The following is a 69,128-nucleotide window of genomic DNA, read 5'->3' as shown; positions in this document are numbered from 1 at the left end:
ACTATATAAATCAAAGACGCAGACTTTACAAGAATGAGGAACGGGAAAAAACTTACTCTGCGCTCGGCGTTGGCGATCTAGGGGTCCTGAAGCGAAGAGGAGCTAGCAAGCAGTAAGGAGAAGATCGTCAAGGCTAGGAGCAAGCTGAGAGGCCGTAAGTGAGGAAGAGTCTTCTGGAAGACCGATTTCTGGGAGATCGATTGTGAGGAACTGACTATGAAGTGCAAATTCTGGGAGAGACCAAGGGCTGAGGGCTGAGGGCTGAATGGGTCTGAGGGCTGAAGAAGTGAAGATCGATTTCTGATTTTTTGGGAGAGAGACCGAGAGAGACAGAGAGTTGGAGGCTTGGAGCCTTGGAGGCGGAATCGCTCTCTAGCTGAGGAAGCTCGGGTTTAGATTTTAGGTCTACTGACTAATCACATGTGGTCGTGTCCATACTAACACAATATACTTCGGAAAACAAACTTATAATTGGACGACACGTACACAAGCTCGGGTTTTTCGGTCCAGAAAACACTTTATATTCAAGAACCGGGACCGGACCGCCAAGTGAGTATAGGGACCGAACCGGCCCGAAAACACTAATATTCAAGAACCGGGACCGGACCGCCACGCTGAGTATAGGGACCGAACCGGCCCGAAAACACTTATTTTCAGTCTAAAACCCGGACCGAACCGGCCGGTCCGGATCGGTCCCTTCCGGTCTTTCGGTTTTTCGGTCATTTATGCCCACCCCTAGTTACTGTGTTGCTGAAGTCTTTAGGTCTTTTCTAATGCAATCTTATGGTAGCTTCTCTCCCATCATCTTGAGGGAGGGTGTTAAGGGTAAAAATGTGATTTTCCAACTCAAGTTAGATATATGTGCTGTAGTATAAATACATGTACCTGATACTCTATCAATACAATTGAAGCCTTAGATCTATCAAATTCTTCAGCTTTCTCTCTATTTTTCCTGCTTTTCTCTATTTTTCATAGTACTCATATCACATGCAGACCATCTGTTATGGTTTGGCTTTTACTATCATATGGAGGGAATGGGGACCCTAATACGACCATCAAGGTTCCCTACACAATGTCACGTACATGTGTCTTGTTCATAACAGAATATGGCCCGTTTGCATAAAGTGCCCTTCTTGATCCCCATTCTTTAATATTGTTATCATAATATTCAAATCAAGAAATTCTAGCAGTTTCTCATCCCATTTCCAACTTGATCCCTTTTGATCGAGGATGTCCCATTCTAGCTTGTAGGTTTCAAACAAATGAAACTTCAGACTTATCATTTAGGGCTAAAGTCTGTTTAGTCCCTGTACTATGCCTCTCTCATCGTTTCAGTCCCTGACATTCCAATTTAATCTGAAAAGTCCCTGAGGTCTCAATTTCCGTCTAATAGGTCCTTTCCGCGGGAAATTAGGAATTGGTCTTGGGTGAAATGTCCAATATACCCCTCAGTTATTTCTTTTTTCTTTTTTTCCTTTTTAATTTATTTTTTTCCTTTTTTTCTTTTTCCTTTTTAATTCCATTTTTCCTTTTGTTATTTTTATTTTTTTCCTTTTTTCATTTTAATTTCTTTTTTTTTTCTTTTTTCTTTTTCCTTTTTAATTTCTTTTTTTTTCATTTTTTTCTTTTTCCTTTTTAATTTCTTTTTCCTTTTTTTTCATTTTTCCTTTTTAATTTCTTTTTTTTCCTTTTTAATTTCTTTTTTGCTATTTCTTCTTTTTTTCTTGTTCCTTTTTAATTTTTTTTCCTTTTTAAGTTCTTTTTTTTTTTTCGTTTTGCCTACTTTCTACTTCCTCAACCCACCAATCTCATTCCGATCAAACTCCACAACCCATCTGTTTCCCAGTCAGCTCGGAAATTCGCCGCTAAACCACTCCCCTCTTGTTTTCACAGCCTACTTCTCTTTCTCCCACTCAAATCCCACTTTCTCTCTCCACATCAAGCCTCAATGTGGAAACTTTTCACTGAAAATTACCATTTTTTAACTTTTCACTGAAAACTACCATTTTTTCAAACTCTGAGGTTTTTGGGTCTTGCTCAAAATGGTGATTTGGACTTTGGGTTTGGTTGAAATGGTGGTTTTTGATGGCCAAGTTGACAAAAACCAGAAGTGAAGAAGAAGAATAGTGATGGAAAAGAAAAATGGCCGTTGGCGTGGAGAACAAGAATTGGGGTTTCGGGTCGATCTGGATTGGTTCGCCGACGTGGCGCTACTGATGCAGCAGAATACGATGGTCATTAAAAAGGAAAAAAGAAATTAAAAAGGAAAAAAGAAAAATAAAAAAAGGAAAAAAAAAATTAAAAAGAAAAAAGAAATTAAAATGGAAAAAGGAAAAAAAGAAAAATAAAAGGAAAAAGAAAAAAAAGAAATTAAAAAGGAAAAAGAAAAAAGAAACAAGAAAAAAAAGAAATTAAAAAGGAAAAAGGAAAAAAATAAAAATAAAAAAAGGAAAAATGAAATTAAAAAGGAAAAAGAAAAAAGTAAAAAAAGAAATTAAAAAGGAAAAAGGAAAAAAATAAAAATAAAAAAAGGAAAAATGAAATTAAAAAGGAAAAAGAAAAAAGAAATTAAAAAGGAAAAAAATAAATTAAAAAGGAAAAAAAAGAAAAAAGAAATAACTGAGGGGTATATTGGACATTTCACTCAAGGCCAATTCCTAATTTCCCGCGGAAAGGACCTATTAGACGGAAATTGAGACCTCAGGGACTTTTCAGATTAAATTGGAATATCAGGGACTGAAACGATGAGAGAGGCATAGTATAGGGACTAAACAGACTTTAGCCCTATCATTTATTAGGGTTTTGGAGCTAAGGTAATGCTTTTTGTTGATTTTAAAGCTGGGAAATGTGTCTTATTTGTGTTTCACGTTTTGATATTAAAACTCCAGTTTAGCTTTGAAAATGAAGATTTTGAGAGGATTGCCTCATTCAACATTATATATTTTCCATATATGTATATATTAACTTCACTTTATTTCGAATTCAAGAAGTTTTTGCATAAGACTTCGAAAAAGTACTTTTTATTTTTATTTTATTTTTTATTTTTTTTAATTTCAAAAAAGTACTTATCACGCGCAATCTTTTATACTCATCATATATCATTAAAGATCTCATCTTCACTTTAGTTGGAATTCAATAACTTTTTCATAAGAAATACATGTTTCCTTTCTTTAGCCAAGAACTCATGCTAATTTATATTGGTATCAATGAATCAATAAAAAATCTTTGCCGCACGAGCTTGAGAGAGGCAAAACCCTAGCTTGCAAAACTCTAACTTTCTTCGAACAAGGATGATGATGGAGGCTATAGATGAAATGACAGTGCGCTTGGCTGCATTTCTGGGACTGGCAGATGCCCGAAAGCCAGTGGACCTCCGACCACTGAAAGGAGAAGGCCTGCGCCGATCCCAAACATACTTGGTAGGGAAGCTCTTGACTGCTCGAGCTTTCAACAAACGGTATTTCACGGGAATGTTCCGGCAAGCCTGAAGACTTAATGGCTGCTATACTATTTAGGAACATGATTATTAGTTTCTATTTACGCTGTCGGATCCAACAGATCACAATTGGATCCTTCGAGGAGGACCGTGGGGTTTTGATCCTGCCCCGATGGTGTTAGCACCTTATGATGGGGTGGGTTTATCAAAGATGTTCCGCTCTCTACTCTAGCTTTCTAGATCAAAGTGAGCGGTCTCTCACCGACCTTTCATACTAATAGATGCCTCCGGCGAGTGGGGAGTGCTCTGAGACGATATGTTCAGAAAAATGCAGTTAGGTTTGATGCAGGACGGATTCGGATCGGGGTTGAGATGGACCTAATGCAACCTGTAATCTTTCGCCGGAGTTTTATGGTGGATGATGGAGTTGATGTCGACCTGGACTTCTTCTTCGAGAACCTCTATGGCCAGTGTAAGGACTGTGGCCTTCTTACTCATGTTGAGCTGCCATTCTCTGGACCACCACTGCCGGAAGTCCTAAGAACTGAGACAACTACTACGCGGCGGAACTTGGAGGGTGTATTGAGTAGGGTGGATGTAACACCAATTGCAGGTCCATCCTTGGTGTTTAGGGCACAGGCCGGAAGTCTTAAGAACTGAGACAACTACTACGCGGAGGAACTTGGAGTGTGTATTGAGTAGGGTGGATATATCACCAATCTATGGGCTGCACCATTTGCTTCACGATAAATAGGTTGTAAAGAAAAAGAAGGAATAGCATTCAGGTATGGTTTACAATCTTCAGCAATGCAACCTACCTCAGAGAAGTCCACCATGCTTCCATTAAGTGCATTAACCACCACAACACAATCGGCCTCAATGTCGACCTCTGTCATGCCTTGGTGAATAATTAGAAGGAGACCTGCTCTCATAGCCTCACACTCCATATGGAATGCAGATCTAACCCGGGAAAAAGGGCGTGCAATTGCAGCTAAACATACACCAAACTCATCTCTGATGATTGCCCCAATTCCACCTTGACCCGTAGCCGCTAAAAAAACACCATCCATGTTCAATTTGAGTCTACCGCTTGGGGGAAGTTGCCACTTAGTCCTCCTCCTAGCCTTCTTTGACACTGTCACAGGGTGCAGAGCTTGATAGTCCTCTAGAATTTTGAGGCCCAGGCTACCGTATTGAGGGGGTTAAAAGTACTCCCCTTCCAAAGAACATTATTTCTTTCATTCCATAAAGCCCACAGTAGCAGGCAAAAGAGGTCCCTCTTAGAATGAGACAAAGAACCAAAGACATGCATTAACCACCCATGCAAACCACCACCAAACTGAGAACGTACCTTTAAATTCAATGGCCCATGCAACCAAAAGTCAACCACTCTTTTACACCCCATGAAAACATGCACGTCATCTTCCAAGTGACCACCACAAAAAACACAGCTAGCATCGAGGATTGTACATTTTTTAAGTAGTGCAGCCCTTGTAGGTAAGATACCCTTGCATAGTCTCCAAACAAAAGAGCTCACTTTTGGTGGAACTCGGGCACTCCAGATTGCTTTCCAATGCATGCAAGATGCGCCTCTTGAGCTTCCAGAAGATGAGGAAGACGAACTACTCGTTAAGCCTTCAGTCATCCTGTAAACGTGATACCCACTCTTCACACTGTACAAGCCCTTATTATCATAGTGCCACACCCACTTATCAGCCGCATCACGCAAACTCAAAGGTATGCTAGCAATAAGATCCACCTATGTATTGGAAAAAAATCTCTTCAAGAAGTGGTAAAATCCACTCCTTACCCTCATTATCATCAAGTCTTCCACCATTAGATTCTCCAGGCCCTCCATGGGACAAGTGAAAGGCTTAAAATTGTAAGGTAATGGCAGCCAGGGGTCTTCCCAGACCCTAATAGATGCACCATTACCAGCTTTGTATTTCAACCCCCGTTTTAACACATCCTGCCCTTTCAAAATACTCCTCCAAGCAAATGACACATCACCACGAATGGATGCTTTCATATATAATCCGTATCAGGATAGTACCTAGCCTTCAGGAGACGAGCCAACAAAGACTGTGGGTGTTGAATAAGTTGACATCCCTGCTTAGCCAATAAAGCCAAATTAAAGTAACGCATGTTACGGAAACCTAACCCACCCTCCGGGTTAGGCAAGCACAAACGCTCCCATGAAAGCCAATGAATCTTCTTCGTCTCCTCAGTAGAACCCTACCAAAACTTCGCCATCAATCCATGCATTTCATTACAGAGATGGAGTGGGAGCTCGAAACAGCTCATAACGTATGTGGGAATGGATTGTGCTACCGCTTTGATTAGCACTTCTTTGCCAACATTGGTAAGGGTTTTTTCACGCCATCCTTTCGTTCTCTTCTTCGTCCTTTTAGTTAAGAAACTAAACGCTTCTGTTTTTGAGAAGCTAATCTCAATGGGCAACCCGAGATATTTATCATGCTTCTCCACGCGCATAACTTGAAGTACAGATGCAATATCATACTGCTCCGAAAGCCTAACGTTCTTGCTGTAACTAATACTGCTTTTTTGATAATTGATAAGCTGCCCTGACATCTTCTCATAGGTTCAAAGAATTTCTTTCAAAACAAGCGTATCATCTAGCTCCCACTACCTAATGACGAAGTCATGGATTCGAGTCACCATGGGGGTAGGAGTGAAATCCTTTGATCATCTTTTTTATATAAGAAAAAAAAAAAAAAAAAAAAGTGTATCATCTAGCTCTGCTTTGAAGAAAATAAAAGAATCATCGGCAAAAAATAAGTGTGAGATACATGGCGCACCTGTGCAAATCTTAACCCCCTTTAAAGCACCATTCTCCTCAGCTTGAAGAATAAGCAATGAGAGAACCTCTGCACAGAGCAAAAAGAGATATGGTGAGATTGAGTCACCTTGCCGCAGACCCCTGGCCGGAATAACATTCCCCCTAGGCTCCCTATTGAGAACAAAAGAATAAGACACAATTGAAACACAGCACATAATCCACTGGACCCAGGTAGGACTAAAGCCAAACTTGAGCATAACCCTCTCCAAAAAACTCCATTCGACCCTGTCGTAAAGTTTGCTCATGTCAAGCTTTAGAGCTCCGAAACCAATATTACCCTTCCTCCTCCGTTTCAAGAAATGTGAAATTTCAAAGGCCACAAGGGAGTTGTCGGAGATCAGTCTCCCCGGCCCAAAAGCACTCTGAAAAGGAGAAATAATACCCTTAAGGAGACATAAACTGATAGGCCGCAATTGAGTCATAACTTTCGGATCCTCCACCTTTGGAATAAGTGTGACATTTGTGTGACTAATAAGTTTTGTCAACTGCTCTGACCCAATGAAACCCCTAACTGCCTCTAAAATATCAGTGCCAACCACAGACCAAAAGTGTTGATAGAAGCATGGTGAGAAACCGTCAGGCCCCGAGGCCTTAGACGGATGCATCTGCTTCAGTGCCAAGTGAACTTCATCCATAGAAAAAGGACGAGTTAGAGAACTATTCATCTCATGTGTTACGAGTCTAGGAATCACCCCATCCAACCTGTCCATTTCACTAGGCCTTGAAGACGTAAACAGATTTTGGAGAGAGCACAACATTTTCCAAATCGTCGTCCTCTGTACACCATCTTCCATTGTCATCAAAATTCCCCTTAATCTTTAAGGCTATCAAGTTTGTTGGTGGTGTTCGTCAATTTGGTAGTGGTGGATTTGGGTTCGAATCGGGTGCGTTGCTGGAGCTAGTGAATAAATTGGTGGCTTGAAACAATCCATACCAGATTTTAAAAAAAAAAAACACTATTAATTCTCAATGAGAGAGAAGAGAGGTGGGGGGGGGGGGGGGGGGGGGGGGGAGTGAGTGATCAATCTGCATAATGGACAGAATAACACCATACTCCTTCAAGACTCCAAACAGAAAGTTCATCGTTGCCAACTGGGTTTGATTAAATTAAAGGAATGAAGATGGAATCAAGAGCAATGAGACAATCATATGTGTGTTTGTGTGGTGCATACTCATCCACAGCGCCGCACCAACAACCAGACCAAAATCTTCGTCGGCGCCCCCCGACAAGCTCCGCCACACTCACATAGAGAGAGAGAGAGAGAGAGAGAGATGAGGGCAGTTTTTAGAACAGAAAACACATCATCAATTAAAATTATTATAAAAATCAAAGGGAGTGTGGTTTTCAATTTGGGGAGTGTAAATTTTACTCCCCAATAATAATGGATAGTGTTAAGGGTAAAAGTGTATTTTGCCATCTACTTGACACTCTTGTATAAATAGCTGACTAGTACCCTCATTCTGTAATATGTTCTCGTTCTGAATTGAATAGTATACATACCTCTTCTTCATCATTTTCTTTCTTTTTGCTCAAGAAAATATACAAAGCTTTCATGGTATCAGGAGCTCAGGTTGATCTGTGACCTAGGGTTTTCTCATGCTCATCGTTGTTCTCAAATTCAATATCCGATTCAATTTCCTATGAAGACTTAGATAAGTTTCTTGTTTTGAGGAAGAAGTTTAATTCTACAAGATGATGAAGATTGTTGCTGAAATTTACTGTGATTGTTAGCTTCAAAGCTTTGACTTTACATACTCAGTGTTCGATTGTGATTTTCTACAAGTAATTGCGGTTGATTCTTGAAGTTTTGTTATAGTTATTTCGTCTAACACTTGGTGTGCGTTCCTGACCTTCGCTCAGCTCGACTATTTCTCTTTTGATTTTGTTCCTCGAGTGCAAGGGTTTACTTCTTCTATGCATTTCTGGAAATTCTACACATAAATCTCAAGCCGTAGCACTTGCGCCATATAGATTCTGTCTACTTCTTCAATTTTGGGTTCTTTGCGATTGGTTCTTGATAACGGCTTCTGGCTTATGATTGGAATACTGGTATTCACTCGGTTATGGTTCTGCATTGGTATTACTATGACATCGTCTAATTTGGTCTACAATTTATCAATTGGTGATATTTGATCTATTTGCACAGTGGAGAGTTAGTTGGAATTTTGGATTGTGGTTTTGATTGTTCTTAATAGCATTACTTTGCTGGCATTGTATGAGAACAGTAGATCAAGGGAAATAGAAAGGCAATTGAAAAGGAGAATTTAAGATGCTAGAGATTCGTTAAATACATGTTGTCTACGTCTACATTTGGTTTGGTTTCATGTGAAGAACTTCCAGTATTACTGTTGATTTGATTACTGTTGGTTTGGAATCACATTGCTGTTGATATTGCTCATCCTCATTCTCATCATGAACAGAGAGACACAATTTCCCATAATTTATGTTCTTTCTGGTATGCAGAATTGATTACTCTGAGGCTTGATCACAATACTTACATTCCATGGTTCTTTCAAATGGAAAATTTTCTCCAAAGTCTTGATTTAATGGGATACATTGATGGTTCGTGTCCATCTCCGCCTTAGTTCCTGCTTACTGACGATGGGATAACTACTGAAGTTACTAGGGAATTTATGGAATGGAACAAACATGATAAGGCAGTGCTAAGTTTTATATCTGCCACTATATCTAGTGAAGCATTGTCCTCTTTAGTTGGCAGTAGGAATTCAAGGGAGGCTTGGCTCAATTTGAGGAACAAATATTGTGTAGTTTCAAGATTTGATGTCATGCAACTCAAGATCAATCTACATACATTATAGAAAAATAATGATTCTATAGACAAGTATCTTCAACGTGTCAAATCTATTAGAGATGAGTTGGCTTTTGTAGGTGTGCATTTTCTTGATGAAGACATTATCATCTTAGCTCTCAATGGTTTGCCTCCCGAGTATAACACCATCAAAGTAGTTATTAAAGCCATGGACAAATTTTTCTCTATGGAAGAGTTTTGATCTCAATTGTTGGCTGTTGAGAGAGATTTTGAGAAAACAATGGTGCTTCAAACTCAAAATACCATGTCTTCCAATGCTGTCACTTACAGTAACAATTCCTCTCGAAGTGTGAAATATGGAATGTCAAGTCCTGGAATGCCATCTCATGCAATCTTGTCATCTCAGTATACTGGTAATTGTTCTATGACACCTGTTTTAGATAATGCTGCATCTAATGCTGGTTTCTTGCCTAATGTTACCAATAATAGTGTGCTATATGGTATACCTGCATATAATAATTTCAACACATCGTCTTCTGGTTCCAATGTTCACCATTATTATGCACCATCACCTGTTTCCAGTTCAGTTCTTAATGTGCCTACTGCTGCCCCAAACTGTCAAGCAATGGTTCCATTCACCCCAGATATTGGTATTCCACAGTCTGCACCTAATTCTAGATATTTGTTGAGCAACAGTGTTGGAAATGAAAATTTCACACTAATTCACAGTGGGGCTTCTCTTAGCTCTGGCAACCTTGCATCTGATCATCCCAAGTCTATCAACTCTTTTGAAGAAGCAGTCAGCAATGGTTCAATTGTGCAGGTTCCATTTGCCTCAGCCACAGTCCAAGCATATGCAAGTATTATGGAAAAAGATACTAACGAGACTGTAACTGATGGTGAGACTGGAAATGTTGAGAAGACTGAAAATGAAGAGAAGAGAGAGAAGAAAGATGAAACTGCGGACCCAAGTACTGAAGGTGTCACTTTGAACTCATTTCAGAAGCTTTCGAGTAGCCAAAATGACTTCACAAATCTTTCTGGAACTGGGTTTTCCACTTCCACCATTTCTTTTGGGTTTATTTCCAAGGATGGGTCTGCATTGAGGACTAGCTCAGGTTCACTTTTTGAGTCAAAAAAAATGCTCTGCCTTCTGGTCTTGGTCTATCTAATAATGGAAGTTCTTCACTCTTTGCCACAACAGGGCCTTCAATTGTGTCTAAGAGTGACACCCCTTCAATTGTGTCTAAAGAACAAGAATTTCGAAGATTGTCTACAAGGCATCATCCCACCAAGCAGCTCATGTCTACTCCTTTAAATAAAACTACATTGTATTGTAGGCAGGCCTCTCATCCAATGAAGCTATGTCCATCTCTGCCACTTATTCCTAAACCCTAAACCCTAAACTAGCAATTATGTGTTAAGGGTATAAGTGTATTTTTCCATCTACTTGACACTCTTGTATAAATAGCTGACTAGTACCCTCATTCTGTAATATGTTCTCGTTCTGAATTGAATATATTATACAGACCTCTTCTTCATCATTTTCTTTCTTTTTGCTCAAGAAAATATACAAAGCTTTCAAATAGCACTTGCCGTCGATGAATGCACGGCCTTTACTTATTTATGAGTTGAACTCATCATCTCTTGCTTATGCAGCGAAATTAATCGATGTCATGGGACTGAATGATACTCATTTTATTTTCAAGTTTATCAACTAGTTAGAGTTTTAATTTTTCCATAGTAGTTAAAGTCTCAAGATCGAATCATTTCTCCAAAATTCTAAACGAAAATAAAAAGTGGAGTTTTAATTTTACATTGCCATTGCCACTTTCAATTCAATTTTAGAATAACTAAAAGTAAAATATCCACACGACTATGTCAATGAGTCAATACATTGATGTTTTGTTAACTTTACGAAACTTTTTTTTTTTAATCTCAACAAAACAGTCATACATTTGTTTGGATATCGATCCCTTGGCCTCCTCCCCACCAGAAAATGGAAAAGATAGTAGTCAAGAGCCGGCATGTATAAAGTTTCATTTCTTTTGAGGTAATAAAAATATTATCTTCTTCAAATAGTGATCGATAATTGTTCGTTCATTTCTTCTCGCTTCTTATTGTCGGGTTTGGCTAGTCTGTAACTAGAGTCGTTAGTTGAAAAAATAGCTACAGCTAAACAGATCATTTTAAGGCTCGTTTGAAATTGCTTCTGAAAGTTCGAAAAATGCTTTACAAATTTGGCAAAAATATTTTTTTTAACAAGGAAGCACTTGTCAAGTACTATTGTGGACAATATAATAGATTACCCATGTCAAGGAAGCACTTGTCAAGTTGCTCTAATAAGAATCTTTCATGGTTGAATTGATAGAAATAAAAAAGTAAAAAATAAAAAATAAAAAAAGAAGAACAACAAATTGTTTAAATATAGATTTAATTATTTAAGGGTATTTTGGTAAAATTAAAGATGTATATTTGGTTTTTTAAGTATTCAAAAAAAATGAATTGTGTTGGCATGAGTCATACTTACCTTATTTATGTAGATATTCTGTAATATTCTGTGATCTGTAATATCTGTTGTATTATTAGATTTACTACTTACCTTAGAAATAATACTTGTCTTATTAGGCACAATTGTAATTTGTATATAATTCCTTCTTGTAAGGTGAATGAGATATTGAATTATTCAGCCAAAATTGTCTCTTGTTTCTTGTTATATTTTTGACTTGGTATCAGAGCAGAGATCCGATCCTGGACTCTGACTCATTGTTCTTTGATCCTTGACTCTTGTTCTTTGTGCTTGGATTTGTTCCTTGTCCTTTGATCCTTTCATCACCGTTGCCTTCGTACTTATATTTCCAAGTACTTTGTTGTTTTTCATTCCGCTGCATATTCACCATGGTGAAAGCTCCTTCTACTCTGCGTCCCTCTCCTCAAGGTTCTTTCCCCATGTTCTCCTCAAGTCTGACTTGTAACTACTGCAAGAATCCAGGCCACATCAAAGCAAATTGTTACAGGTTGGTTGGTTTTCCAGCAGGCTACTTTGATAGGCCCCGACCTCAGGACAACAAACCCAAGGGAAAGGCTGCTGGTCATCTTGTTCAAGACCAAGATAACTATGCGGTGACAGAACCAAATCACATTAACTTTGCTGGTAAGGATACTGCATCCGTAAGTTGCGGTGGTAATGGTAAGATTGGAGTTGCTTTAAAAATTTCTGGCTTTACTGGTGGCAATACTTGGATAATTGATTCTGGAGCATCTGACCATATGACCTATGATCGTAGTTTCTTTCTTTTTCTCAATCCACCCTCTATTTCCTCTGTTGTCAATGCCAATGGTGATTCTTTTCCTGTTTTAGGAATAGGGTCTGTTCGTCTCACCCCTTCTTTGACACTACATGATGTTCTTTATGTCCCTGATCTCTCTCATCATCTTATATCTGTGCCTCAGCTTAGTACTCAATCTCGGTGTTCTGTAACATTTTTTCCTTTGTATGTGATGTTTCAGGACCTCCTTACCAGGGAAATAATCGGCAGGGGTTATCTGAGGGGTCGACTATTCCATCTGGATTGCATGTTTGCTGGAATGAAGCCGGAGAAGGCAGTCCAAGCAGCTTTGATTTCGACTGGAGTTACTAATCAAGTTGAAGAATTATAGCTATGGCATCGGAGATTGGGACATCCTTCCTTTAGTGTCATGAAAAAATCTATGCCATCCTTGTTTCTGGGCATTGATGAGTCTAAGTTGCATTGTGAGTCATGTGTCTTAGCTAAAAGTCATCGTACTAGTTATCCTTTGAGTACTACTAGGAGTTCTTTTCCTTTTGAGCTTATTCATTCTGATGTCTGGGGACCTTCCCGTGAGTCAACCTTGTCTGGCAAACATTGGTTTGTTTTATTTATTGATGATTATACCCGTCTTACTTGGGTCGCTTTATTGAAACACAAATATGAAGTCTTCTCTGCTTTCCAAGAATTTTTTGCTCTTGTTCAAAATCAATTTGGAGCCAATATTAAAGTCTTTCATTCTGATAATGGGGGGGAGTTTGTCAATTCTCAGTTTCACCAATTCTTTCATTCTCATGGGATTATTCATCAAACTACTTGCCCTCAAACCCCTGAACAAAATGGGGTGTCAGAAAGAAAGAATCGTCATGTTCTTGACATAGCTCGGTCTATTCTATTTAGTGCTCATATGCCTAAGTATCTTTGGGGAGATGCAATTCTCACTGCTTATCATCTCATCAATAGGCTACCTTCCTCTGTTCTCAATGGTCAAACCACCTATGCTGCCCTTTCAAATCATGTGTCTGTCCCTTCGTTTTCTAATCTCCCTGCTCGTGTCTTTGGGTGTGTTGTGTTCGTCCATGTTCCTAAGAGTCAACGGTCCAAACTCGATGCCAGGGCATTAAAGTGTGTATTTGTGGGCTATGGTGTTCATCAGAAGGGCTACAAGTGTTTTCATCCTCCTACACAGAAAGTTTATGTTACCATGGATGTCACCTTTTATGAGGATGCATGTTATTTTTCTTCCACCAATCCTTCACTTCAGGGGGAGAAACACACTTTTTTGGAAGGGATTAATATTCAGCCAATTGAAGATGATGGTCATGTAATTTCGGGTCAAATGATCGATCACCAGAATGCCAGCGATCGATCACCAGACATGGTAATTGAAGAAGACAGTAGCCAAACGATTGAAGAAGACAGTAGCCAAACGATCGATCGTTCCATTCCTGGCGATCAATCGTTCAACGAGGCAGAAGCTCCCAGTAGCAAAACGATCGATCCTTCCATTCCTGACAATCGATCGCCAGCAGAACTAGAACACGATGACCGAAATTTAGCAGTCCAAGAAGGCCAAGCTCCGGCACCCCTCTCAGATACAGATAACCCTTGTCAACCAATCCCTGAGGAGCGTCCCAATCTTGAGGTTAGTGGTGTTTCTTCTAACTCTAATAATAGTGATAGTGTGTATGTTTTGCCTCCTAGGTCTACCCGTGGTAAACCACCTCGTCAATATGAACCAAGTTTAGATGTTAAGTCTAAGTATGCCATAGCTAACTTTGTATCCACCCATCGGTTATCCAAATCCCATGCTTCATTTGTGAATCAAATATCCTCTGTATGTGTTCCCAGTAAAGTGCAGGATGCTCTCAAGGATCCCAAATGGTGTCAAGCGATGAATGAAGAGATGGAGGCATTGGAGAAGAGTAATACTTGGGAGTTGGTGCCACCTCCACAAGGAAAGAAAGTTGTTGGATGTAGATGGGTGTTCACTATCAAACACAATGCAGATGGCTCAGTGAACAGATATAAGGCAAGACTTGTTGCAAAGGGATATACTCAAACATATGGCGTGGATTATGAGGAAACCTTTGCTCCAGTAGCAAAGATTAATACTGTTCGAGTGTTGATGTCTCTAGCAGCTAATCTAGATTGGCCTTTGCAACAGTTTGATGTGAAGAATGCCTTTTTACATGGAGAGCTATCTGAAGAAGTCTACATGGATCTACCACCAAGATATGAGGCAAGCACAAGAGGAAGATTTGTGTGTAAGTTGAATAAGTCCTTGTATGGACTCAAACAATCACCACGAGCTTGGTTTGGTAGATTCTCTCAAGCTATGCGTCGTTTTGGGTACAAACAGAGTAACTCTGATCATACATTGTTTCTGAAACGCCGTGAAGGTAAATTAACTGCCTTGATTATTTATGTTGATGATATGATCATTACTGGTGATAATTCAGAGGAGGTTGAAAGGTTAAAAGACCTGCTTGCATCAGAGTTTGAGATGAAAGATCTTGGTGCTCTTAAATATTTTTTGGGGATTGAGGTCGCCAGGGGGAGTTCAGGAATTTTCTTGTGTCAGAGAAAATATGTGCTTGACTTGTTGACAGAGACAGGAATGCTAGGTTGTAGACCTGCTGGTACTCCTATTGAGCAGAATCATAAACTGGCTGAGTACCCTAATCAAACTCTTACAGATAAGGCTCGCTATCAGAGGTTAGTTGGCAGATTAATCTATCTCTCACATACTCGGCCAGATATTGCATATGCAGTTAGTGTTGTGAGTCAATTCATGCATAATCCAAGTGAAACTCATATGGAAGCTGTGATCCATATTCTGAGGTATTTAAAGTCTGCACCTGGAAAAGGCTTGATGTTTTCAAAGCATAATCATCTGGATATTAGTGGTTATACAGATGCAGACTGGGCAGGTTGTATTACGGATAGAAAATCCACTTCTGGTTACTTCACTTTTGTAGGTGGTAATCTTGTTACTTGGAGAAGTAAGAAACAAAAGGTTGTGGCTAGGTCGAGTGCTGAAGCAGAGTATATATAGAGGTATGGCTCATGGAGTTTGTAAGTTACTTTGGTTGAGAAATTTACTTCGTGATTTGGGATTTAAACCCAAACGAGCCATGGATTTGTATTGTGATAATAAGGCAGCGGTGGATATTGCTCACAACCCAGTACAACATGATAGAACTAAGCATGTTGAGGTTGACAGACATTTCATTAAAGAGAAGCTTGATGCTAAACTTATCTCTTTTCCATTTGTCCACTCAGAAGAACAGTTGGCTGATGTTCTCACTAAGGCAGTATCGAGTAAGGCATTTCATGACTCACTTGACAAGTTGGGCATTCGTGATCTGTATGCGCCAACTTGAGGGGGAGTGTTGCATGAGTTATACTTACCTTATTTATGTAGATATTACAGAATATTCTGTGATCTGTAATATCTGTTGTATTATTAGATTTACTACTTACCTTAGAAATAATACTTGTCTTATTAGGCACAATTGTAATTTTTATATAATTCCTTCTTGTAAGGTGAATGAGATATTGAATTATTCAGCCAAAATTGTCTCTTGTTTCTTGTTATATTTTTGACTGGAGATTTAATAAGTAAAAGAGGTTTTTTAGAGGTCTAACTAGAACTACCCAATTGCGATTCTTAATCTCCAAAATGCAATTCCAAACTACCCAATTGCGACTCTTGCATTGACTAAAGAGTCTGCAAAGGTCCAAATATATGAACCAAAACTACTAATTAATTAATTGATTGATCATTAATTAATTAGGAGTTAAACATGGTGTACATGCACCTTTTAAAGTTTTAAACATTGTCAGTCGCTATCGAGGTCGTGTCTTGGTTGATTCTTCCTAGCTAGATCTTAATCTTACTGAGCTTTCTGCATGTTCTAATCACAATGAACATCGGAATGGCCTCAATCTTGGAGGAAAGTTCTATACATATGCTAGCAGCATAAACATATTTTTCCAAATCAAGGACGAAAAGCTATTTTATTCACTACTTTCAATATCTAAGGCCATCAATTGTTAATACATAAGCTCCAATAATATCGTCATCTACAAAGATGCAGTGAAGATTGATAATCAGTCTTTAAAATCAACGTTCAATGCATCTAGACGAACATTTTCCTTTTTGGTTAGAACATCGTCCTCACGTAGTAATAATAATAAAAATTTATAAAAAAGAAGAAGAAATATGCCATGCTCGATCGAGACAGATCATTGAGACTAATTAACTGCAAAGCAGAAAGTTAATATGAGCTGCAATTTGAGAGAGTTGAGTCGCCCTTCCCGTACTGCATAACTGATAGCTGCTACGCGGCTGGCGCTACAATGGTTGCATCATCATCGTCGTCGTCATCATCATTTTCTTCATGAACATGGAGGAGAGTCGTGATTCCAGTGAAGTAATACGGATCTTGAACCCTAACATCAACCAACTTGCTATAACTCATGATAGAATAACTCAACCTTGTGAGTTTCAATCTATGAAGCTAGCTAGGAGCTCTGCACCCGTTATTTATAAGGAAAGGCCGGAATTATTATGCAGATATTTACTTTGAAATGGTGAAAACGAGATCATGAAAGGGATCGATATGCTGGTCAGATTTATTCCCCTCCATACGTTTTTCGTAAAGGCGGAAGCTCATGGCAAGTAGCTGCACTGCACATGCCATTTGTGGATTGAACAGTCCATGCACACTCTCAGCCTCCAGTGTCATCTGACACGCTGGAGCTAGCACGTACTGGAAGGTTTATTTGGCCAAAAGAAAACTGTATCCATCTAGCTAATTCGTAAGAAGATTGACGTTTTGGATTCTACTTGTCTATATCTTGTGAAACTTTCATGCAAATTTACTCTAAAGATTTCAGTGTATATAAGTGTAGGTGGAAGAACAAACACAGACCAACAAACGTGATCAGATACTCTTATACAACAATCACAAGCACATGAGTACGTACGTACAACATTCTATATATACATGCAATAGTTGTATTATATTGGGGATTGTAAATATATAAGACCTGCATAGATATGCTGATGATGAATCTTACTACTTTTGTAAAATTTTCTCTTCGTGAGCTCATGTTGATGAGTATCAAACACGTATGCTCTTATTCGTAACATAAACGATAGCAAGCTATGCTGCTGGTGCTACATCATGATCGTCGTCGTCGTCGTCATCATCTCCATCATTTTCTGTATAAAGGAAGATGGGAGTTGGAACTTGGTCTTCCTTCATGACCAACTTGGATAAACAAGGTTTCATGCCACAGAATATCACCATTAAGGAATGAATGAACAAAAGATAGACCGGGGATGTAAGTATATGTTTGAGATTTAATCAAAATGGTTCTAATTCATAAAACTCAAGTCCGTTCCCTTAATTTATAGACTAGTAAATACATATGGAAACAAAAATGATACAAAAAGAAAAAGATAAGATGTCGAACTCTCTATCGAGAAACGTGGTATTAATGTTATACACGTCGAGAACATTTTATAGCCATTCATTTTTTTTTTTTTTTTACTTTGTCAAGGGGAACCCAAAGGCTTCCTAGGCCCAAGATAAATCCCTTCGGCGCATGTGAAATGCTCCAACTGTGCATTGCAGCACAGTGCCTGGCCACTTTGACAGCTTCGGGATTCGAACCTAGGTTGGGGAGCACATCCAACTAGGCAAGAACCACTAGGCCACTTGCAGTAGTTATATAGCCATTCATGATCATGTTGACTATGCGATAAAATCAATGCATTTGTTGAAATTAAATGATCTTAAAATATTATATTCATAAAATGTGTAATGGAAAGCTTACTAATGTGCGTGTGTTTGTGCGCGCGCGCTTGTGTAGTTGTGTTTGTGTGAGTGAGAGTGCGTGTGTCTTAATTTAAACTTTGCAAACAAATAAAGGAGTGGAGATTAGAGACGAGAGATTTGAACCTAAGAGCTCCTTCAACTAAAATCATGACACATGTACATTATATATAGTTAGACAAACATTGAACCCTAAAACTCTAAAAGTTAATCATCTATAGCAAACTAACATTTTTGTGTAATGCAAGATGGGTCATAAGCACTAATGATATATAGTATATACAACTAAGGTCAACAATTGCAGATCCCAATAGTTCCCACTCGATCATTCTTAATTGCTAATCTGTTATATATAATTTACATTTTGGTAATACTTAATCATTTTAGGAAAGCTTTAGAGTTTAGAGGAAGACAATGTTGGCTTTTCAAGGAGGCAGAGAATCTGCATGGTGTTATTGGATGAAAATGAAAGAAAGGGAGATCATAAACCGAGCTCCACATATTTCTCCCAAATGGAATTGAGGGCCCAGAAGTGAGCAGAACTCATGGAAGGTTGCTGCATTGCACATTCCACACATGGATACCCCAGTCCATGCACACTCTCGAGAGCTCTATTCTCATGCTCAGATACTATGTAATGTACTTGATGCTGTTTTTGTTTCCTTTTATCGAGAACCATGCAATCAATCCCTTGGAAATATACTTGCAACTAGCTGCAACCCAATTAGGTATATGGCCAATGGCAAGTGATATACAGTTGAAAGTTTAAACCTCAGCTCAGTTAGGTGATGTTTGAGATAACGGAGCCGACTGCAAAATGGACCCCTAAAATATACATGGGGAGCTCATGGCAGATGCCTCATTTAGCTTCCCTCAAATACAGCCGTGAGCTCCAATCGGTCCGAAGCATACAACACAAAATTTGACCCCAAACTTATTTTACTCCAACGATGTGAAGATTATATGGTCCTTCTTAACAAACATAAACCGATGCCCTCATTCTTTCTAGCTATGAAAATGAAATTGATGTCACAACCAACATTTTGTTTGGTTAACGAAATCCCTGAACTGAATACTAAGATTTAAGAAGGTAACAAGTGCAAGAGGAGATTTAATTACATGAAGTTTGAAGAGTATGATTCTGTAACATGAACAAGAATATCTAATATTTTACTCCCTTACATGCTAAATCCCAAACATAGAGTATATCTGGGCAAGACATATCTAATCATGTTTCTTTGCCTTCAAATTTCCTTTAGGGATCCTGCTGAGGACACTAGTATCCAGCTTGCGATAATGATTTTGAAGCTGTCCAAAGACTGAGTACACAAAGCTGTCGATCTGATCGTCATATTTCTCATACAAAACTGGCAATGTATGAGCAGCAATGAAACCTAATTGCCAAATGATCAACACTATCAGTCTCTTGCATTAAACAATAGTAGTGCAACAAATATAACTAGACCATAGAATTAAAGACTTAATAAAACATAAAAGCTTCTAGATAACTCCCACAAATATTCCTAGCTCAAGCAGAGAAAATAATCAATATCAAGAAAAGTAATAGAACTTTACAGTTGGCCTAAATAAAAGAGACTAAAATGCACAGCTTGTATTCATTGTGTTGAGAGGAAAGCAAATGCAGGAAATCATAAAGGAGATTACAGCTTTATGATCCCAAGTAGACAGCAGTTGTTCTAAATGTATTTCAAATGCAACAAAGTAATCAAAGTTTTAATTGTTATTTTTTTTTCTTTTCTAATTCAACACTTACAGAATGCAGTATAGGCATTAATCTTCGTTCAATAACAAGAAGAAGAATTGTGCTTTAATAAAGCCACATCACAATAGTGTGTGTGTGTGTGTGTGTGTGTGTGTGTGTGAGGGAGGGAGGGAGGGAGATTGACAATTATACAAAGAAAATATCAGATTAGTGATAAGCTTTTTAACCATGGTCACTAAGGATGCCACTAATAGTAATCCATAGTGAGGTAATGCGTCAATCCTTGTAATGGTGAAGACATCTAATTTTACCAGGCAAATACTAATACAAAGATGTTGCAAACTTGGTCCAGAATCAAAAATTCTTTCACCACTTTAAAGGTTATCCAAGTTGCATTCTTGGTAATGGGGCGATTGGAAACTCACCAATGTACAGAACTGTCAGAAAGTTGCACCAGCTTCCTATCACTGAAGCAGCCCACAAGCTTACTACAACCTGGGAAGATGTCTCCAGAGTTCATTACAATCTTCGAGATATTAATCATTCATATCTAATCTACCGACATGCAAATCTTCCATGATAATCCTCAACTTAGAACACATCCGTACATATAAAATATGCACATATCTATAAAAGGAAGAAAAGTAATAGTTCAATATACCACAAGAAATTGCTTCAGATTTCCTCCACAAGCAACATCCTGAATAAACTCCAGCCCTCTATTAATTTCAGCACCAATTGAGATGGCAATGTTGACGAATAAGTCCTCTGGTAGAACAAGGCGAGGTACTTTAGATGAGGACCTACCACCAGAAGAATACAAGACCGAGATCATACAATTCAGCTCCACATAACACAAGATCACCGAACAAAGCAGAAAAGAAAAAAAGAAAAAAAGAAATAAAGAAGAGAGAGAGAGAGAGAGAGAGAGAGAGAGAGAAGAAGAAGAAGAAGAAGAAGAAAGCAGAAGCTCAAACTGAGCATTTGGAATCACCTGTTAACGAATCCCGAAAAATTTGACCAGAGAAATTGAGCAAGCATACCAAGAACCAAAGCAAAACCCACAAGAGTCAAGAAATGATAATTCAGCCATTCAAAGAGCACCCAAACAAAAGTTGCACCAGTTAAAACACTAGCTGATATCTTTTTGTTCCTCCACAACAACACGTCAGCAGCTAAACAATTCAGACATTAAAAACAAAAAGATTATTATAGTACAAGTAACAACTTTTAATTGCATAAAAGGCTTCTCTGATGTTCTTTCTTTGTTCTCTTCATTTTATTAAAGACTATATACTTCGAAATTTGTTATTGTACGACCACGAAGAAAAAAGAATGTAAGAAACATAATGATCCTACATTTTCCTCCACCCAGAAGGTGGTGAACAGATTTTTGGCGTCCAAATAGCCGATTCAACTGAGAACCGACAGAGTCTGATTTGTCGTCGCCAAAAAAAGACACAGATTTCTGTTTTGAACTACTTTCAGCTATTGTGCCCACAATGTTGTTCAAAAGATCCTCAGCAGTTATTTTCTCAGGCATTGTTCCTACACTTCAAAAACAAAGATTCCTGTCAAGAAGTAACACTATCTCTGCTTTCATTTCAAAGTTTTTGGATGTAGAGAACTGTCAGAGACAGATTTTTCCTGTGTTACAGGGTGCTCCTCACTTAAGCACATATTACCAGTAACTGATGTACGGAAAAGATAAAAAAGCAATATAACTTGCACAGAAGAAAAGGTAAGCAAAGGCACTTATCATAAAACAATGTACCCTTACATAAATGAAAAATAATATCCATATGACTGTTCCACTAGATAAGTATTTAGGACAAAAAAAACACAAGAATTGAGGTCCCTCCACCTTTATGTAAATATCAAAAGAGGCAGAAAAAGATTAATCGAAAGCTAGCTTGATACTCTCAGCCATCTACACTAATACCAAAAACTGTAGATCCCAAAATGAAGACCATTTAGAAAGTATCTCGAAAAAGAAAATTTGGTAGATCACACAGCCAAAAATAGCAGTCAAGATTCTCTTTACTACAAGATCCTTATTTGCTTGCTGAGTAAAATTTCTTTGAAATTTTTCAAGAACAGTTTAAGACAATATCCACTGTAATATAGAACATGATCTGGGAAATCAAATCGACAAAAGATACATAACTGCTGCTTCGACAGAAGAGAAATTTTTTCACTCATGACCTCCATATGTGTAACTAATTTACCATGACGGACACAAAACTTTGTGCATTGGGCATCTGTCCTATTGTATGCATCAGGCGGTTATGAGGACATCAGATTGCTAAGTCAAAGAAATCAAAACCTCATTGACATGTGATCCACACTTTTATGCCACTAAAGGGCTAAGTAGGCAGAAGATTCCAGAAAGATATTTCAAGCTACATTACAATTTTGAAAGTTAGGATTCAAGGCAATCATACAAAGAAATAGTTCCAATTCGAAAACATATCCCAACCCAGAAATTCGATTTCACTTAAACCTAAAATCAACTGCTGCTCTAACAAAACCACTACAGGAAAAGAGAAAACAAAAACCAGAATCCTATAAAGATATGATCTTGCATCCGAAAAGATATGATTTTGAAAACTAAAAACCAAGGCTCCAATTCACATCACCCAAAATACTTCCCAATTCAAATGACCCAGTTAAATCAATTTGTCACTAGCAAACTAAAACCAATACAGGAAAAGGAAAAAACAAAGACCATACATAGTTCACAACATAAAATTGACAAAATCCACAAGAAACTACAACAAATTACACAATCCAAACCCAGAAGAAAAACACAAACCAGAGCCGAAATGGAAGATGGGTTCACCGAGTTGATAAGATCAGAGCAAAACGAAGGAGCAGAGGATGATGGGTTTTGTTTGAAGATTATGAACTGTGATGGGAGAGCATATATGGAAGTAAAGAACTCCAACTAGACATAAAATTGCGTGCAGAAACTGAATATTTGCCCCCCGTTTTCTACGAAGAATTATTATTTTAGTACAACATGCACAGTCAAACGTAAACGCCTCCATTTAGGATGTTGACTGGTAGTTTTTGTTGACCAATAAACAGTAAAACTGAACTGGATGGTAACTATTCTAATCATTTGATTGGTTGGTGTACTTTCACTCTTGTTATTTTTTTACTGAAAGGGCGGTGTAAATTCACTATTGTTATTGCCCCTCGGAAAAAAACGGAGCCGCCTCCTGTTTTAATATTGTTTTGGAAAAGGTGTTGCTGACCTCTAAAAAGACAAAAGTACACCATTATAATAATACATTAATACCCATACAAACTGATTTTTTTTTTTTTTTGTCTGAATTCAATTTACTTCTAGTATTACAGAAGACTAGTGTCTAGCTCCTTCCTCATCTCATTGGATTAGTATCAACAAAAATTCACTTGTTTCATGTTTTAAAATGATCTTTCCGATTTCCGCATTTAACTAATGTTGTTTTCATAAGAGATTTGATTTGGGTTCCTTCTTTATATCACTACTTATTTTGTTATCATTTTTCCCATAAATGGAACACATATTTGCTAGCTTATTCATATGGTGGTGTCTTTGTATTATCAGGCCTATCGTGTGTTTAGCCGTGCTTTTTTTCTGCTATATTGCTTGCTAGTTCTATTTTTTTGGAAAAGTTTTGGTTAATGTCTCACTCTTCCATCATTTTTCTCCTTTAATAACATAATGAAATGGAGAGACGGTGGTGGTGTGTTCCCAAGTATAGGAGTCCGCTCTCTTTCATAGGAGGGCAAGCATTTCATGCGAAAACCGAAAAACTAATATTATCTAATTCTCTATTGAAAAAATGCACTCAGAACAATCATTTTCACTCATAGTTGTACAAATACATATGTGTTTAAGGACACCTAGATTGTGTGTCTGGCCCAAATTCTAGGTTACTTGTGCAAGTTGTAATAGGGTTTGTATTAGAGATATTCTCGGAGATATTTGTAGATGTCCAATCATTGTACGATTCTGATTCTATGCTTGTAATCCTCTATATAAAGAGACCCTTATTATCAATGAAAGCACAACTCAATTCTCTTACAATTTCAGTCTTCCTTAAACACGTTATCAGCACGAAATCCTAACAGCAGCGGCAGAGTTTGATGGCTATAGGGATGTTGCAGCGGCTCTAATCAAGTCGATCCCATTCTAGGTTGAGATTCTTGATTTTCTGCCGAAGCTGATCACGGAGGGGGCTATGGCGTTGATCGTGGCTCTGCTGGGGGAGGTGATGAATCTAGACGGTCCGGCAGTGCGCCATGGTAAGGCTGCAAGGGTATGGGTCCGACATGTGGTCTCGTCCCCCGTGAAGCAGGTTTTCCTTTTCTGACTTTTGAGTTTGTGGCAGGGGCAGAGGTGGAGACCACAGTCCGGCTCAAGTATGAGAGGATGGTGGGTTACTGCAAAACCTATAGCTTTCTGAAGCACCCAAGTTTCGACTGTATTGGGCAGCCTATGGTGAAAATAGTGAGGGTTAGGGTTTCCAATCGCCCTTCTTCTTTGGCAGGTACAAGTATCAGGTACCAGATCTAATCCCCAACCCATTTTCGGCTTAACCCTGGACTTTTGCGTTGTCTCTCCTAAGCAAGTTCGACGCCAATCTGGAGACACAATTTGAGTGTTTCTAGCAGCCGGTCCCTGATGCTCCGGTGGCGACAATATCTCCAACTCCGCTTTCCCTAGTGCTTGAGGCCATTACAAGCAAGAAGCGAGCTGGTGTACCGTTGACACTGATCTAGTACAACAAACACACAAAGCCAGTGGCGGTGGCTGCTGCTCATTGAGTAGTGAATCGGCCCAACTAGGGTTTGAACTCGAGTTGGCTCTGAAAACTGTAAATGGCGTCATCCTGGTGTCTCCTACCAAGAAGGCCAAGATAGGAAGAGCTTCGGGAGGAAGAACAACCCCAAACCGGAGGCCATGCAACCTAAGAAGCTGAAGATGTGTGGGGAAGCCAAACCCAAGGAAGAAGCGAGCTTTCAAGGCCACTTGAAAGCTCCCGAGCTAGAGGAGAACATGGAGGCAACTGTGGAGGAGAATACTCCGGTTGTGATAAATGAAACCGGGGAGGTCAACATGGAGCAGGCTGAGGTCGGTAGCACTCTTGTGAGTGCCGTAGAGTAGGGTCTTTTGCTAGTTAAAGAGTAAATTAGGGTTAGACCTTTCTGAACCTGCAAACTAGGGATGGCAATGGGGAGGGTAAGGTAAGGGGATTAAATTACCATCCACATACCCGACTTCATTCTCCATCCTCGTACCCTCCCCAATCCCCGTAATAAGATACTGGGGATTCCCCGTCCCCGTCCCCGTCCCCATTGGGGATTAGGTCCCCGTACCCGCCCAAATCCCCGTTAACAATATTACTAATTTATTATATAAAAATTTATACAAATAATTATGGATTGTAAAATATGAAGTTAAAATCAAACATCAAAATAAAATAAATTTCTTATTTCAATCAAGGAAAATTAACATGTTGATAAATATCTTTTATTAAAAGAATCTTCCTTTTTTGAACATATTTATTAATAGAATTTAAATATTGACAAAAAGATGAAGTTTATATAAATATTTATTTATAAATAATATCAAAAATATATATAATAAATAAAATCTATATATATATGTATTTCAAATAATTCTTATTGGGTGGGGATGGGGATGGGGATAAAAATACCATCCCCGCCCCATACCCGCCCATACCCGATTTCAAAATTCGAATACTGGGGATCCCCATCCCCGTTACCCGATTTCCCCCGAATTTCTCCCCGTTAGGGTCGAATACCCTATGGGTACCCTACCCGATGGAGATTTTTGTCATCCCTACTGCAAACCAAGTAAAAAGAAAGAAGAGAACTTCGTATTTTGGTAATTCTCTAGGGATGTTTAGAATTGTTTTGAAACTTTCCCTAGTAGTGTCGGAAAATTTTCTCTTGGTTTTATTATAGTTTAGGATAATGTTGCATGTTAGGTTGTCTTTATTTTAATTGCTACAATTTGATTTAGCCCTAGGGCTTCTAAAAATTACTTAGTCTTGTCGTAGCCCAGATTTTGGGTGTGCTATTTACTATGTAACATTTTCTACCTCTTCCTGGATTGACACCCACATTCTCTCTCTCTCTCTCTCTCTATCTCTCTCAAAATAAATAAATAAATAAAAACCTAGCTTAAGAACATGTCTTCACTTTAACCTAGTCTAAAAATGATCTTACTAAAATCTTCTAGAATAAAACCCAATGAGACAAAATTCCGAACCGAAAATAAAAAATAGACCACCTACTAACAATGTTACTGCGAGTTAAATGTTACAAACAATTCGCTCCTACAAAAATTTTCATCAATACATACTTTTCTGCTAGAGTGCATAACCTAGCCCGCCCTAATTAGAAGTTCATATTATCTTCAACATAAGTAGTTCGACAGGTTTTCAAGTCCATATTATCTAATCTGCAATGGAATAATCAATCGCACCCATCCAATGGGCCTTCCCAGCTTCCAAGTTTCAACATGATCAAAACAAAGCCACACAGGCAATGACACTTTGAGAAGAAAAGGTACAGTGACAAATGTCCAAGTCCAGCAAACTCATGACTCTGAAATGTCGCCACGTGGCACTTATGAACCAATGAGAGCCCCTACAACCTTATCCCACATCAAAATCCAATCCTCCAAATCATCCACTCTCCTGATCCAATATCCAAAAAATTAAACCAACCATTTCCCTTCACATATCACACAGACAACATATCCAAACCCATTTTCCTTGGCTCTCACATTGTTACACACCACAGCAATCACAAAGTGAGCTTAGTAGAGTAATGGCCTCGACTGCATGCTTTTTGCACCACCATGCACTCACTACTTCAACTGCCGCTAGGTCTTCCTCGTCGCAGCGCCAAGTGGTGAGCATCAAGCCTAACCAGGTTGTGATCTGCAGGGCCCAGAAGCAGTCTGCCCAGGAGGAAGACGGCGGTGCTGTCTCTCGCCGTTTGGCTCTTACCCTCCTCATCGGTGGCGCTGCTCTTAGCACTAAGGTTGCACCTGCTGATGCAGCTTATGGAGAATCCGGTATAGTATACACTTCTATTCCTTGACTTGAAAACCAGAAGTGTTTTTAGCTTCAAAGAAATTTTGCTTGGTCTCTAATGATATGCTTGAAAGTGCTTCTATAGGAAGCACTTTTGCTTTATTGATCATCCAAAAACTTCCAAAGTGTTGTGAATGCACTTACTTTTTAAGGAAGCAACTATTAGTTGTTGATATAAAACAACTGAAAAATGTTTCTGTGACCTAGCTATTCTTGCTAAACATTGTCGAAAATGATTTTGGTTATCTGAAAGCACTTCGTCAATTCAAAAGCATATGATATACCAAATGGACTTGACTAATAGCGGGTAAATGAATGCGCGCAGCCAATGTTTTCGGAAAGCCGAAGACAAACACAGAGTTCTTGACATATGCTGGAGAAGGGTTCAAGCTGTCGATCCCTGCAAAATGGAACCCCAGCAAAGAAGTGGAATATCCGGGTCAAGTTCTGAGATACGAGGACAACTTCGACATTACCAGCAACTTGACTGTCACAATCAACCCAACTGACAAGAAGTCTATCACTGACTTTGGTAGCCCTGAACAATTTCTCAACCAGGTATATGTATGCCTATAGATGCTAGCTAGCTTCTCCTTGATGCTCATTATGACAATGAAATCCAGATTCGATATTTCAGATCCATCACTTAAAATACTGTCATTACTAATGATTCGGTTCTGATATTGCTATTGCTTTCTAGGTGGACTATTTGCTAGGCAAACAAGCCTACTTTGGGAAGACTGATTCTGAGGTAATGCGCTTTGTTCTCTAATCCTTGTCAGGGTCACCAAACTTTTTGTTGCAGAAAATCCTTATATATGACAACATATGCATAACGGGCAACTCATCAAACTCCGCGAGTTCTTATGGAATTTGACTTTAACATGTGTAGGGAGGTTTCGACTCAGGTGCTGTGGCCACAGCCAACATATTGGAATCTGCAATTCAGACTGTTGATGGGAAACCATACTACTTCATCTCTGTGTTGACAAGGACAGCTGATGGGGATGAAGGTGGTAAGCACCAACTGATCACTGCCACCGTGAAGGACGGCAAGCTTTACATCTGCAAGGCCCAAGCCGGAGACAAGAGGTGGTTCAAGGGAGCAAAGAAGTTCGTGGAGAACACTGTAACCTCTTTCAGTGTTGCCTAAATAAGAATCTAAAGAGGGTTTGTATATGTAAATCACCTTGAGACTGATGAAGATTTGTGTTGAGCTCTCTAGTCTTTTTCTTTTTACTTTTTTCTCCCAAATGTTTCAGAGTTGGTTATAATTGAGAGAACTGGTTGGAGTAGCCTTGAGCAAATTGAAATATTTCATGGTATAAAGAACCCTTTTGAAATGAGTTTTTCCATCTCAGTGATCTCACTGTCTCTAGTACTTTCTAAAGTATTAAGAGGGGTTATTATTGTCCTGTACTGTTTACCAATTCCAAGACAAATGGTTTCTCCAACAGTAATACTTGCTTAATCTATACTTATATGGGACTGAGATATACTTCAATTTTCACCTAACATCTGTTGGAGGCACAATCTGGTCATCAAGGTTCCTCAGATTGTAGTATAAACCCCAAAAATTCAAACTGTCAATTGAAGAAGACAAATGGTTCTGTTCAGTCCGATCAATGTGGAACTAATACTCAACCAAGGGTTTTACTCAAATTGATGAGTCTTCTTCTACTGCTTAAGCCAGAGAAGAAGTTAGGCAACTTGATAAAGGATCACAGATTCAGAGGCTGAGAAAACTAGGGATTGCTGTAAGGTACCATCTTATATGTAGACGGGGTACCAAATGTCTACCAGTCCTAACATATATTTGATATGGACACCAATACCGGTTGGAAAAACTTATTACACAAAACAAATCCAAGGAGCTCCAGGCCATTATTCCTAAACCAGTTTGCTCTGAATGTATGAGAATCCCTTAGCTGATAACCATCTAGGGTGTCCCTAATTATCAATCCTACATGTAAAGGCTTAATTGAACATGAAAAACAAGCAATGAGTAAACACAATCATAGCTTAGTAAGGTACTAAAGAGGAAACTCGAGTCACCAGATTATCTAACCCTCAATACGGTCAATTGAGGTTGCTTCTCCATGTATTCATGAGTTACCATAAAAAGAAAAAAAAATGCAATTTTTGAATGCACAAGTAGCTTCTCAAGATAGCATGCTAACTAAGAACTTGCAACCAATAGGCCAAGCCACCTTGCTCATGTACAAATATTCAAAAGTTGCACTTAAAGAAAAGAAATAAGAAGTACTTGAAATGAAATAGTAGATTTATTATATAGTATGTTACTTGCTGCACAATCCACATGCTTGTTTGACATGAATGTCTGATTTTGACAATGATAAAGTATTTACACAAATGCAATGGTCAGTGAAAGAAATTATAACCAGCTCTTTGCTTTCCAAGTCTTTTTCAACTTCCCCCATTGCAATAATGGATGCCATTGCTGTGTGCATCCTTGTGTTTCACTTTTATCTCATTTAGTCCCCATATCCGAATTGTACGGTCGTCACTAGCTGAGGCTAACATGTGGGGATTTTTTGGATTCCAGCTGACACAATTAACAGCTCCAGAATGTCCTGGCAATGCCTCTATGAGCTCCCCTGAGCATCTATGCCATACATAAACCTGCAGAGTGAGACACATTTGTTAGCACTCAAAGACAAATCAATGTTCACATTTTCTTTTCAAATTTAATAGCAAAGTTATATATCTAAACAAGTCTGTTTCTCCTGTGTGATGCCACTTAATGCAGTTTCATCGCATTGACTTCACCATACAGTGCCAGTCCGTAATGTTGTGACATCCAGCAAACCCATGAATGTGTGTATAAATGTCAATTCAAAATATTAGACTAATTAAAAAAAAAACACCGCATGTGTGGACACACCTATCTTTATAGGTCAACATCTCCTAGACACCATGCAACCTAGAGGACTTAAAGCTACTCCTGGTCTTGCCCATCCGCCAGGAGAGCTTAATAAACAAAGCCCTAGAACAAAACATACAAAAGTTCAAAATAAACTAGCCCATCGGCCTACGACGCAATTCATCTTCAACATTAAACTAATCATTAATCTCTCATCATTTCATTTCTCCTATGATGATCTACATAGGAATGGTCCCAGCAACATATTGGAGACATATTCTGAACAACAGAAGTGATATAATTGATATAATGTGTGTGTGTGTGTGTAGCACTTATGTCCACATCCCACATGATTTCTCTCCAGAATTAAACACAATGTTTAATCATCAAAGATGGATAAGAACCTTATACTTGATGAACAGAAACACAGGCAAAAGAATGTGTATATCCCCCCAATCTAATGCTTTAACATTACTCCCCCAGTATTCCTTGTGCACAAGAAGCAAAAAGACTTGAGAAGGATGCAACAAAATTCTTTACCTGTGAATCCTCACTACCACTAGCAATGAATGCTTGTTCGAGTCCACCAAAACAAGACCTGATGACAAACCGGGTGCGTTTGTGACCTTGGTACTTGGCAACAAGCTTGACTTCACCTGCTATGCTCCAGAGATGAATTTCTTGGTTCAGAAGATTAACCAACAACAACTTATCATCGCTTGATAAAGAAAAAGAAGTTATAGGTTTATCCTCTTCAAGTAGTATGTCAACTTTAGCTTCCCTGTCAAGTAGCAAAATAGCATTTTCTCTACAAGTACTTAATATTTTCTTTCCATCACTAGTTATTTCCAAATCAGAGATTTTTGAAGTTCGCTGCCCTTTCCAACACTCCAGCTCTTTCCCTTCTAACTCCCACGTGCAGATACTCTTGTCAGTGACACCAGAGAATATCCATTTCCCATCTGGAAACCATCCACATGACAATAGACCAAGGCCAGGTTTTTCATAAACATGGAGGCATTCACCAGTAGAGACATCCCAACGCCTGACAACCTCCTCCACTCCACAAGTGAGGAGCTGACAGTCATTCGGACTCCATGAAACAGAGCAAACCGGTTTATGGTGACCAACTAGTCTATGCTTTAATGAAACCCAGCCATTCACATCAACCTAAAAAAATGAAAATGTAGGGTATAAACTTCTTCAGACAATAGGATAAAGTTAGAAGACAACAAGAGTGGCATCATTTTAAATAAGAATTATACTCTGAAATGTTTTGTATTGCAACAATATAATAATAGGTAAAATAAGCCCAAGGGTTAACCGGGATGCACATGGAATTCTCAATTCCAAACTGGCTTGGAAATGGTTTTAAGCTTGCTGATAAAAATTGGGCATGCAAGCTCAGCCCAATCAAAAGTAGTGCAACAATTCTGAAATTAGACTGTTGCATGCATTTTCATTTTTTTTTTTTTGGTTTGATCATGTATTATTTTCATATATTTCCAACTCTCCCATCCAACATGGGGTTATGTGAGCCATAACAAGATTAGTCGAGTCTAACAAAGAGGTTGCTGACACAGAACAACTTCTTCAAAGTACAGAAGAGAGTAGAAATAATGAAAAGAAGTTATACTGCCACTTTCAAACAATTATAATAAGAAAATTATGATATCTGATCAAGAAATAGCAAAAGAGAATAGCAAAAGTGCAAACAGAGATGGAATGCCAGCGTAGGATTGGAATGCAAAAAGTAGATGTGAAGAAATAATTGAAATAAATAGAAATCAATTTTTAATAGAGATTATCTACACACTAACAAAGAGGTTGCTGATATATACACAGAACAACTTCTTCAAGGTACAGAAGATAGTAGAAATAATGAAAAGAAGTTATACTGCCACTTTCAAACAATTATAATAAGAAAATTATGATATCTGATCAAGATATAGCAAAAAAGGATAGCAAAAGTGCAAACAGAGATGGAATGCCAACGTAGGATTGGAATGCAAAAAGTAGATGTGAAGAAATAATTGAAATAAATAGAAATCAATTTTTAATAGAGATTATCTACACACTAACAGAGATGTACTCATCTATACATTGACAGAGATTCATTTTGTTTCGGAAGGAATAGAAATCAAATTTAATCCACGGAGTAAAGAATGGATAATACAAGTAGAGAAGAGGCAGTAGACACAAGTTTAAAGATAGCTCCACAGAGTATTAATGTTACCTCCCATATAATAGCTGATTTATCACTTGATGATGAAGCCAAGAATTTCCCATTGTGTGAAAATTGAACAAACCAGACTTCATCACTGTGGTCTTGTAATACCTGCAAAACAAAAATGTGAAAAGACAGATTTAGAATAAAGATGCAACTAATAGCTAAGAACCAAAAAGTGGCAAGTCCAAACAAGCATAATTATCTATCCACAACAAAAAGATTAATAAAAAGTATACAGCAGGGATAGTACAGTATGTGTGTGTGTGTATGTGAGAGAGAGAGAGAGAGAGAGAGAGAGAGAGAGAGAGAGAGAGAGAGAGAGAGAGGAGGGAGGGAGGGCAATCTTCATTGACATAACATATTAATAGACAAACCATAGACAGGAAGAGATATAATGGATTAAAATTACATCAGTTGGAAAGAATGTAGAGTAACAGAAAGGGTCAAGTTAATGATATGATATCAGACATAGATCAAGCTCATGAACACCTTGAGCAGAAATTGATTGAGATGGGAGATGTACTAAACAAGGATGCCTGGAAACACATTGCCATTCTCAATGCACCTATCACAAATGTCTGAATTGAACTACTGATAATAACAGCAAATATTAACAAGAAAAGAACCAGGAACCTTGAAAAAATTGAGTGCTTCAAATTGCAAAAGCAAAAGATACTATGTCAGCAAATCCATGGCTTTCATGTTCAATCAAATTTTGGACGCTTAAGAGCTGTAGATGAGCCACATTGTAGTTTGACTCATTTCAGGTTAAAATCATCTAAATTCTAAGTTTCTAACCCCCACAACCAGAGGAGAAAACCGGGGGGGCATATCATGGTGAAACCAGCTACGGGCTGACCAAGCTACCTAACAATATGCCACACTATCATTGCATAAAATCTTCTAAGGAATCATTGCTTGAAAATACAAGTACAGCAACTCACTGTATTGAGGAAACAGTTTATGCTACAAAATGGAGAAAATCAACTTGAATAATCCGCGCCTAAGAGCTTATTATCCATCCACTTTATCAAAGAAAGCTACTAAGTACCAAATGTCCAATCTGGTCAGTAAAAGCTGTGCACCTCTCTGAGCCGAAATTCCATGAATCAAAGTTTCAAGGGAGTTTTACCGACAACCTACTTACCCCTCTATTTCTGATCTGAAACTCCTCTAGTTACTGATCCTATATACTCTACAATTTTTCAATCATGCCCTATGTAACAGTGATAGCCTAAAGCCTCCTCCTAGAACAAGGTAGATTGTACCATATCCTTGTCTCTAACTAAAAACTAACTTCCAATGGCATTTTGCCAAAGTCACAAGTGCTCCTTCCCATCACACCATGAAGCAAAAGTGAGTGGTAATTGATTGGACGATTGGTTTCAAACTTGCAGTAGTCTCATATGAAACCCTGGTTTCACAGTTTGCCAGTGTGCCAAAAAGAAAACACACAACTTTACACTTTGTCTTGTTTACCAATTGTTCTCGGATGTTAATGGTGCTTCTTCTGGTGCAGATCTGTCCAGCAATTATATGCATGGTCTATGAAATGTAAGAATAATTGCAAACCAAAAAGCATCTTTACCTAATACAACGCTAGTCTCTTCTCATAAGGAACATAAAGCATGATAAACCAAGACTGGAAAATCATCCAACTTACCCAAGACTGATACTACTTAATTGAGATAACTCATATCATAATCAATCAGGACAAAGATTACCCTATTCCCCCAAACAATTGAACCCAATAGGTATATAAGCTCTATCTAATTTTATAACCATCAATAAGATAAACTTAGACCAACCTGCACTGTTCGAGAAGGAATCTGATCTCTCCCACACTGATGATCAGTGTACAAAGACATGTCCTCATTCAAAGAGTTGTGAAAAATGCAAGTATCACGCTGTAAGACGAGGGCTTGTTCAACTAAATGTTCCAACCTTCTTTCAAGTATCATAACAGTTGGTGGGAGCAGCTTTTGCAATTCCTCCAATAACTTTGGTCGAGACTTGGCCCTCACAGTGTTTTGACTGGGGGACCCAACAAATGAAGGAGCAACTATGCACGATGAAAGCTCACGAACTCTGCTACCATTTATGCAAAGAGGTGCAATCTCAGTCCTCAATGTCTTTAATGCATCCATGTCCTTTTTCTCATCTAGAAGTTCGAAAAACTTCTGCTCCAATATCAGAAAGGAAGCAGATTTAGCAATATTTTCATCAGATAGACCAATTTTCTGCAACGTGACGACACTTTCATCCCAATTGCCGTTGAGAATTTGCTCCATAAATCGATTTACCACAGGAGAGTGCAAAGATATTCCAGACTCTTCCTCCAGACGAGCACCACTTTTGTTATAGCCAAGAGAATATAGGGCCTTTGCTATTAGTCGGACAAACTCAACTCTCTTAATAACTCCTTTTGAACCAACAACCTCTTCGTCCCCTTCGGATGGTAGGGGCCGAGCCATCAAGTCTCTTGAAGAGCCAGCTACAGGCTCTGTATAAGATGAACCGTTGGAAAGGCCTCTCAATTCTCCAGGGGATACTTTCATGCGTTTTGAGGCTGGTTCTTCATCCCCCACACCTCCCATGAAATGTGCACCTCAGCCCATATATTCTTAAAATGAAAGAAAACAAGGCAGATTTTCCCAAGAGTCTCCAGTCAGTCACAAGAAACAAATTCCTGAATAATATAGTAGGAAAATAGTAAGTTTCTGAGAGTTCAATCTAAGAAATAAAACTCTATGTTAAATTTAATCACAACAAAACAGCAAAACAGAAACGCAGCTACTAAAACGATGCTCTCTAAAGCAGTAAACCAAACTCTAAACCCTAAGGACACATACATTCAATATTCAAAGATAGTCCGTTATATCTAAACATATATCAAGACTAGTTTGCATTCGTCTTTACACTTTGTATTTTACATATAGTTACCAAAGGACAGAATTCCATTAATTTTAGAGTTCACAAAAGTTCATACCAAATCTTCCAAGATTCTAGTATAACAAAAAGGGCACTAATAACTGACAAAGGAATAATTTCAGTTTACATGATAGCAATCTAAAATAAAATTCGCACAAAAGTACCAATCTTTCAAAGTGACACGTTAAGGAAAAGATTCCGGTGAAACTTCGTAGCACATCAAAAGTAATCAGAAGATGAAGTTGAGAACCAGTATGGTTTCTCTTCATTTTTCACCACAAATGACTAGAAAAACCTATGATTTCAGCAAATCATTCAATGACCAGAAATGTCAAATGATAGACCAAATGTACCATTGATGAAATGATCAACATTCAATATTGAATGTACATCATCCATCAAATTATTGATACCCTGCATCATGAAGAGCTTAATAAGAACACACTAAACTAATGATCTGACCACTAAGGAAACAGCATCAGTCCAATTTCAGACCATAAAGATATGATTTTGAAACTACAAACAAATCCTTAGCGATCAACCCATATCAGAAACAATCAAAACTTGGCAATCCATCTATACTAAGCAATAGAAAACAAATCAAAAAATGAAATCTGAACCCAAAAACAACGCAGGATAACAGCAGACATAAACCCAGAACAAGAACAATCATATGGAAATGACACCCAACAAATAGCACACAATCAATCATAAGATTAGCCCAAATTTAGAGGTTAACAAACTATAAAGCATAAATCTTTAATACCCAGAAAGCGATTTCAGTTTGGAACCGAATCCGATCAAGAACCCAGAACAGCAACAGGCCGAGAATTCAAGAATCAATAATGGGTATTGAGAAGAATAGGAGACCAAAGCATCTGAACAAGAACTAGCTTTTTCTCCTCTGTCGGGACATTAAAAGTAAGCACCGGATTGAGGTGAGATAATATAAGAGAGATGAAAAAAAGAAAAAAATGAAATAGCAGATTGCAAATTTACAATGAATGCCCCAATGAGTTGTGGATTTGAGGGAAAGGGGGTGTGGTATTATTTTCTGTAAGAAAATGAATAAAGTATCTGGTACCTTTGTCGTATAAGACACACTGGGAGTTTCTTCTTTGCGTGGAGGAAACCAACTCGATGAGGCTATTGCTATATAGAGAGTAAGAGAGAGATGAGTCTCGAATTCAACTTGTGCTACCTTCTCACAACCTTCACATGGGGAAGCCTACAGATTTGCACAGGTCAGATTTGGGCCAATGTTAGGGAACTTGCTGTGAGTTGGGCTAGGCAATGGTTAGTGTCCAGGTCCATTTTGCATTGCTTCTTGTAGGGGAGGCACTTTCACTTTTACTTTTGTGGAACCAATATCATTTTGAATTTCGAGGGCGTTTATTAAACTTGAATGAGGTTGAGAATTAGTCGAAAAGACAAAGAGGGGTCAAGAACGAATGAAGCTGGAAAGGCGTTACTAGATAGGAAATTTCCGTCTCTCTGAGAGTTTGAATCGTCACTAGGCTAGTTACTCAAATACGTGTGCTCTATATGAATACTTAATAATGTCACGTTGACAAGTTAGGATTTTACATAATAAAAATAGATTGCACAAGCTCTCTTGTCTTGAATAAAATTATGTTTTGGTTTTTCAAGGTCTCATCTCTCACCTAGCCGCTCCTTTCATGTGTTGGAATTGCATCTTGCCTTGTTGGCTCGTGGTGAGTGTAGTCGGATGAGGCCTCTATCTCTATACATTTGTTTTTGCATTGGTGTTCACCTGGTCAGTTACTGACCAAATAAATTATGCTCAATCACCCTTGAATGTAAATCCAAAAGTGGAAAACAAAACAACTCAACTTAGCAATAATTCTCTCCACTATTGAACTAACATCAATGGTGGCTGAGTATAATTTTCTTGGTCACTTATTGACTAAGTGAACATTATTGTTATTTTTGTTGTCGTTGATTGGTTATAACTGTTGCAGGTGATCTTTATTTTCCCTTATCTGGGAACATCAACAATACTAGAGATTAACTTCAAGTGGTTTATTAGGCAATCAAGAGTGATAAATTTTAGTTACAAGCTACAAATTGGGGCGTGTAGCTAGCTATTTCATTTTGGTTGCTCATTAGTGGTTGGTGCCAAACTCCAAGGAAAGGATAGGGAAAAGCGTTTTGGCAATTTCATTTTCTAGTTTTGTTTGGTTTGTGATTTTTGTTTTATGCCTAAATAAAATAAGTTCCTATTCCAAGTTAGCATTTTAAGGGTTTATTCACCAAAAAAAAAAAAGAAGAAGCATTTTAAGGGTTTTAGTTTTGTTGTTGTGTTATGGCTGTGGCTTGCTCTTATGGGCTAAATGTCTTATTACTATTGTTAGTATGCTGGTTAATCACCCAAACACCTGGTCTAATATTTTTGAGACACAATGCAAAAGTGGGTGAAATTCGTTTCAATGTTGGCTATATGGATTTATCGTGATTCTCGAGATTGGTTGCCCTATCTACTCTTTGGTAAATGTCAATTATTATGGTTATAGATTGTTCATCTTCAACTCATGGTGTTTGCAAATGTCAACTCTTTTGAAATGTTGGTTTTTTGTTTCTTTCTGACCGCATTTCATTAGAATAAATTTTAATCTTAGAAAGTAAGAATTAATATTAAATTTCTATAATTTGCACAAATTCTCGTGCCTATCACATGTAAATAGTGATTTTTAAGTTGAATTCAAGACCTTTATATACCAAAACAAACTTATAAGGAGAGCTTCTGATAAGGACCACTAAATGAGGACTTCATGAGTGATCTATTTTTGCATATATAAATATGTATTTGTTGTAATGTAATTGAAAAGTAAGTATCCTAAACCGTTGATTATAAAGTCATTATAAAGTTGATTTTCATTAGAAGCTTTTATCACCAAACTCAATAACCTCCTTAACATATAGAGAGAAAAAAACAAAAAACAAAAGAAATTAGGAAGAGTGTTCCAAATCTTTGAGAGGAAGGGAGGGTTAAGGCGCCGACCGGCTTATGCAAAACAGCAAAAGGCATCGCAAAAGTACATGCCAAGCCTCAACTCAACCAGCTATAAGAGGAAGACCCCTCAACACCTCCACTCAACATTCTTCTTCCTCTTCCTTCTTCTGTAAGGGCCTTTAGCGCCAAAAAAAAAAACTCCGACTCAGATTCACGACTTAACCCCCCAAAAAAAATGGTAAGGACGAAGAAAGGAGGACGACCGCCGACTCTGATTCCAGACGAGGCAAGGATCCGAATACGTGACATACTCCAGCAGTTCCTGGAGTCCAATGAAGAAGGTAAAGGTCAAGTCTTTATGCGGTGAACTGTCTTCTTTGTAATTCGAATGCGATTTCCGACTTATTGGGTTGCAAAGGCCAAGGCTTTTTCATAGCTAATTCAAACTGAATGTAATTAATATGCGATATCTGCTTGCAGTTTACACATTTGGGACAGACCTGACGGTTAATGAACGGGCTTACGTCCACGAACAGTGCAGGAAGATGGATATGAAATCCAAGAGCTCCGGGTGAGTGACACTCACAACTCACAAATGTGTTGCAAAGATTTGTTTTTTTTTTGGTTACTTGTTTTACTGATAATGAGCATGAATTCTGTGTAGGTCGGGTAAAACGCGCAAGGTTTCGGTTTACAGGCTTTTTAGGATGGAGGCAACCAGCAATGGTAAAGAAAGAATCCCTCAGGTGATGTTTTCCGGAGACACAAGAGAAGTTTTGGGGGATTTGTTTACGTGGTACCCACCCGGAGATGGACAGGAAGCCAAAGAAAGGATCCGTGAAGATAGTGACAAGTTTCAGAAACTCCACCGCAAGAAAGACCCGCTGTTCTGCAGACCTTCGATGAGCCAGAACGAAATTGCAAAGAAAGTGGAAGTGCAGGCTGCTAAAATGAGAAAAGCCAAGGTTCTTATGAGTTAAAATGATCTGTTACATTCTTGTGCAATTTAGATGTTGTAGTCTGAGCTGTACAACTTTATTTATGCAGTTTACTAAAGAGAGGTCCAAGCTACCCATGGCATCCTACAGGGATGTGGTAACGTCAGCAATTGAATCTCACCAGGTTATTTTTTTTATAACTTTTACTCCATGTGTGCTTCAATATCTATGTTACAGTGGCTCATGTGATAGATCACTTTATGAATGTTATTGTTGAAATTCCACAGTGTAGGTTATATATGTGATGTGTTTTTGTCTCAGCATCGTCCCTTTGTCATTGGCTACGAGAAATTCTGTATCACCAACTTCCTTGAACTGTGGTTTGGATCGAATGGATTTCCAGCACAACTTATTGGACTTATAGTTTGTTCCATGTTTGAAAGCAGGTTGTTCTTGTATCTGGTGAGACTGGGTGCGGAAAGACCACACAGGTACCAATTCCTTACCAGTTTATTATGATCACTACTGAGGACGTATATGAGATCATTCTGAAATTTCTTGATATTGCCTTTAAGCTAATAACTAGCTTTGCTGCTTAATATACTAGACCATTAATCTTATAATATTATTATTTTTAAATATAACTCAGGTGCCACAATATCTTTTGGACCATATGTGGGGTAAGGGTGAGGCATGTAAAATAGTGTGCACTCAACCCAGGCGTATCTCAGCCATATCAGGTTTACTCTCTTCTCTGTGCATACAAAGCTATTAGTTTTTGATTAAATATTGTTCTGTTTTCTTCTCTGGTACACCGTACAAAGTTCTCATATTTTTGTTCTTCTGTTCAGTTGCTGAGAGAATCTCTTATGAAAGAGGGCAGAATGTTGGGGAGGATATTGGATACAAGGTAATGTTACTCTTGAGTTGTCTTGCACTAGTCGCCTTTTCATCCTATGAACAACCATTCTGTCATAACTGTTGTTAAAAAAATAACAAACTGCTTCCATGCTTAGTATTGAATTTTGTTTAGGTCCCAGACAATGACTGTCAATAGGCAAGAAATGAGTTCCTAATACATAACTCATGACCTTCGATGACAAAACACAAATATGATAGATAATCCAATAACTGGAATATATTCCTAATACATGTTCAATTTTACGACCAAGTGCAAAATGCAATCGTGGTATAATGTTCAGTTATTCTATATGAGAAATTCTTGTGGTTTTCTAGTGAACCGGGACAATAAATAAATATTTGCTTGTTATAAGACAATTATGTACAGAAGTCCCATGTAGGGTCTATTGGATTCCATGTCATTGTATCTCTTCCATAGTAATTTTGGACCACTTCAGACTTGTGCTGAACTATTTCTTTTTTTGGAATGCTAGATACGTTTGGAAAGCAAAGGTGGGAGGCACTCATCTATTGTGTTCTGCACAAATGGGATTCTACTGAGGATTCTAATTTCCAGAGGCGGTGGTAGGTCAAAAACAGAAGCATCGAATAAAGAAACCAAACAAGATCTCTCTGACATAACTCACATTATTGTGGTACTTGCTCTTTCTTTTGTTTTTCTGTTTTTGGTCTGAACTCCTCTTTTCATTTTAAGTTCCTTAATTTCTTTCTGGAACATGTATTAGGAATATATTCCAGTTATTGGATTATCTATCATATTTGTGTTTTGTCATCGAAGGTCATGAGCATAGTAGAATTTATTTCCTTGTTACAAGTTTAAACAGATGATCCCATTTTCTTTATTTCTGTCATTTATGGATTGCAATGGCAATGATCAGTGGTTAACTATGTAGGATGAAATTCATGAAAGGGATCGCCACTCTGATTTCATTCTGGCTATTCTCAGGTATACTCTTTTACTTGCTGATGTATTACCAGTAATCACTTGCTTGTGCTAATGACGTAATGATCATGTATGCGTATTTGCTCCTGGTCTGATTGGGAGCTTAAAATTTGAGTATATTGGATTGGGGACAGCTAAATATGATGAATAATTAATATTGATAAATAATGAAGTAAATAATGATGAAAGTGGAAGTTTTATTAGGTAATAGCTATTTGAATGAACCGTTAATTTGGAACATTTTAGTCCGACTTCCGTTTACTCATCCCTTTTTTTTGTTGACCAATGTGCAGAGACATGCTTCCTTCACATCCTCATCTGCGTCTGGTTAGTTCATGCACACAATTTTTATCTTTTATATTTTATTCTTGGTGTATAAATATATTTTGCAATTTTTAAGAGCTGATTTTAATTGCTAATGTTTGGTCTATTTCATACGATACCTATTTTGATAGATATTGATGAGTGCGACTGTTGATGTGGAACGGTTTTCACAATACTTTGGTGGCTGCCCAATTATCCGTGTCCCAGGGTTCACTTATCCTGTAAGAACTCTTTTTTAGGTTGTTGATTGTCATTTTGTTTACCTCATGCTGCTTTCCTGTTAATGTTGTATCATTTTTGAATCAGGTCAAATCTTTCTATTTGGAGGATGTATTGTCTATCTTGAGATCTGTAGAAAATAATCACTTAGATAACCCTGCATTAGGTGCCTCAACTGCAGACCGTGACTTATCAGAGGAAGATAAGATTGCTTTAGATGAAGCAATTAGTTTGGCTTGGTCAGATGATGAATTTGATCCACTTCTAGAATTGGTTTCTACTGAAGGAACCCGTAAAATCTTTAATTACCAGCATTCTGTAACTGGACTTACACCATTAATGGTATTTGCTGGAAAGGGTAGAGTAGGAGATGTTTGCATGCTGCTATCATTTGGTGCAGACTGCCAATTACGGGCCAAGGATGGAACCACTGCATTAGAGTTGGCTGAGCGGGTAAACCAATTAGAATCTGCTCAGATGTTGAAAGAGCATATGGAAAGTGCTCTTTCTAACTCTGTGGAAGAACAAAATTTGCTCAATAAATATCTCCAATATTTTAATCCTGAGAATATTGATTTCGTTCTTATCGAGCAATTGTTAGGGAAAATTTTTAGTGATTCGAAAGATGGAGCTATTCTTGTTTTTCTTCCAGGGTGGGATGATATAAATAAAATGCGGGACAGATTACTCACGAACCCATATTTCAGAGATCCTTCTAAGTGTGTGATTATATCTCTACATTCAATGGTTCCAGCTGCTGAACAGAAGAAGGTCTTCATTCGTCCACCTAGTGGTTGCCGAAAAATTGTTCTTTCAACCAATATTGCTGAAACTGCAGTCACTATTGATGATGTTGTTTATGTTATAAACACGGGTCGGATGAAAGAAAAAAATTATGATCCTTTTAGTAATGTTTCAACTCTTCAATCTTCTTGGGTGTCAAAAGCGAATGCCAAGCAGCGACAGGGGCGTGCGGGCCGTTGTCAGCCTGGAATCTGTTATCATCTTTACTCTAAACTTCGAGCAGCTGCATTGTCAGATTTTCAGGTGCCTGAGATTAGGAGAATGCCAATCGAGGAACTTTGCCTTCAGGTATATGCCGTTTTAATTTGTTAAACCCCTTTGAATCATGAAATAAATTGCGTACTCTTTGTTCTGAAATTTGCTGTCTGTTGTATAATCTTATGTGTCTTATTGAATAGTTGAAAGTTATTGTGCGATAGAGAAGAAACTTTGCACAGGGCAACTAATGTTTCAAATGATCTTTATTTAGTTGTGCAGTCTATATTGGTAACTAAAGAAATTATCGAATGATGAGTTGTACAATCGTAACTAGCAATTATAACTGAGAAATGATAACAGATAACATAAAAGAAGTTTCACAAGACGGTGTGGGTGATTTTCATGTAGAGAGATTGCAATAAATCTATATCTACTGTTCCGAACAAATAAAAGAACAGTTGTCTCTTTACCAAAAAAGAAGTTTTGTTTTCTCCTTATATTCTATATTAAATTTAGACTTGAAAGTAAAATGCTGTCTATGTGTGAAAGATCGAGTATGATGAGGTGATGTGTTAAAGTTTCATGATTATGTTTCTTATTGACAGGTGAAGTTGCTTGATCCAGATTGCAAGATAGACGAGTTCCTAAATAAGACGCTGGATCCTCCTCATTCTGAGACCATACACAATGCGATTTCTGTTCTTCGAGATATTGGGGCTTTGTCGGTGGACGATAAACTTACAGAACTTGGGGAAAAGCTAGGTTCTTTACCTGTTCATCCATTGACAAGCAAGATGCTATTCTTTGCCACACTGATGAACTGTCTTGACCCAGCTTTAACTCTGGCCTGTGCTGCCGACTACAAGGATCCATTCTCTCTTCCTATGATGCCTGAGGAAAAGGAGAAAGCTGCTGCTGCTAAGGCTGAACTATGTTCATTGTATGGTGGGAACAGTGATCAGCTAGCAGTCATAGCAGCATTCGACTGCTGGAAGATTGCAAAAGAACAGGGTAAAGAGAATCGGTTCTGTGCTAAATACTTTGTCTCTGCAAGTACCATGCAGATGCTATCTGGTATGCGAAAGCAACTCCAAACAGAGCTAATTCGGCTGGGGTTTATTCCTGAGGATGTGTCTAGATGTAGCTTGAATGCACGCAATCCAGGTATAATCCACGCTGTCCTTGTGGCTGGTCTGTATCCCATGTTGGGAAGATTGCTTTCTTCTACTAAGAGTGGAAAAAAAAAAGGATCCTTTATAGAAATTCCTGATGGTAGTAACGTTCGTTTGCACCCTCGATCTGCTAATTTTAAAATAGCGTTCAAGGCACGTGGTGGCTCTCCTTTGGTTGTATATGATGAGATAACCCGTGGGGATGGGGGTTCGAATATACGAAACTGTACTGTTGTCGGGCCACTTCCATTATTATTGCTGTCGACAGAAATAGCTGTTGCTCCTGCCAATGATGATGAGGGAAGTGATGTCGATGATAATGAGTATGAAAGTGATGAAGATGCAATGAAGATAGATTCTAAGTCGGGTGGACAGGCCGAAGAGAAGATTATGTCATCACCTGATAAATCCGTCATGGTTATAGTGGATGGGTGGCTTTGTTTTGAGTCGAAAGCTCTTGACGTTGCTCAGATCTATTGCTTGAGGGAACGCCTGTCTGCAGCAATACTATTTAAGGTACTTCCTTTATTCTTACTTCTGCAGCTAGTTTTTTGCATTGCAATTTTCAGTAATGCACAATAATGCATTTACATCCTGAAACCCACTGAGTTACCATTTTGTCTAATTCCATATTAATGTCTGTAGGTTACTCATCCAAAGGAAGTTTTACCTCCTGATCTTGGGGCATCTGTTTATGCTATAGCCTGCGTTCTATCTTATGATGGTCTATCTGGGATTCCATTGCCAAAGCCTATGGATTCGCCGAATTCAGATTTAGAAGAACTTGAGATCGGTAAAGATGGAAAGGCACAGTTTAAAGTGACAGGAAATAAAGCAGCAAAATCAAAGGAGCCATTACGTCAGAGAGTTTGTCAGAAGTCTCTATCGCGAGCTACTGATTTACCTGCCTTAAATGGAGTTGCAAAGTTGAGTGACGACCCATCAATTCAGAGTGTCCCCCCACCAGCTTTCGCGAACGCTACTGATTTACCTGCCTTAATAAATGGAGTTGCAAAGTTGAGTGGCGACCGATCAATTCACAGTGTTCCCCCACCAGCTTTTGCGAACACAGTCCCGCCGCCCACTTCACAAGTTCCAGCAGGTCCTGTAGCAGGAAACAAGCGGAAGAAGCGCCGGAATCAGGCTGGTTGACGATGATTGGTATCGAGATCGAACTGTATGTTGTAGGGCGGTAGAGACGGCATCAAGATGGTTGCTTTGTCCCAACAATGGTGTGGGTATGGTGGATAAAGTTATTTATCTGATGCAATTGTACTATATAGACGTATATATGGGGAAGCACTTCAGATTCCCACCACTCCTTTAGGCCCTTGTTTCAGTTCTCCTTAAACCTCTAGGAAATTTCTTATTCAAGTTGTAGTCAAACTGTGACAAGATAGTCTCAGATAATGAATGATCAAAAGTTCAAGACCAGATTGTTTATTTTTTACTTGGATCATAAAGCTTCCTAGAAGATAAACCATATGACTCAGCTTGGCCTATCAGCTTTCCCAGACCAAGATTATAAAAACAGAGACTCCAATCCAAACTCGTCACAGACCGATAGGAATGGCCGCCGAAGAAGGAAAAGGCGGTTCGGTTCCGGTGATAATAGCCATGAAAGGCCATCCCGGCACCGGTAAAACCACTCTGGCTCGTTCATTAGCTTCAACCCTTAAAATCCCTCTCATAGACAAAGACGACGTGCGCGACTCCACTCTGACTCTCCAGGAAGCCGGGGTCTCCTCTTCCTTGCTGAACGACGTGTCGTACGGCGCCGTCTGGCAGCTCGCGTCCACGCAGCTCCGCTTCGGGCTCAGCGTCGTCGTGGACTCGCCGCTCTCCCGGCGGGCCCACCTCGACCGGCTCCTCCAGATTGCGACGTCCGGCGGGGCCCGCCTGGTGGTGGTGGAGTGCAGGCCGGCGGACGAGGACGAGTGGCGCCGGAGGCTCGAGCGGCGCGGCGGCGGTGAAGATGAAGATGAGGCCAGCTGGCACAAGCCGTCCACGTGGCGGGAGATGGAGAGGCTGCTGGAAAGCTACGACGGTTGCACGGATTATGATGCCGGAAACGTGCCAAAGGTGGTGGTGGATACTACGGCGGGTGTCGCGGTTCAAGAGCTTGTATACTCTGTAGTCGAGTTCATCAAAACTCACACCGGCCAGTCTCCAATCATAGCTGGCCGCGTGGGATAGTACTAGTAATGATAATATTTTTCTTTTTTCGAAAAGTTAATTAGTAGAAGAGTGCTTCTATTTAATAAAAGAAAACTTGGTCTCTCTCTGAGGAAACCCTAAGGAGGCTTCAGAACCTTGAAAATATTCTCGTCCGGCGGCGCCCGGTCGCCGGGGGGTCTCCTGCCTCACCGCCACCATGGGTTTGCTGCCGGACGGGAGGTCTAAATGCTCAATGGGATTGTCGGAGGGAATTTGCTCGGGTTTTGTCACCAGTTCGGCTGGGTTTGTTCGATGGGGTGTTCGTGGCTTTACGGATCTGGTCGTCGATCCTCGCTGCGATGGTGTTCGTTGGGGTGCCCTGGATTTCGATTCGACGGCGGGGTACGGTCACGGGCCTGGAACAGCGTTGGTTTTCTGTGCTGGATGCATCTCGTGGCGGCGTTGACTTGGGACGGCTTGGAGGCAAGGCGGACAGGGCGACGCGGGTCGGGCGATGTGGGTCAGCCGGAGCGAGGTCCGGTCGGTGGAGGTCCGAAGGGATGGTGGGAGGCAAGGTGGACTGGCCCGAACCAGCGTGATGGGCCTAGAGCAAGTTTTTCTTGGTGGACTTCCTACTGGGCCGCTAACTGTTGGGCTGGGGTTTTGCCCTAGTCCATTGCTATTTTGGGCTGGGGTTTAGGCTCTTGGCCCAAACCTATGTTTTTAGCTTTTGTCTAATTACAATAAGTTTCTTGTATTAGAAACCTACCGAGTGTAGTTTGGCTTGTCTATTCGCTATGTTTCCATAGCTTTTAGGCTCGCTTTTAAAGTGAGCGATTAGTTCGAATATAGTTGGTCTATCCTATGTACTACTGTGGCTCCTCCACGAAACCTTGATCTGGCCATTGTTATGTGTCAGCGGGTGAGTATGTAATGGCCTTCTTGGCATGCGCTATTATCAATGGAATTACCATTCATTCAAAAAGAGTGCTTCTATTTATACTTTCAAATTTGGTATTTGGACTTCCATATCTAAATTTTTATCCTAAACTACCGATTTTAACCTCCATTTTTTTTTTTCCTCTATACACCTAGCCTTTTTTTTTTTTTCTCTATACACCATACCTTTACCTCCAACCTCCACATGAAAGAGAGACTCGTTTTGTTGTGAAACATGACAATATTTTGATGCTGATATGATATTGATATGGATTTATTAAATCTTAAAAGTTTTTCAACTAGAGTCTGGAGGTGATTGGTCTTGGTATATGAAGAGAAAATCATATCATAATTGGAGAAAAATTCAATTATGGGCCAGAGAGTTCAGTTATGCTTTTTTATGTGCTTATTAAAGAGGTCATATCGTTCAATGTTTTAATAAGATTTAGTATCAAAAAATTCATTTACTTGTTCTGTTAATCAACAATATTCAAAACAAACCAATGATTAGTCAAACAAAATATTTCTTCCCATAAATCAAAGGCATTGACGAGATAGAGGGCTTTTGTGCGATGATAGTTTTTTTTTTATATCTTTTCAGATTTCTAGAAGGAAAAAGTTGAAAATAAAATTGTTCAAAAATCATGGGAGGTGTACATACCAATTGAGGAGATATAAATAGAATTTTCCTTAGTAAAAAATATTTTTTTTTTTTCCTATCAGTGTCACATAGTATCTCGAAAGACTTATTCGATTTAAAGACTAATCCGTGTGTAAGGAGCAAAACGCTTCTTCTCTTTACCATTAAAAATAAATTAAAATTTAAACTCCAATTAAGTTCAGCAGAATTCATACCACCTAGACTATCTTTTATAATAATAATGATAAAGATAATGATAATGATAATGGTACGTGACGTACATTTAATGGTGTCAGACAATATAAAGATCCAGCCGATTTCTGAAGTCTTTAGTCAACTCAACTTTGCTCAATGAGAGGGGAAATATTAAAATAAATTATCTACATTTGGGGTGACATGGTAATGTTATTATTATAGTCATGTGGCATTTGCCAATTGCCATTGTTTTGTCTTGGTGTTTTTGGCAGGCAGTCAGTCAACAATAGAAAGATTCACAACTACTTCCGTCTTTGAGGAGTGCGGCTTTTGCCATATTCGATTATGACCAGTAATCTTCTTGGAAGCTGCTTCAACTTGTGTTCAAGTCCTTGTTGAATGTCAAGAGCATCTTCCAAAGACTCTCTTCCTGTCAGGTCTTTGGATGGTTCAGAAGGCTTTTCCTCTTCTGCTCCTCCTCATCTTGTTCATCTCAAGCTCTGTTGCTTTTCACTAACTAAAAGTCAAAAGGTTGTGTCTTTGTATGCAAGCTTAATCCTTTTTGTTCTTTTTGGGATTTTGTCAATCTTTTGAGGGTTTCCAGGGTGCTTTGTGGTTTCTGAGTTTGATGGCTTATGAAGATCCAAGTTATATGTGTATTGGGAAGTTGAGGGTTTACTACCTTAAGTTGGGTACCTAGCTGTACTCACAAATTGTTCTTCTTTTTATGTTCTTGGGATTCTGCTTAATGTTTGAGCAAGTGGGTAATTTGTAGAACTGAGTTTCGGATTTTGGATGAATTCTCAAACTGGGTCAGCTTAATTAGTATGCTTTATCTGTTGCATTATGCAGTCTTTGCATCAGAAATGATATGGTCTTCTTATTAAGGTGGTTCTTGATCTGTTTATAGACGTATTAAGCTCAAATAGAACTGCATACATATATATATATGTTTCGAGCCATGGATCATTTGAATGACCTTTCGTCATCTTTGAGCTTTGCGTCTTCTTATCTATCGAATGGATCAAGTGGTAACCATGTATCTGCCTCGGCCAATTCTCAAAGTACAGAGCATTTGAGTCTGAGCAGACTCAGTGATAACCTTGAGAGGCTGTTGCTTGATTCTCAGTATGACTATAGTGATGCGGACATTGTTGTTGAGGGTGTCGCGGTTGGTGTCAATCGGTGTATATTGGCTGCACGCAGTCAGTTTTTCCACGAGCTTTTTAAGAAGGGGAATGATGATTCGAAGAAGGAAGGTAAACCGCAGTATCTGATGTCTGAATTGGTTCCTTTCGGTGGAGTTGGCTATGAAGCATTCAAGGTAGTCTTGAACTACTTGTACACTGGAAAACTTAAGCCACCGCCTCCAGAAGTATCAACTGTATCAACATGTGTTGATGATAATTGTGCCCATGATGCATGCGGCCCTGCTATTAATTACGCTGTGGAATTAATGTATGCTGCTGCCACTTTCCAGATGAAAGAACTTATTTATGTTGTGCAGGTATTTCATGCTTCCCTTCGTAGTTAAAACATTCTCTTTTGTTAATACAATTTGAGCCACTTAATTATTTGTATTCTTAAAGAAACAGTATGAAGCAGGGATCTCTTTGATTCATTTTAAAGTTAAAATGGCTTAAACTAGAAAAGGCTGATGATATTTACTTGCTCTAGCTTGAATTTTCATGGTACCTGAATCCAGCTTTTGTCTGTAAAGGTTTTGAATGAAAGTGGCAAAGACATGACATTGTTTTTCATCTCTAAATGTCCGGAACGCATGTGATTATTTGCTTTGCCTCAATAATTTGTTGCATCCTTATGATACTTTCTGTTGGAAAGCTTTGCAAAATACAATTTCTGAATTCACCTTTCCCTAAACTGGACGAAATCATGGATAAGATGATGAAATAGACTTGTATGTTTTATGATAGTCCCTCCGAATGCTTTGAATTATACTTTGGTCAGATACTAGTATGCCAAATCGAAACCTCTGGTGCAACAGTCCTGTCATACATGTTGCAGTCTCAGCTTCTTTGGATTGAGTACACTATAGCTTGAGTGGCCTATGATTTCCAGCTATAATATTTGTTAAAGGAAGCTCTGAAGGATAGCAATCACTATGTGTCCAACAACCGCTTTTCTTTCTCCTCTATTTTAGTACACTATAGCCTGGGGCTTATGATTTCAAATCAAACCCTACTTTTTTCTTCTCTGAAGAGAGAATCTCTGAAGCATAAATCTAGCTGTTTGATCTATTTTCCCAATTTGTTATTTGTGTCTTTAGTTGTTCCTTAGGAATACTAATGTTCTTCTTTTGTGTATGAAACAGTCTTTTGTGCTTGTATGCTTGTTTTTCTTTTGTGCTTGTTGTTTCATGTACCTCTTACTACAAGAACCATGGTAAGAAAACTGTTCTTGTTTGGTTGATATGGTTCACTTGTTTAGTTTTTGTAGGATTTTGATATCTAAATTATTTACAAAAGGATCTCAATTATTGACATCAGCACATTTTAATTCTTCTTTTTGGGTATAATATGTTATAGTTTTGGCAGAATTACTTTGTCAATACTTTCATATATTGGGATTTCAATTTTGTATCCTATCATTATAACCTGTTAAGTGCCATATTAATGCAAGTAAACAGCAAGTTTGTATCGTTTATGTTGTGTGTTTGCCAACTTTTAGGCATTTGAAAAGTTAGATACTGACATTTCCACAAATTCATGTAGCGCCGGCTTACCAACTTTGTCGAGAAAGCTCTTGTTGAAGATGTGATCCCGATTCTTGTAGCCTCTTTTCACTGCAAACAGAGTCAGCTGTTATCATACTGCATCCAGAGGGTAGCAAGGTCAGATCTTGACAATGTGGTTCTAGAAAAAGAGCTTCCTCATGAAGTTTTTGGTAATATCAAATCACTCCGTCTCGAATCTCAGCAAATGGATGAATCAAGTATGCTGGAAATTGAGCCGGGGGAGGAAAAGAGGCTTAAAAGCATCGGGAGAATCCACAAGGCATTAGACTCTGATGATGTTGAACTGGTTACTCTTCTTCTAAAAGAGTCTGGTTCTATTTCATTAGATGATGCTTATGCTCTCCACTATGCTGTTGCATACTGTGATCCAAAAATTGTTAAGGAGGTTCTTGGTCTATGTCTGGCCAATACCAACCTTCGAAATGCCCGAGGACATACTGTACTTCATGTGGCTGCAAGGCGTAAAGAACCCGCAGTCCTAGTTCCTCTTCTGAACAGCGGAGCCTCTGCCTTAGAAACTACATTAGATGGTCAAACTGCTGTTGCAATTTGCCGGAGGTTGACTAGACCAAAGGATTATAATGAGAACACAAAGCAGGGAGAGGTGTCTAACAAAGACCGAATGTGCATAGATCTTCTAGAGAGAGAGATGCGAAGAAATTCGATGGCTGTGGACATGTCAAACACATCACAGGTGATAGCTGATGATTTGAATGTGAGGCTGGACTATTTTGAAAATAGAGGTGATACTTCCTACCTGTTAGGCTAATTCATCACTTTTTATAATAAAGGTTTGAGTTCTAGGTATTGCAGGTTATATCTCTTGCTACTGAAGGCTTCAATCCCTTTGAAGTAAAGTTCATGATATTGCTTTTGTCTTTCTGTTATGTTCTTAGTAAAGGCTTGTAGAAATTGCACTAATTAATTAATGCAGAAAGTCTGTCATTTTGTCCAGATTTCTACTTTGAGTTTTGTATTCCATCATTGAAATGAGTGTCAACATATAGTTTTCCTTTATTTTGCAGTGGCATTTGCACGGTTGTTGTTTCCTGCTGAAGCCAAGCTTGCTATGGAAATGGCGGATCATCCAACATCAGGGTACACTGGCCTTTTAGCATCAAAAGGCTCTAGTGGGAACTTACGAGAGGTCGATTTGAATGAAACACCCTCTGTACGATCCAAAAGACTTCATGAAAAATTGCAAGCCCTAATTAAAACAGGTATGGTCATTTTACCACTCACAGGTATCTCAAACTGTACTCTAAAACTTTGTGTGATGTGCAAGCCCCCTTGACATGTGTTATGATGTCTTTTAGCTTTCAAGTATTTTCTGATGCCTGACCTCTTTGACCATAGCACTCTCTGATCCTTAACTAATGCAACTGTTACTGCCCCCTTTAGTTCCAATACCATCTAATATGGGATTGTTTTGTCATAGATGCCTTTGTTTTCTCAACGGCTGTACTATGGGATTAAGACATCCTAAAGAAATTAATTATTGAGAAAAATTAAGAAGGAACTGAGACTTGGAAACTTGTTATATAGTTTCGGACATTTGGTCCATGATGCACTTTTAAGATCTACAGTTCTCTGTTAGTTTGTTTTCATAGTGATGACTGATGAGTGATGAATTAAGGTAGACAAGTGAAATTGTAACATTTTGCAGTTCAAGTGATATGGGATCTTAGTTTCCTAGTACCATGGTGAAGTTAGTACAGATTCAAGAAGGCTAAACCATTTGATTTAGCTCTAAAGCTTGTCACTTATATGCAGCTAGAACTAATTTAGGGAAACAGTGTTTTATATTGATTATTCTTTGAGAAATTTCTTAGTTGTGTTTTTTGGTGATTGACAGTGGAAATGGGACGGCGCTTCTTCCCCCATTGCTCAGAAGCTCTTGATAAGTTTCTGGATGATGAGATGGATATGGCTGATTACTTCCTTGAGAAAGGAACTCCTGAAGAGCAGAAAAACAAGAAGATGCGCTTCTTGGAGCTTAAAGATGATGTACAGAAGGCATTTTGCAGGGATGTGGCTGAAAAACAGGGGTCAGTTTTGACGGCCTCATCATCATCCTCATCTTCTCCGAAGGAGGGTGTTAATCGTAAGGGTAGGAAAAGGTCAAGTTGATTATATCGTAGGATGCCACATGATTTTTGATGAGTTTTGTAGTTGTATTTTGCTTTCATATATTCTTAGAGAGCCTGGTTTGTGGCTTCTCTGTATCATAGAATGAGCTAGTTAAGTGAATATGTAATATATCACTTTTAAGTTGTTTGGCTTGTAAATTGTTACAAGAGTTAACAATTTTAGAGAAACACCAAATGTCTGCTCTTCAATTTTAGCAAGGCCCTTTCTGTGCATGTGCTTCAGATCAAACTTATCACAAAAGGCTCATGGAATGTCTGCAGCTCCTAACCACTGAGGCAAAGGGAATGAAGTTCATCACTCATATTCAGGCACCAAATTCACTCAAGCATCTTAGTCTGATTCTCCAGTAATCCATTAGATATCATCATCACAGCCTCGAGATCAAACTCGACTATTTTCAAGATTTGCAATAAAACCATGATCCAATCCCCTTAACTCTCCAAAAACAAAGTTTAAGTCGTGAAAGTTAACTACACAGCCTGATTCACAGTCGTATACTGCACCTAATTAGCAGAGTGCCATTCTAAAGCAGCAGAAGTGATGATGCATATGGTATTAATTAATAGGGAGGTTAAAAAGATTGATGAAAGACTTGCTAATTTCTCCAACTTCCACATAACACAGAGAAATTGGACCGCCGGCCGAACTTCTTTGGTGGGATATTGGAGTTTTTATTTTTTTTTAAGAATAGATAATTTCATTACTTGTCTGTGACAAGAAGATACGTACATCAGATGAAATGGTGTATGAACGACGAATTGTTGTATCGAAACAAAAAAAAAACTTATATCGACGAATTTTTGTTGGCAATAACATCTCTATGGATGAAATTTCGTCGGTAACAATATTAATTCGTAAGCAATAAGACTTTTATATACCATTTACCGATCAATTGTCGTGAATAAAAGTATTGATTTTCCTTATTAACATTTAAAAAATTTGAAAAAAAAAGAAGAAGAAAGAAGAAGAGCAGTTACTTTGTTTTTGCGTTTAGTTTTTATTTTTCGAAAACTCATCGAAAATTTTGTTAATGAACCACTGACCATATGTTGTTGTCTTTGTCCCTCCAAAATTCCCAAAGTTCCTCTATTAAAGCCCCCACCGCCATAAGTACTTGCAACCTTGAGATTGCGGCTTTTGCTATATAACTCCAGTTTCATTGACTGACTGAATCTATTCTTTGTCGGCTATGAAGATATAAGATATTTCATTGGCTCTCTGCCTCATCTTCCATATCCCATGCTCTTGCTTCATTTAGGCATCAAACCCAAGTCAAAGGGTCTCTTTGTATGGTACAAGCTTCATCCTTTTCTCTCTATTCAATACCACAAAGCTTCAGATTTGATGAGTAATAAAGATCCCATTTTGGGATGCTGAGGATTTACCACCTCAAGTTGGGTACCTAGCTTTTATATGAATTACTCTTGTGTCTCTTTGTTTTTGGGATTCTGCTCAATGTTTCAACAAGTGGGTAATGCTTAGAATTGAGTATTGCCAGCTTCTAGGTTCTCAGTATTTTACAGTTTGGAGAAATTGAGTCATATATATTAGTATGCTTTGTTTGTTGAGAATTGAGAAATGATATGGTGTTCTTAATAAGGTGGTTTATGCTTCTAGATCGATTTTATAGTATTGCCGAGGTTGAATAGAAACTGTATAAGGATTTCGAGGAATGGAGAATGTGAATGATCTGTCGGCTTCGTTGAGCTTTGCCTCCTCATATCTGTCAAATGGGTCTAGTGGTGGATTTGCCTCGGTCAATGCTCAACCCGGCTTGACTACTGAGCATTTGAGTCTAAGCAAACTGAGTGACAGTCTAGAGAGGTTGTTACTTGATCCTCAGTACGACTATAGTGATGCAGAGATTGTTGTTGAGGGCATCCCTGTTGGTGTTAATCGGTGTATATTAGCTGCCCGTAGTCAGTTTTTTCATGAGCTTTTTCAGAAGGGGAATGATAATTCGATGAAAGAAGGTAAACCGCAGTATCTGATGTCTGAATTGGTTCCTCACGGTGGGGTTGGCTACGAGGCCTTCAAGGTTTTCTTGAACTATTTGTACACCGGGAAGCTTAAGCCATCGCCTCCAGAAGTGTCGACATGTGTTGAGGATGTTTGTGCTCATGATGCATGTGGCCCTGCTATTAACTATGCTGTGGAATTGATGTATGCTTCTTCCACGTTTCAAATGAAGGAGCTTGTTCAAGTTGTTCAGGTTGTTCATGCTTTCCTTTGTAATTAAAAATATCTCTCTTGTGCAATTGATGACACTCAATTATATATTTTTCTTAAAAATACACATGCATGACAGGGTTTTCTTTGACAACTTGTTAACTTGGCTGTCCTAAATTGAACAGTGTGATGATACAACCTACAATATTGCCCTATAAGGTTACAATACCTTAAAATGCTCTGACTTGACATTTCATAGCATCTGAATTGTAATTTGACATGTAAAGCTGTGGTTTGACCAAAATGAGCAAAGCAATGGCATTGGTTTCATCTCTGGAACTCAGAATCCATGCGATATGTTGTTACTATATTCTCTCTTTGTCTACTCCATATTTGGAATTAGTTGCATAGTTTTGATACTTACAATCTGAAAACTTTACTACATCAATTCTCTTAAATTCACCTATTGTTCCTTAGATTTGATGAAATTATGAAATTCTGATGAAATACTGACATCAATGTTTTAAGATTGCCCCTATCTATGTGGTATAAAATTATGTTATTAGCCAGAAATTAGCATGGAAATTTCATTTTTAATATATATATTTATATATATTTTAATGCAACTCTCTTTCTGATATTTGCCAATTTTGTGCTCCGGCTTAACAGTCTCAGGCTGTTTCAGTTTCTAGCCTGAGCCCTGTAGTTTCTATATCACAACTATTTTTTTGGTTCTACGAAGCTCTGAAGCATAACAATTACTACTTGGGTGCAGCAAATGTTATTTTGTTCTTCTCGGTGCACTAGCCTGTGGCCCATAATTTCTTAGTCACAACTCGTTTTGTTGTTCTTAGAGGTTTTAAAGCATAAAGATTGCTTTTTCACTAGTTTTCCAAAATTATAAACACTGTCCTTTGGTTTCATATTTTATAGGGATACTGTGATTCTTGTCTTGTGTATCAAAGGGTTAGGTACTTGAGTTTTCTTGTGATGGTTTTGGTAGGATTGTGATATCATGTTTACTTTTTCTTTCTTCTAATTTTTGAACAGGATCATAACAGTTTCTTTCTGGGGTTGTTCTTTCTAATTTATTTTTTAACTGTTAGATTTAAACACAATCTTTCAAGTATTTAAAGTTTATTGAGTAATATATGCACACATCTAGCAGATCTTTTCATCATTTTTTCTTTGGGGATTTCAACTGTCTATCTGATCATTGTTACCTGTTAACTGACTCGCACGCACACACACACACACATACATAATATATGCAAGTAAAAGTATTGTTTATATTGCAAAACTAGCCAAATTCCAGCTGTATGATCATATGTGTATGCTGACTATTTCCACAAATTCATGCAGCGCCGTCTTTGGAACTTTGTTGACAAAGCTCTTGTTGAAGATGTGATCCCAATTCTTGTAGCTGCTTTCCACTGCCAACTGAGTCAGCTGCTCTCACACTGTGTTCAGAGGGTCTCAAGGTCAGATCTTGACAATGTGGCTCTAGAGAAAGAGCTTCCTCATGAAGTTTTAGATGATATAAAATCACTCCGTCTCGAATCTCAGGAAAAGGATGAATCAATTATGCTGGAGAAGGAGCCGAGGGAGGATAAGAGGCTTAAAAGCATCAGGAGAATCCACAGGGCATTAGACTCTGATGATGTTGAACTTGTTACCCTTCTTCTGAATGAGTCTGATTCTATCACATTAGATGATGCTCACGCTCTCCACTATGCTGCTGCATACTGTGATCCTAAGATTCTTAAGGAGATTCTTGGTCTAGGGTTGGCAGATGTCAACCTTCGCAATGCACGAGAACATACTGTGCTTCATGTGGCAGCAAGGCGTAAGGAGCCATCAGTTATAGTTCATCTTCTGAACAAGGGAGCCTCTGCCTTAGAAACTACATCAGATGGTCAAACTGCTGTTGCAATTTGCCGGAGGTTGACTAGACCAAAGGATTATAATGAGAACACAAAGCAGGGAGAGGAATCTAATAAAGACCGAATGTGTATAGATCTTCTAGAGAGAGAGATGCGAAGAAACTCGATATGTGGGAACTTGTCAAACACATCACAGATGGTAGCTGATAATTTTCACGTGAGCCTGAGCTATCTAGAAAATAGAGGTGATATTTCTTGGTTGTCTTAAAGTACATTTAGTCATAAGGGCTTGAGCTCTGAATACTGCAGATTAGTTGTTTCCCCTGATACCAAAGGGTTCAGTTTTTGTCTTGTTTTTATTGTTTCGGATCGGTACAGCCCAAGAATATTTAAGGAGAGATAATGAACATGAGTGAGCATTGCCGGGATCTGCTTGTATGACCTTGAAACTTCCAACAAGCCCACTTGTAGAAATTCCACTTGTTAGCTCATAAAGTCTGACACACTAGCTTACCACATTCTCAATCTCATCAAGATATTTGCTTTATGTTCATATTTTATTATCCTTGAAATGAGTGTTAAATGGTTTTTGTTTTGCAGTGGCATTTGCACATTTGTTGTTTCCTACCGAAGCCAAGCTTGCTATGGAAATGGCAGATGCTGATTTAACATCAGGGTACACTGGCCTTTCAGGATCAAGAGCCTCAAATGGAAACTTACGTGAGGTTGATTTGAATGAAACGCCCTCTGGAAGGGCCAAAAGACTCCAAGAAAAATTGCAAACCCTTATTAAAACAGGTATGGTTCCTTTACTTGTGACAACTGATATGTATCCCAAACCCTACTATAAATCCTGTGTGATTTGCACGTCTCCTTGTACTGAACATGTGTTAACATCTCCTTCAACTTCCAATCATTTTTTTGATGATCCAATAATATCTAGAATGCGATATCTTGTGAATGTAGAGGCATTTGTTCTCTCAATATTGTACTATGGGTTTAGACAACCCATCTTGTGAAAAAATAAAAATAAAATTGATTTAGTGATTGTAGCTTGCACGATATTAGCATTGTTTTCCTGTTAGGAGAAAGTTGGGAAATACTTTCAAGATGGGTTGTTACTTGTTAGTAAAGCAATTCACTTTAAAATCAGCTATGCCATGCACTTTCTTATCTTATTCTTTTTTCTTTTCTTTTTTTTCTCTCTGAAGTAGAGATGGTAATCTCTATCTCTCTTTGATTTTACCTCTATTTTTGGTCAGTTTTATTGGGACTTCTAACTTTATTAGCTTCTACTTTTGTTTAACTATACGATTGATGTCTCCATGGTCTAGTGGAGCCTTTTCTCAATGTTATAAGATTTCAGGTAGAAATGTCAAGAATGAATTGAGACTTGGAAATATGTTAGATAGTTGGGTCTATGATGCAATGTCAAGATTTCAGTTCTCTGTTATTTTGTTAGCAGTGAGTGAAAGAAAAAATTGAAGTATCTTTTGCAGTCAAGTGTACATAGGACCCAACTTCTCTAGAACAGCTTGAAGTTAGTTCCCAGGACAGTTTTTTATTACACTTTCAATTTAGGTCTAAAGGTAGACAGCTGTATGCAACACTGCAACTGGAACTAGGTTAGAAAATAGCTTATTTTGTATCCTGATTATTCTCTGAGCTGTCGGTGATTATATGTCTTATGGTGATGGCAGTGGAAAAGGGTCGCCGCTTCTTCCCCCATTGCTCAGCAGTGCTTGATAAGTTCTTGGATGATCTCGGTATGGGTGATTACTTTCTCGAGAAAGGCACTCCTGAAGAGCAGAAAAACAAGAAGAGGCGCTTCTTGGAACTCAAGGCTGATGTACAGAAGGCATTTTGCAAGGATATGGCTGAAAAGGCTGAAAATAACCAGTCTGTTTCGACATCCTCATGACCATCCTCATCTAATTTGAAGGAGGGGGTAAATCAGAACAAGGTTAGGAAAAGTTGAAGTGAATTACTTTTTGTAGGAAGCTGTGACATTAGTATGTGTTCTCTCAAACATCTTTAGGAGCCTATTTTTTTTTGGCTTTCTGTATCATAGATTGAGTCTGTAAAATATCACTTTTAGGTATTTGGCTTGTAAAGTGTTTCAAGAGTTACCAGTTTTAGAGAAGAAAAAAAGCAAATGCCTGTTCTTTGTATTTCCCTGTTGTGGGGTTGTCAGCTTAATATTCTTCCAAAGTGTCCACCCAATAATAAATACATGCAAATTGCAAATTCTGATTTAGTTTTGTTCATCACATCCTTATTTTCACTTAGAAATTTGGATTTGTATCATCATATTAGTTCAGCATGCTGTTGTATTTCGATATGGACTATCAATGATGCATAAGCAATGTGTTTACCTTCCCAAATTGCCAGAAGGAGAGAATAGAAACAACAGAAGCATTGTTACCTCATCATTCAATGTTTGGATATTTTTGGTTAAATTTTCTTGAGAAGGAACATAACAGAAATCAGCATCAGAGTTTTATCTTACTACCCAATTAATCTTATCTCGGATCCTTTATCTTTTGCCTAGCCATGACGATAGATAGAATCCTTAATAGATCTTGGTGTTCTTCAGCACAAAGAAATGGAAAAGCGAATCTTGGTGTTCATCTTATTCAAACAATAGTGGAGACCAATATTACATTCCTTAGCCCCTATAGGTTTATCACTTACCAGAAAAGGTCCCTCTTGTTGGATCGATTTCTACATCCATGTAATTTTGATTTTGGTACTCCAAATCTATTCGTTTAGTAAGGTTTGCAATCATTTTTTTATCGCTGATACATGTTGAAACAATACTCATGTTCTTTTTGATATCGATCACGTACTTATATAAAAAAAGTTCGATAATTAAGTTTTCACATGTTTAGCCATGCAGCCCTACCGGTCTACCTATTGGTATTTGGTAGGGGGCGGTTAGTAAAAGTAGGAAAAATAAGGCCAATTTCGAAAGTTTAGGATAAATGTAGGGAGCATTTTGGGCATACAATTTATTAAATTGGTCCCTGAATTGTCCTTACCAATCCCTTTTACGTGCTGTGAAGTAGAAATTACATAATTTTAACTCAGAAAAAAAAAATTATATTAATATAAGAGTTTGATATATTCAATTGTCAGTGATAGTAAATAAAGAATGACTCAACGTCCAAGCACTACGAATGCAATTTGCTCAAAATTATTAATGGATCACATGACAAAAAAGAACATGCTAGACAATTCTTTTTTTTTTTCTTTCTATATATCTATTTCAGAAGAAAAAGTAAATAAATAAATAAAGACAAAAAACAAAAGTTGTGTCATTAATCGAAAAGAAACGAATGAAAGAAAGTCGAAAGAAACGAATGAAAGAAAAGAAGGGGGGAATATGAATTGGTGTTTCCTTTGGTTTCTGGAAGTTTCACATGTTAGGTTGCTTGCGCAGAGATTATCTTTGTTGCTTCCGCCCCAAGCCTAACATAACATCCTTTCTCCTCGTTACTAAAACCTTTCTCACTTTCAGGTAACCCACTTTTCCTCTCTGAAACTTTCGTCGCAAAATCCTCAATTTTTCGTCACCTTTTATAACCCAAAAAGCTCGATTCTTTGTGGCTGACGCTCCTGGCTTTTCCCCCCCCCGTATCAGAAAATTTTAGCTATTTGGGCAGAAGGGTTTGCTCTAATGGCAATCAAATCCTATGAGATGGTGGCTGAGCAATACCTGCTCTCTGACCCTTTTGTTCCTTACACATCTATGCTTTTGGGGATTTGCGCCTGCAAATTGGTATGCTCTTATTGTCTCTAAACACCATTGCTACTCTCTTTCAATGGAAAGCTCATTTTGAATTTGTAATACCCTTTTTGATTTTTTTTTCTTTTCGATTTTGTCAGGTTTACCATGTTAACCATTTGCTCAGTGCTGCTTACTTCAAGGGATATTCTGGCCTTTCGAGGATGAAACGTATTGAGTGGAACAATAGGTGGTTTTTTTTTTTGACCTCTAATTAGGTACAGTGTTTGTTCCCTCTGTTGCAATTTTGATCTCTGGCTCATGTTTTGGGTTGTGTTGAACTGTTTATGCAGGGCTATGTCAACTCTTCATGCCATTTTTATCACAGCTATGTCATTGTACTTGGTGTTTTGGTCGAATCTCTATTCCGACTATTCTGACAACCAACTCAAGCCATTTGTTACTTTGCAGAGCTCCCCATTGTCTACATTTGTATTGGGGGTAATCATGCTTTCTCTTATGATGTTCAGGAATCTTTTGCAATGCTTGTGTCTGCTCTATTTCGCGGTGTTATTTGTTTTCGGAGATTGTTGTGTTAAAGCAGGACCTGGGATCCCCAGAAACTTGTTGTAATCTCAACAGGGGGTTCTGAATGCATGTTTGAAACCAATTTGGAAATTGTGTTCTCATTTTGAAGTCATAGTTGCTTTCAATAGAGGGGTTGTTGATGCATGTTTGAAATCAATGTGGAAATTGTAGTCTTATAGTGGAGTCATACTGATAAAGTTAAACTCATCATACGATATTACAAGACATCAGGGAAGCCAATCTTTTGCAATGCTTGTGTCTGCTCTATTTCGCAGTGTTATTTGTTTTCGGAGATTGTTGTGTTAAAGCAGGACCTGGGATCCCCAGAAACTTGTATGCTTTCAGTATATGCTTGTAATCTCAACAGGGGGGTTCTGAATGCATGTTTGGAACCAATTTGGAAATTGTGTTCTCATTTTGAAGTCATAGTTGTTTTCAATAGAGGGGGCGTTGATGCATGTTTGAAATCAATGTGGAAATTAATGTAGTCTTATAGTGGAGTCATGCTGATAAAGTTAAACTCATCATATGAGTATTACAAGACATCGGACAAGCCAATCATAGGGAGTAAACTGTGTTATAGATGATTCTAAACGATGATTCAGTACCTTCTGTATTAACTTAAGTTTTGTGTAATTTGGCAGGTTTCAGTTGGGTACTTCCTATCTGACCTTGGCATGATCTTTTGGTTTTACCCTGCTCTAGGTGGATTGGAATATGTAAGTGCATTCCTTTTGAATTGTGTAGTTGGGCTGAAACTATATCTGTGCTGCACAATTCACAAACTAGCTGGAGGTTCTAGTTTATGAAGTGAATTCACCTTGATACTGTTCCAATGTATAGTCATAATGTTGATCTTACAGGTGATTCATCATCTTCTTTCTATAGCATCTGTAGCATATGCAATGTTGACTGGGGAAGGACAACTGTATACCTACATGGTTCTTATCTCTGAGACAACCACCCCCGGTATCAATTTGAGATGGTATAAATTTCTTACAATATGCAATTCCTAAAAGATAATATTTTGTTTCCATTGTTGGTGCTTACTCGTGGTGGGCTTTTAAAGGTATCTTGACACTGCTGGAATGAAGAGGACTAAAACTTATATGATAAATGGGGTTGTAATATTCATTGCTTGGCTGGTGAGTCAATTCCATCTTTTCCCTTGTTCTTGAATTACTTTCTGCATCAAATCTACCAAAGGAAGGGTCTTTTGACAAATCCTTTCCGACTCTTCTTTCCTTCTATCTTTGATATTAGACACGCTTACGTTTCATTTATGTTCAGGTTGCCAGAATCCTTCTGTTCATGTTTCTGTTCTACCATCTCTACCTGCATTATGAACAGGTGATTTCTACGCCTACAAGTACTTAATTGATCAGTTCTAGAGGTGGTACAGATAGAAGTTTACTTTGCAAATTGATTATTCTATAAGCCTGTGATATACTAAGACTTACGTTACCATCCTACATGCTCTTGTCAACAGGTAAAACAAATGCACGCCGTTGGACAATTTTTAGCTTTCGGGGTGCCACCGATACTAGCTGTCATGAATTTGATATGGTTTGGGAAGATTTTGAAGGGCTTGAAGAAGACATTAGCAAAGAGGCAATGAGATTTGATGGGGGTGATATTCACTTAAGAAGTGTGACCGAAGATAAATCTAATTGTATATCCAGTTGCATACAATCTTTATTCATCTATCCCCTTCTGAACCTCGCTTGTCTCCATGACATGTAAATGGTAGAGTTCTCGGTGTATATATGAGCTACATCATTTCTCATTCAATGCAAATCTAAAGTTTTAGTAAACGACTAAGAATCCTTCAATGGATGTGAGTTTTTAGTTGCAATTCTGTGGCATAGGAGCTTAAAAGAAGTCCACCCAATAACAGTATCATCTCAAAAAAGCTTCAATGTAACAATAGGTCAATAGCTAAGGCATTTGACCCAAAAAAAAACATATAGCTAAGGCAACGAAACTATTGGCATTTTACTTGATGATATATAAGGGCCAAGACTCTCAGAGTCCACCCAATAACGTGGTTGTGTCACTGTGTGTTAGCTTCCCTTTCACAATAAGCTGAACAACGATGGGCATTTTACTTTTGTTGCTATGCTTGTTCACAAGTTTTACTATTTTGATCAATCTTGTCAAGTCTATTCACTGATGAAGTTTAAATCACTTGCTTTTTTATGTTTTTGTCAATAAATCACTTTTTTCTCTACCGTTGATTAGATGCATCTTGCAATCTTTTAGGGGTGCAGTAGGAGTAGGGTGCTCAACTACTCATCATACCTTCTAGGGGTGAATTCATTCGGTGCGAAATATCGGTTCTCGGTTTCAAAACATTCCCTCCTTATTATCTTCTTCTTTTTTGTTGGTTAATAATGGCCCAACAAGATGATAAAAACAACTCAGTAAAACCTGCCCTAAGCAGCAGACCCAGAACTAGGCCCAAGAAGAACATGTTTCTCGTCAGATCTTGGTCTAGTTATCTTGATCGTTCCAACAATGGCTTGATTGATATCTTTGTTAACATGACATTAGGCTAGGGATGGCAAAAATCCTCATCGGGTAGGGTATCCATCGGGTATTCAATTCTAACGGGGAGAAATTCGGAGGAAATTGAGTAACGGGGATGAGAATTCGAAGTAGGAAAAATTCCACAAATGATCACTCAACTATGACTCATTCGACACTTTGGTCACTCAAGTTTCAAATATATCACTTTGGTCACTCAACTATTACACTGACAATCACTTTAGTCACTTTGTTAATTTTTTTCATTAAAAAAAATACTCATTGGGTAACTAAAGTGATTGATAGTGTTTGGAATATGAAATTATCCATTTTCCATCTGTGTTTATTAAAACGTAAATCTGAAGAACTTTTTAGATAAAGCCGCTACCAGTTGCCATCAACATCAAGCTTGCTTATCATCCAATATAGTCAAGTAATTAATTACCAATGAAAAAAGAAAAAAAGTAATCATGCAAGTGCAGATTTATAGTGGAAATATGTACAAGAATTCTATAAAGATAAAGTGTTGAATAATAGTTTTTAGTAAGGATATAACGAACTTACTTTAGGTTATGTAATAAATGCTTCATTAACACACAAAAAAAAGTATGATGAAAAATAATCATTTTCGAGGATCCGTTGTAACCAAGAGGTGAACACATCCATTTAAGTTTAAGGTGAAGGTTAGGAACGTTTAAGATGCAGATCAAGAGGCAAAAAAACTAAAAAGAAAAAAAAATTATAGACAGGGTTAAGATTGATTAATAAGAGAATACTATAAATTAGAGACTCTTGACCAAATGTCTAAATTTGGCCCAATAGGAGCCCACTTATTTTACTAAAAGATTTTGGTGCTCACTTACCCCATTTAAAGGTAAAAAGGCAAGTTTGGCCTCCAAATAAGTCATCAGAGACTTCACCAGAAACCTTACTTGAGGTCGCGCAGACGCCTGACTCTGGTCACCAGTCGCTAGAAGTCTCAAAGAGGTCGTCAAATATCTCATAGATCACTGGAGAGGTCGCCATAGACTTTCATTGCCTCTAATAATTTTTTATTGCCCCTCTAGTGAGTTTTCCAGAGAAGTCTTGTGACCGGTGATTGGATTCCGGTGCCGATGACTGGAGTCCAACGAAATCCTCCGATGACTTCTGTATCTCTAAGTGACAAGAGGAGAGAGGGCAAAATAGTCTTAAAAAAATAAAAATAAAATAAACTTAATTTAGTACTTGGAGAAAAATGAGTAATGTTATGGGTAATTCATAATTGGGTAAGCTTATAATTTATTTGGATAAATGAGGTTAGTGTAACTCAAATTTCGGTAAATTGACATTTTCTTTAAATTTTATATTAATTTTGCTCACGTGGTTGTTTGCTTTTAGTATTCTTTTGTTCATAAAGTAATTTTCAAATGTAATTTTTCTTTTCTCTCAAAAAAAAAATGTAATTTTTCTTTTTTATTAAAAGAAAAATTGAAAATTGTAAAAAAATAAAAAGAAGGAAAAAAAAAAACGAAAATTTCATGTGGCAAAGTTGATGTGTTCAAAAAGTGCCTTTTCAACCAGTTGTGTCTCCCAACTACTTAACAGAGCAAAAACAGAACACCAAACACTACCCGAGTAGCGTTTAGATAAAAACTAGATATTACTAAGAATTGCCGGCCTTTTTTTGCGATGAACCAAATTTGTTGCCCATCTACGATTATTATTTTATTTTTTCAACATTAATTTCAAATTGAATATGTCATCAACTACACCCAATTTCCTAATAGTTAGCTGTCTTTTTTTTTTTTTTTTGGCTAAATCCTAATAGTTAGCTTTGATTAATGCTAACTATAATTGAAACTGGATTAATATTTTTTCTGAGACTGGAAAATACTTTTATTATTTGAAGCAAAAGAATACAACTACACACATATTTGTGCTTGTCTTTTCATTTATCTTGATTATTTGTAATTTTACATTAATGAAACTGGTAGCTGCAGCAGAACGAAATAGCATAGAGATATACTGGGACCTGACAGTAACTCTAGAAATAGCCAACTATTTGCATCTTATATGAGAAGTGCATTTCAGAGCAGAAAAAAAAAACAAATTTAATTAGCTGAGACTCGATCGTAAACTTGTTTCACGAGCAATTATGTTCAAGACTATTGAATCAAGAGCGACCCACCATTTGTGTTCGAGTCAGCAATACATACAAATATAACTGTAGGCTAGAGTTCTATAATGAGTAGCGACATAGAGGGCAGGTAGAATTGTACTTTGGGTTTGAAAGCCATTTTGCTATGCAAGTTTGGTGGAAGAAATGGCCACAGGGTGTTTGTTTCCCAGTACTACCCTCGTCATCTTTAAACACACAATGAAAGCCTTCGAGACAAACTGCACAAGCTTCCTCATCAATTGCCATAATGGTTGGCATGCCCCTGACCTTGGCTTTCACATCATCAATTCTTGTAGTTTTTGACCTAAACATCTGAAATTCTAGTTGCACCAATCTGTCAAACATACTGTGTCTTGTCGCTGTTGACGCCGACCTTGTTCTTTGCATAGCTTCCTCCTGTTCTCTTGTCTCTGTTGACGCCGACCTTGTTCTTCGAATAGCTTCTTCCTGTTCTCGACAGTAAGAGTCTCGCATTTCCTGCATTTCACGATCAAAGAGCTCCTCGTCCTCCAATAATGTTCGCAAATGATCACGTTCCCAACACTCGGAGCACGACAGGTTCATAGTCACACACCGGTCGCAGCCTGGAAGGTCAGAGATCCAAGCAGGCTGCTGCTGCCAGTGACGACGACCACGGTTATTGTTTGTTTGTGTCAATTGTGGAAGCTCTGAAATCCTAGGCGACTCCTCACTGCGATGACCCCGGCCGTAATTGACACGCAGTAGTGGGAGTGGTGGAAGGTTTGAGAACCTAGGCTCATACTCCTCACTGCGACGACCTCTGCGGTTATTGTTTGTCATTGAAAGTCGTGATAGCTCTGACATCCTAGGCGACTCCCCACTACGGTTATTGTTGGTTATCGTCAGTCAAGATTTGTTGTTTAGTTGATTTCAATCGTCTTCATTTCTCTCTTGTGGGAGGTATTTATAGACAACATAACCAATCGAACCGGGAAACCCAATTAAATTAGGATTATTGGGAAACCTGTTCATACTAGGACTCTGCAAAACCTTATTAATAAGGGAATCAAACCAAAGCGCGGGAAAAACCTTCCTTTTATATGTCATCATTGTTAGATATTATTTTCCATTTCTTTTTTTTTTTTAATAAAATTAGATGCTTTTTTTCCATTTCAAAAAAATGCGATGCTATCACGGGTTTTCATAATTCTATCAATATTAGGTTAATGTCTTCGTGAACTAGAAATTGCTCAATGCAGCTCACATTCAAATATTCTTTCGTATATATGTGAAATAATGATAAATGTAATGACAAACGAGATTCATAAACTAAATGTGTTTCATATTATGTAGTCGGGACATGACAGCACCCATCATTCAGTTAATGACAAATGCAAGTTGCTAAATTGGGATGGCAACGGTGAAGTAGTGGCAAGATGTTCACTATAGTGTTTATTGAATATCATTGGAAGGCAATAAAACCTGATGCCGGACTTCGGTCACCAGTCCAGAGGTTGCTGGAGGTCCCCTAAGAGGTCACCAGATACTTTTATCAACCCCCAATAAAACACAATAAATTTTTATTGAGGGCAATAAAGTTTATTGAGGCAATAAAACTAAACGCTGGACTTCGATCTCCGGTCACCGGAATCAGGCAAAGTCTTCGATGACTTCTCTATCTCTCTAAGTGACAAAGAGAGAGAGGCAAAATTGTCCCAAAAATAAACAAAAAACAATAAAAATACTTAATTGGGTATTAGGGCAAAATATATATAACTTATTCGGTAAGTGGGAAATCTCATAAGTTGTTTGAGTAAGTGGGGCTACTGTGCTCAAATTTAGGTAAATAAACATTTTCCCTTTTTATTAAACGGGAAATCCCCCACAATTTTTAAGCATGAAAGCTTTCCTGAACAAATTAGGAAATATCTGAGAATCCCAAAAAATAAAAGTTTTTCTTTTTCATTGTTTTCTATATATCTTGAGTTTCTTTGTCAAACCAAGAAAAGTCACTCTCGAGAAAGCTAAATTGATTTCTAGGGGTGGGCATTTTGTACCGAAAATGCGGTTACCGACCCGAACAGCACCGAAAAAACGGTTCGGCAACCGCACCGAACTAAAACGGTGTCGTTTTATGATCACACCCCACCGAACCGTATAAAAGCGGTTCGGTTGCGGTTTCGGGTCATAAACCACCCGATTTAAACCGACCCACACCGAATTTATTTTAATTACATTTTATTTACTTCAAACCGAAACCGACCCGCATCGCACCGAAAAATGGTGTAACCGAAATAATCGGTTCATCCCTTTTGTAATGCGGTTGCGGTTTGATATATAGGTCAACCGAAAAAAACGGTTTGGTTGCGGTTTGGACCTCAAACCGAACCGAACCGCATCGCGCCCACCCCTACTGATTTCAATGCTTGAAATTATATCTTACAAGTTTGGAATTATGGATGATTTGGAGTATGCAAGGGTAATTATTAGTGTTAGGTTCCCAAAATTAGCAATCAAAATAAAAACCGGAGAGAAAATCTCATGTTTACATTCCTACAAATGAGGTTGAGGCATTTCGGATATGATGTCACATTTTCCAAATTCTCTTACACTGCAAATGCTCAGGTGCTAGTAACAAAGTAACAAGCTAAAAGTTTTCTAATCACATTGATTTTGCTTGCAAGTTTCATTAAACTCTCTCGTTTCTAATTCTATCACCTACATTCTAGGGTTTAATGGACCGTTCCATGGAATTGGAAGTTGAGGATCGTCTGAAGGAGCTCCCCATTACAGCTATGAGGTCAGTGTCGAAGAAGGCTGCCGCCAACAATTTGAAAAGCTTCAACAAGATACGAATGGGTCTGGAGGCGTCTTGGATGAGGGAGAAGACGGAGTTCATTGAAGAACACAACAAGGTTCTGAGCTTGCAGGCTGTATCTCTAAGTGACAAGAAGAGAGAGGGCAAAATAGTCTTAAAAAAATAAAAATAAAATAAACTTAATTTAGTACTTGGAGAAAAATGAGTAATCTTATGGGTAATTCATAATTGGGTAAGCTTATAATTTATTTGGATAAGTGAGGTTAGTGTAACTCAAATTTAGGTAAATTGACATTTTCTTTAAATTTTATATTAATTTTGCTCACGTGGTTATTCTTTTGTTCATAAAGTAATTTTCAAATGTAATTTTTCTTTTTTATTAAAAGAAAAATTGAAAATTGTACAAAAAAAAAAAAAAAAACGAAAATTCCATGTGGCAAAGTTGACGTGTTCAAAAAATGCCTTTTCAACCAGTTGTGTCTCCCAAGTACCGAACAGAGCAAAAACATAAACCGAACACCAAACCCGAGTATTTGTGTCTCCGCACAGAGCAAGAGCAAAGAGCAAAGAGCAAAAACCAAAACCGAGCCCTAATCCGGAGCAGCAGCAATGAGCAGCAACCGACTGAGAAAAGTGATTTCGGCGACGTTGCTCTACGGAGGCGCTTCGTCTCCTACTCCGTCGGAGCGCCGGGAGTAGCGCTCAACGAGTCTATGCCTTCATTTCAGTCCCTCTTGGCTTTTACGGTTAGTAGTTTCAGCTTCTCATGGTAAACTTCAACTTGTTTTTCACTAATTGCTTCCTGGTTTGCACTTTGCAGCCTCCATCGGACTCTTCTCGCGCAGAGCTGGATGAAATTGAAATTCCCGA

At 38.2% G+C, this 69,128-nt stretch overlaps 7 protein-coding genes and 1 long non-coding RNA gene across 14 annotated transcripts in view; 5 read left to right on the top strand and 3 right to left on the bottom strand.

The window, feature by feature from the left end:
* LOC133743091 (uncharacterized) overlaps window positions 1-727 on the bottom strand; it is a 1,474-nt gene extending 747 nt beyond the window's left edge. The window contains exon 1 of the long non-coding RNA XR_009862934.1: window positions 57-727. This is a non-coding gene — a long non-coding RNA (uncharacterized LOC133743091). The remainder of the gene's footprint in view (window positions 1-56) is intronic.
* Window positions 728-19,295: 18,568 nt separating this feature from the next.
* On the bottom strand, window positions 19,296-22,925 carry LOC133725736 (reticulon-like protein B8). Of its 4 annotated transcripts, none has more exons than XM_062153105.1 (6): window positions 22,772-22,925; window positions 21,289-21,477; window positions 20,924-21,104; window positions 20,591-20,732; window positions 20,355-20,424; window positions 19,296-19,600 (listed from the first exon to the last, which is right to left on the bottom strand). In XM_062153105.1, the coding sequence occupies exons 2-6, from the start codon at window positions 21,470-21,472 to the stop codon at window positions 19,431-19,433; spliced, it is 747 nt and encodes a 248-aa protein (XP_062009089.1). In that variant the 5' UTR covers window positions 21,473-21,477; window positions 22,772-22,925; the 3' UTR covers window positions 19,296-19,430. The 4 variants fall into 4 exon arrangements, with proteins under 4 accessions (XP_062009089.1, XP_062009088.1, XP_062009087.1 ...); XM_062153104.1 differs by having other exon boundaries at window positions 21,289-21,482; window positions 22,745-22,920; XM_062153103.1 differs by having other exon boundaries at window positions 22,745-22,920.
* Window positions 22,926-26,673: 3,748 nt separating this feature from the next.
* Window positions 26,674-28,396, top strand: LOC133725735 (oxygen-evolving enhancer protein 2, chloroplastic). Its single transcript, XM_062153101.1, has 4 exons — window positions 26,674-27,031; window positions 27,376-27,608; window positions 27,751-27,801; window positions 27,943-28,396. The coding sequence occupies exons 1-4, from the start codon at window positions 26,782-26,784 to the stop codon at window positions 28,201-28,203; spliced, it is 795 nt and encodes a 264-aa protein (XP_062009085.1). The 5' UTR covers window positions 26,674-26,781; the 3' UTR covers window positions 28,204-28,396.
* A 920-nt stretch (window positions 28,397-29,316) lies between these two features.
* LOC133725734 (WD repeat-containing protein 26 homolog) lies at window positions 29,317-36,327 on the bottom strand. 3 transcript variants are annotated; one of them, XM_062153099.1, is made up of 6 exons: window positions 36,180-36,327; window positions 35,862-35,999; window positions 33,973-34,853; window positions 32,171-32,272; window positions 30,475-31,104; window positions 29,317-29,693 (listed from the first exon to the last, which is right to left on the bottom strand). In XM_062153099.1, exons 3-6 carry the CDS (start codon window positions 34,759-34,761, stop codon window positions 29,478-29,480), a joined length of 1,737 nt encoding a protein of 578 aa, XP_062009083.1. In that variant the 5' UTR covers window positions 34,762-34,853; window positions 35,862-35,999; window positions 36,180-36,327; the 3' UTR covers window positions 29,317-29,477. The 3 variants fall into 3 exon arrangements, with proteins under 3 accessions (XP_062009083.1, XP_062009084.1, XP_062009082.1); XM_062153100.1 differs by lacking the exon at window positions 35,862-35,999 and having other exon boundaries at window positions 36,180-36,316; XM_062153098.1 differs by lacking the exon at window positions 36,180-36,327 and having other exon boundaries at window positions 35,862-36,173.
* Window positions 36,328-38,041: 1,714 nt separating this feature from the next.
* LOC133725732 (DExH-box ATP-dependent RNA helicase DExH6-like) lies at window positions 38,042-45,035 on the top strand. The gene is made up of 14 exons (XM_062153097.1): window positions 38,042-38,410; window positions 38,550-38,640; window positions 38,734-39,034; window positions 39,117-39,191; window positions 39,454-39,498; window positions 39,657-39,747; window positions 39,859-39,917; window positions 40,402-40,563; window positions 40,822-40,874; window positions 41,165-41,198; window positions 41,327-41,416; window positions 41,502-42,506; window positions 43,022-44,104; window positions 44,234-45,035. Exons 1-14 carry the CDS (start codon window positions 38,305-38,307, stop codon window positions 44,738-44,740), a joined length of 3,702 nt encoding a protein of 1,233 aa, XP_062009081.1. The 5' UTR covers window positions 38,042-38,304; the 3' UTR covers window positions 44,741-45,035.
* A 2,730-nt stretch (window positions 45,036-47,765) lies between these two features.
* LOC133725731 (BTB/POZ domain and ankyrin repeat-containing protein NPR1-like) lies at window positions 47,766-52,635 on the top strand. The gene is made up of 4 exons (XM_062153096.1): window positions 47,766-49,026; window positions 50,252-51,017; window positions 51,300-51,494; window positions 52,130-52,635. Exons 1-4 carry the CDS (start codon window positions 48,469-48,471, stop codon window positions 52,402-52,404), a joined length of 1,794 nt encoding a protein of 597 aa, XP_062009080.1. The 5' UTR covers window positions 47,766-48,468; the 3' UTR covers window positions 52,405-52,635.
* An 847-nt stretch (window positions 52,636-53,482) lies between these two features.
* On the top strand, window positions 53,483-58,747 carry LOC133725730 (BTB/POZ domain and ankyrin repeat-containing protein NPR1-like). The gene is made up of 4 exons (XM_062153095.1): window positions 53,483-54,637; window positions 55,957-56,722; window positions 57,078-57,275; window positions 58,178-58,747. The coding sequence occupies exons 1-4, from the start codon at window positions 54,098-54,100 to the stop codon at window positions 58,396-58,398; spliced, it is 1,725 nt and encodes a 574-aa protein (XP_062009079.1). The 5' UTR covers window positions 53,483-54,097; the 3' UTR covers window positions 58,399-58,747.
* Window positions 58,748-59,820: 1,073 nt separating this feature from the next.
* Window positions 59,821-62,606, top strand: LOC133743082 (uncharacterized). Of its 2 annotated transcripts, XM_062170862.1 has the most exons (9): window positions 59,823-59,997; window positions 60,121-60,258; window positions 60,366-60,454; window positions 60,558-60,705; window positions 61,437-61,511; window positions 61,656-61,777; window positions 61,862-61,937; window positions 62,083-62,142; window positions 62,282-62,606. In XM_062170862.1, exons 2-9 carry the CDS (start codon window positions 60,157-60,159, stop codon window positions 62,408-62,410), a joined length of 801 nt encoding a protein of 266 aa, XP_062026846.1. In that variant the 5' UTR covers window positions 59,823-59,997; window positions 60,121-60,156; the 3' UTR covers window positions 62,411-62,606. The 2 variants fall into 2 exon arrangements, with proteins under 2 accessions (XP_062026853.1, XP_062026846.1); XM_062170869.1 differs by having other exon boundaries at window positions 59,821-60,258; window positions 62,083-62,185; window positions 62,282-62,418.
* Window positions 62,607-69,128: the final 6,522 nt, after the last annotated feature.

This window comes from Rosa rugosa, chromosome 1 (assembly GCF_958449725.1).
Source record: "Rosa rugosa chromosome 1, drRosRugo1.1, whole genome shotgun sequence".
Lineage (NCBI taxonomy): Eukaryota > Viridiplantae > Streptophyta > Magnoliopsida > Rosales > Rosaceae > Rosa > Rosa rugosa.
The sequence above is the reverse complement of the archived record's forward strand: the minus strand, read 5'-3'. Positions and strand labels throughout refer to the sequence as shown.

Bases quoted from the DNA above. Each gene is read 5' to 3' on its own strand.
- LOC133725734 (XM_062153099.1), bottom strand. From the start codon at position 34,761: ATGGGAGGTGTGGGGGATGAAGAACCAGCCTCAAAACGCATGAAAGTA. The intron at 31,105-32,170 runs GTAACATTAATA...TCATTTTTTTAG, and splicing joins AATCAGCTATTATATGGGAG to GTTGATGTGAATGGCTGGGT. The intron at 29,694-30,474 runs GTAAAGAATTTT...CTCACTCTGCAG, and splicing joins GTGGTAGTGAGGATTCACAG to GTTTATGTATGGCATAGATG.
- LOC133725730 (XM_062153095.1), top strand. From the start codon at position 54,098: ATGGAGAATGTGAATGATCTGTCGGCTTCGTTGAGCTTTGCCTCCTCA. The intron at 54,638-55,956 runs GTTGTTCATGCT...AAATTCATGCAG, and splicing joins AGCTTGTTCAAGTTGTTCAG to CGCCGTCTTTGGAACTTTGT. The intron at 56,723-57,077 runs GTGATATTTCTT...TTTGTTTTGCAG, and splicing joins GAGCTATCTAGAAAATAGAG to TGGCATTTGCACATTTGTTG.
- LOC133725736 (XM_062153105.1), bottom strand. From the start codon at position 21,472: ATGCCTGAGAAAATAACTGCTGAGGATCTTTTGAACAACATTGTGGGC. The intron at 21,105-21,288 runs GTAGGATCATTA...TGAATTGTTTAG, and splicing joins CCTTCTGGGTGGAGGAAAAT to CTGCTGACGTGTTGTTGTGG. The intron at 19,601-20,354 runs GTGAGTTTCCAA...TTTGGCAATTAG, and splicing joins TCTGACAGTTCTGTACATTG to GTTTCATTGCTGCTCATACA.
- LOC133725735 (XM_062153101.1), top strand. From the start codon at position 26,782: ATGGCCTCGACTGCATGCTTTTTGCACCACCATGCACTCACTACTTCA. The intron at 27,032-27,375 runs GTATAGTATACA...GAATGCGCGCAG, and splicing joins TGCAGCTTATGGAGAATCCG to CCAATGTTTTCGGAAAGCCG. The intron at 27,802-27,942 runs GTAATGCGCTTT...TAACATGTGTAG, and splicing joins TTGGGAAGACTGATTCTGAG to GGAGGTTTCGACTCAGGTGC.
- LOC133743082 (XM_062170862.1), top strand. From the start codon at position 60,157: ATGGCAATCAAATCCTATGAGATGGTGGCTGAGCAATACCTGCTCTCT. The intron at 61,778-61,861 runs GTATAAATTTCT...GGGCTTTTAAAG, and splicing joins CCCGGTATCAATTTGAGATG to GTATCTTGACACTGCTGGAA. The intron at 61,938-62,082 runs GTGAGTCAATTC...ATTTATGTTCAG, and splicing joins TAATATTCATTGCTTGGCTG to GTTGCCAGAATCCTTCTGTT.
- LOC133725732 (XM_062153097.1), top strand. From the start codon at position 38,305: ATGGTAAGGACGAAGAAAGGAGGACGACCGCCGACTCTGATTCCAGAC. The intron at 38,641-38,733 runs GTGAGTGACACT...AATTCTGTGTAG, and splicing joins ATGAAATCCAAGAGCTCCGG to GTCGGGTAAAACGCGCAAGG. The intron at 39,748-39,858 runs GTTTACTCTCTT...TCTTCTGTTCAG, and splicing joins GCGTATCTCAGCCATATCAG to TTGCTGAGAGAATCTCTTAT.
- LOC133725731 (XM_062153096.1), top strand. From the start codon at position 48,469: ATGTTTCGAGCCATGGATCATTTGAATGACCTTTCGTCATCTTTGAGC. The intron at 51,018-51,299 runs GTGATACTTCCT...TTTATTTTGCAG, and splicing joins GGACTATTTTGAAAATAGAG to TGGCATTTGCACGGTTGTTG. The intron at 51,495-52,129 runs GTATGGTCATTT...GGTGATTGACAG, and splicing joins GCAAGCCCTAATTAAAACAG to TGGAAATGGGACGGCGCTTC.